General features: G+C 45.8%; 1 protein-coding gene and 1 pseudogene across 1 annotated transcript; one reads left to right on the forward strand and one right to left on the reverse strand.

Moving 5' to 3' along the window:
* The first annotated feature begins 15,947 nt into the window (after positions 1–15,947).
* On the forward strand, positions 15,948–57,221 carry LOC120850587 (amiloride-sensitive sodium channel subunit alpha). The gene is made up of 11 exons (XM_042290334.1): positions 15,948–16,027; positions 16,484–16,541; positions 26,292–26,428; positions 32,116–32,228; positions 33,273–33,433; positions 36,309–36,407; positions 38,382–38,496; positions 40,481–40,553; positions 42,299–42,345; positions 42,652–42,734; positions 57,078–57,221. Exons 2-11 carry the CDS (start codon positions 16,539–16,541, stop codon positions 57,219–57,221), a joined length of 975 nt encoding a protein of 324 aa, XP_042146268.1. The 5' UTR covers positions 15,948–16,027; positions 16,484–16,538.
* Positions 20,800–24,445, reverse strand: LOC121835971 (annotated as a pseudogene).
* Positions 57,222–60,948: the final 3,727 nt, after the last annotated feature.

Consider the following 60,948-nt stretch of genomic DNA (forward strand, 5'->3'; position numbering starts at 1 on the left):
CGAGAGATCCTGGGTTTTGATGCAGTTTTATCTCGTTCCTTCTGATATCATTCGCGCTTTTAGTCCGCGTCGCGGCGCCATTTTGTTTTACGCGCGGCAATTTTGCGTTTGTAGCAGTTGTCCGCGGGCAGGGCGCCACTGGAAAGACCATGGCCATACGCGGGCCGGCTGGAACATCTCCGCAGGCCGGATCTGGCTCCCGGGCCGGGGTTTGGAGACTCTTCTTCTAGACCATGGTCACTGACAGTTTAAAAAATGCAGGGCATTTATGCTTCTTGCTTCTTTATTAGTTTTTCAAAGTTCTTATTGGCTAATGCTGTAAAGTAATCGGCTAAAAATATTAAGATGTTGACGCGCCCTGTTCTATTGAAGTCGTCGGTTACTTTGGAAGTCGGCATCGCGCCCTCGTATTTTAATACTCATGTCACGACACGGCAATCATGGTATCAAGCCCGAAAACAATATAGATATTCTTCCTAGGGTCATTATTTTTCGTGTACCTCCATGGGATAAATAAGATATTTGCGATGTCTTATTGACTTCACGTTTAGCAGACCGTGAATAGGTTGAGTAGAACGAGGTTTCTCGTTAGATATTCATTAGATACCCGACGTCCTGCGAAGTCTTCAAAAGCCTGCAAGAACTGGGCAACCATTAGAACCCTCCATAATTGCCACTTTTAGCACCAAGCCTCGATCATAGTCCTTACGACATTTTAACCGTCAGGGCACGAGTTAGGTTTAGATGCTAAAAGCCATATCCTGTAGCGCGCCTCGCTAGCCTATGGATTTCATCGCCGTATACCCGTTCCGATGCTCCGCCTCTCCACATAGGTGTCATGCAATAAAGAGACGACATTACGTTGCAATGGTGCGCCGGCGCTGGGGACTGTACTACGTTTAACCTTACGATAAACCGCTGAGGAGGTTATGAGCCAACAAAGCCAATGCAAGGCCGTGGGAATGTTAACAGTGCTTGTACACTCTAAAAAAAAAGGTGTATTCTTACACCCTTTGTCCCATATAAGACACCCCAAAACTTCAGTTAGACGTGCAGTGCACTGACGTCGATTTGACGGTACTACCTTTCGCGAGAGGCTTGATAGCCGTGTGCTACATCTGATTAAAATAGTAATGTACGTGTTACCGAGTGCAAAAAAAAAAAAAAATAATAATCCGGGTTTTCTTGGTCTTGCAAAACCTCAGTGATTTCTTTCTGTAATCTTTGATACGTAGTTCAGCTATTTGATAAGTTCTATCGCACCGTTATCAAGCTCCTCGCAAAATTTGGGACCATCTGTTCAACTTTATAGTGCGCTGTACGTCGAACTGAAGTTTTGGGGTGCATTATATGGGACAAAAGGGTGTAAGGTGATAGATACCCTTTGTTTTTAGAGTGTATCTTCAGACGAAATAAAAAAGCAAGTACGACACGTACAGGCGCTACTTACGAATGCACAGGCTCGCTGTACGTAACTCGCTGTAGGTGTCGCTGTACGCGCAGCGGCACGTGGGATAATGTAGTCTTAATGATGTGTTTGGAGCACTGGACAATCTGGGATGGCCAGGAAGGGGACGGAGCTTCCAGCAGGCCTGTTGGACATTTGCGTTTTCTCGCATTTTACTCGGAAAGGTCCTTGAAATAGCAATTCCTCACCACCCAGGTTGTCGTCTGGCATGATAACACTCCACCACGCTAATAGTGTTAATAACAGCCTAACAGTTGGGAGAGAAACAAAACGAAACAAAGATCACTCGTTCGCTCTAACTATAAAAGTTACGTTTCTTTTTTTTTTTTTTTTTTTTTTTTTTGCACTTAAGGACATTTTTGTCGGTTGCGTTCACAGCAACCAAAACGACAGGGACGCTGCTGGGACAACCTTGACTCATGATTGCTTGACGAATCTTCTTGTTGTAGTGCTAATTGCGCTCTAAAAAAGGCATGAGTTCACATTCCAGCAGAACACAGATACAATTAATCATGGCACACAACAGACAATTCCCACCGAATGATGAAGCACGAAACGCGATTATGATTTGAAAAGATTCATGTGCATAAAGATAATGAGCGTCACATTTCACTTTCTCACTTTTCCTGAGCAGATTGCACTATTCCAATCTAATCATATTCCGTGCATCTTCATTCACTGGGGTCCGTCTATTGTTAACTGCGATTGGCATTCTTCATGCTCTGTACAAAAATTAACTCACTGTTGTTGTTTTTTTGTTTTTTTTTACAGTATACATTTTCTTGCGTGCGGTGAACAGTCCTCCTGGTGAGGCTCTATCGTTACTGTGAGTAATCACAACCAAAGCAACTCTTTGACGATCGCAGTAAAATAGGCTTGAAACGTCCGCAGAGATTCACGCGGTAATCTACGCCTTTTTATTTCAGTAGTGGCCTCACATTAAATATTTGGTTTAAACTTCTTGCAAAACATACAGGCATTCTTACTCTTGTCGAGGTTCGTTTGAAGATATAGATTAATATGTGCCTTGGAGCGCATAACCTGTAAGTAGCATGCGATATACGCTCACATGCTCGAATCCGCTTCTTATCTTTTTACTAAATACCGGCGATTTCCAGGTATCTTCATTAATCTTGATCTGGAAGCACGTGTTTGGGTACAGTAGAATTCGGCTCCTTGGCTGTTCATATTCACAAGAAACACAGGCTCTTAATTGTGTGTCCGACTGTGACAATTACCACCAAAATATGGTAATTGGCCTACAAATGAATTGCTTTAGATATAACAAAACTGGTTTCCAGAAAGTTTATGATCATCAAGCTCAAAAGCTAGTTTCATTAAACGCGACAATAGGGAGTTTTAGAATAGAGCACGCTAAAGCTTTGCATACGCAAAGAATAGCGTCGTCGCCACTGCGCATGCTCCGAACGCAAACCAGGTTTAGCGCTTTGCGTGCGCAATTTTAGCGTGCGCTATTTCTCGGAAATAGCGTGCGTACGCAAAGGGTCTTTGCGCTCCTCTAAGGAGCATTCGTGATGAGAAGTTGGCTAAAGCCAATACGAGCACAGTTAAAAAGAAAAAAAAATGGCGAACCCTAGGATTATAGCTGCGGTGGCTTTGGCGGCGTCGTGAGCGCGACGTCGGCGGCATCCTCGCGACTGCGATTTTCAATACGGGACGACATTGCCCTCGGTTTGGAAAACCCAATAGGGTGAACAGCGATCACCGGCAACTTGATGCTTGCGACGAGCGAACATTTATCGGCGAAGGTCAGTACACTCTTGCCGAGGCGACGCATGCGGCGGACACGACCGGTCGACCGCTCGCGTCGCATTCTCACGTTTAAACAAACGTAAAATTGTTACTCCGGACCAAAAAATCTTGTTTTTTCTCAAGTTTCAGCATGTCGTGTGTGAAATAAAAATTGTAACTGTATCTTGGTGGCGTCGCAAGCGCGAGATGCTTGGGCTTTCGCGTCGCGGCGGAGAAACGGTATTCTAAAACTCTCTTGCGTCGCGTGCGCTAATGCAAGCACTAAATTTAGCGCTAGCGTGCGCTAAAATTGCGTACGTTATTCTAAAACTCCCTAATAAAGGTACATTGCATTATTTGTGTAACGGAGAATCCACACATGAATGTTTCGAGAATTTCGAAGTGGTCTCTGCAACCTCCCGAGCTAATGTCAGTTTTGGTTTAAAAAAAAAATATATATATATATATGGTAAACTTTTACGCATGCCGTAAGGTGAAAAACAGCGACAGCTGAGGCGTGACATCGGAGCCGCTAAGATGTCATTTCGGAGCAAATCATCACTGAAGGAACGGTGAAGGTGCCAGCGCGCACCATAAAGTCGGCATAGGTGTTTTGTAATAAACCGAGCAACAGGCCGGACGAAAATTTCGTACCTCTTTGGAACCAATGAGGGTGTATTAAGTAAAGAACATTTCGTGAACCTGTTAAACAATTTTATTGGACACAAACTATAGACCGCCTTGTGGTAATGGACCGATCTCACTAAGCGTTCGGAGCATCCGTGACGCCGCCATAACTTTTTTTGTTCCCAGGAGGCACTCGGCCGTGCATGCGAGGACTCATGCCGTCGCGTGCTCAACAAACGCAGAGTTCCAGCGGTGTTGTCGCACGTGCAGAAAGACTAAAGCGCCGTTCACACATATGCAACCGAGTGAGACCGAGAGAGACCAGACCGGTTTTTAAGCCTCTTGCGACGTTTTAGGACCGGATGCGCTGCAGCGGAGCAGGTCGTAAGACGTCGCAAGAGGCTTAAAAACCTGTCTGGACTCTCTCGGTCGTACTCGGTTGCAATAGTGTGAACGGGCCTTAATGTTCCTTCGATGCATTGCGGCAGCGGTGGCGTAGTCAAACTGGCTGGTGGGATCGGTCTATTAAAGAGCTCTTCAAAAATCGCGCGCCCAAGTTTGAAATCCAGCAAACGACGAGACTGTACGTGTATGCATGAATCGTTCCCTGTCGTCGGTGTGGCTGCCTGAACGTCTTACGCAATGTCATTGGACACAAACTAACACCGTTTTGTGGTCGCTGAAGAACACTTCCAAAATCGTGCACTCAAGTTTCAAGGGTTGTAGCTCCACCTAATTTATCGCCCGCAGCTTCGTCGGCTTAACACCCTCCTAGCTTTATTGGTTTTATCACCCGAGAACCTTTCTGGCATAATTAGCGCAAGCGCTTTGTTTTTATTGTTTCAATTATCAGCAGAGCAGTCTCGATCATGTTTATGTTTCTACGTGCCGTCATGGTGACACGTGACGTTACAGTGTCACGTGACGTCATGACATCACGTGACTCACGGTGTCACCTGATGTCATGTCAAGTCGCGTTGACATTGTCATGTCAACGCGATTTGATATGACAATGTCACGTCATGGTGTCAGCTAACCACGTAACAGGTGACGTAATGCGCAGCGTGACGTCAGCGACTTAACGTCATTGTGGAGTCTTTTGGCGGTGCGCCGAAATTGGCTCACGTCAACATAAAGAGGGTCGACGGCGCCAAAGCGCCACACCCGCGAAGTGTCCCACTAACAGCTATCGCTGTAAAAAACAAAAGAAAGTTTACATGACCAAGAGAAGAATCGAGCTGCACTCATTTATTCTTGCAGTCTCGACGCCAACAGCAGCGCGCACTCCGCAAACGGCTGGAATAAAAAAAAAAAAATTAAATCTCAGTATACGCTCACGGGAGCAACCCAAGTTCAAGTTCAGAACTCACACAAAACGCTTATTCAAGACCTTTGTTGACGTAAGACATACGATTCCGAACAAAATCCCAAGGCCTAAGGTTAAACGACACAAACAGACTTCTCTTCCCGAGCACGCGGGCCCCGACGGCGATCATTTGGAGAAGAGCTAACGTGTTTATGTTCCCCAAACGGCGCAGGTGACACGTCCAAAAACGGTCGTCCGTTCTCCGGACACCTTTGTCGGGACAACGAGCTAACGACAGCTTTAGAGACTTAGCACGGGTCGGCAGCGACTCGTGAAAGGTCGCGTCGGCTACGGGTTTGCAAAGCAGACCCCCGCCCACGAGAGCCGCGACAAAGGGATGAACCCTGCGTCTGGTAACAGACGTAACGCGAACGCAACGGGGCCTGATTTATGCTCTCCTTGAACTTGGGAGAACGGCACGATCACAAAAGACGCGAGGTCCACGCACGTGTTCTGGCCTCTTGTGGGGACGATCCCCCGAGAGAGAAATGTGCTCAAAAGTGTCTCTTTTCCAGAAGGCACAATGTCCGCGCCCTGTCGTTTGCCGCAGAAGTGGCGCACTTGAACTTGGATCCGGGGACGACGGGAGGGGGGAGGGAATAGGATGGCGCTATAACAGTTCGTCAATATATGGCAGCCTCGCCAAACAAACGCGTGAATGAGAAGAAAGCGGATGAGAGAGGGGGAGGGGGATGAGGAGGGAGTATCGGAGCATGTCGGAGACGATATTGAAAGGTCGGATGTTGCCTGCAAGGCACGCCTGCTATTGATAAGATATAGTATAAATGCGTTCACTCGTTGCTGGCGCTATGTTGTTTCAATGGCTAACATTTTTTTTTTATATTAAGTTGCTAAGATATTCAAAAAGCAGACATTGACTGCTACTTCTGCAGCGTCATCTACTACTTTGGCTAACGAGTATAAACGGCGACTTTGAAATTTCAGTATATCTAGCTTCTATATGATGAATGCGATGCGTCACCGCAGCATAAAACGCGCCAAAGAACAAATCACGAAACAAGAATTGTGATGATAATAAACCACGAGCTGCGTTTCTTAAGCTCTCGCAGTGACTACATACATTTATTATATTGGTTTATATGTACTGTACGACTTGAGAACGTTCGGCGGTCATACATTATGCACAAACAAGAAAACGAGAGAGCGATTTGCAGCGTCACTAAACGCGAAGATCAAGATTTCTTAAAAAAAGAAAGAACAGACGCAAAATAAATAAACGCGCGAGAAACTACTGAACAAGCAGTTTAACAAGGAAATGCAGGAACAAAAGTAACCCTCGAAACAAGATAAAGTATCGCAACAACCCTAAAAGTGTGGCAGCCGCCAACTGCCACTACGTATCCTCTGCTCTGTGAGGTTCTTTGACCCCCAAGAGCGGCTCCACGCGCGCAATACCTTGTTTTCCTATTAGTTTTGAATACAAAAGTATACCGAAAACATCTTTAAAAAAATAAACATAAAAGAACAAATCAAAAAATAAATCCCCACATACCCGAAAAAAAAACACAAAAAAAGAACAACGAAATAAGGCAAAGGAAATGTCCCCAGCCCTGTGCCCTGCTCCCCCTTCTCCTTTCCCATGGCATTCCTCTGCTTTCGAGTCCCTCATTCCCGTCCTCCCTCTCCCCCAAAAGTGTAGGGGGTCTCGACAAGGCCGAGAAACCGACAAAGCCTACTTTTAAAACGAAATCTCGAAAATTCCCGGGCGGGAAGTCTCACCAACGCGGGAGCGAAAGGCGCCACAAAAAGGCGAATATTTCTTCGAGGAGTCAGCAAAGTATATCTCCAAATAAAAAAAAAAAAAAAAAAAAAAAAAAAGGAGGCTCGCCATATTTTTTTTATATTTTTGCCTCGTGAGAAAAAAGAAAGGAAGAAAAGAGAAAATCCGCTGCTGTTACGATGCGGTGAAGCATGAAGTGGGCCTACAGGACGTCTACACAGGGAAATATAGTGTCTAGGGAATGGGAAGCATCGCTGGAGGGAGGTCAAACACAATAAAGCATCCACGCGAGAGAAAAAAAAAAGGGAGAGAAAGGATGAGAACAGGTGGTTCCCGCGACCGATTCGGACAGTGCACGTGTCGCCGCTCGAACGCTGTCAGAAACTGATGGAAATGCTGAAAGGAGACTACGCTATGAGGTATTCAGTATTCACATACCTGGCGGACGGCATCGAACGAGTTCGCTTTCCCGTCACGTGGGGGGTCCCGAATGCTTTGACAAGCTGCGTTTCATCTGCAGGATTTTATATTGTCTCCCATCTATCATGTTTCATGTATTGGTCGGAATAGGTATTGTACACTACTTTTTTAGATTAGAAGGTGTAACCAAAGCTTTAATAAAAACAAAATCCCCGAAGTTTTGGTGCCAACTCGCTCCCTTGGTCCCGACTCACGGTGACAGTCAAGCGTGACAAAGAGACTAAGTTGGTCCCGAAATTTCGGGAACTTTCCTTTTATTAAAACTTTGGTTATACCTTCGAGTCTAAGGTCAGCCTATTCATAACCAGACAGATTTCTGTCGAAGACGCTTACATTTAATACTGCTATTTTGTATTGCATTGTACTATTTATTGTGTTGTATGAACTATATTTTATTTGTCGTCTTGTATCGAGTTTTATTGTGCTGCATTATAATGCAGCGTTTTGTATTGTTTCCTTCCTATTCGTCGTTTTGTACGCAGAGTTGCGTTGTATAGCGTTATGTTGCAGTGTATAGTGTTGTGCCATAGCCTCCTCTATACGGAGAAAGCCTGGCACATCGACGACGGAGCCATAGAGCGCGCGGCCGCAGGAAAAAGGAGAGGAGGAGCGCGCCGAACGGTGACCAATATGGTAGCGCAGAGCAGAAAGGGCAGACCTAGACAGCGAGCGCTTGGGTCATGAGCGGCCGCTCCCCGAACCACGCTTGTTTTTGTGTTTTCGTCACCGCCGTTTTTGTACTCCGGGAGAAACGTTCGCGGCGATTCGAAAGGGCGCAGGGAGAAACGGGAAAGGGTGGACGTTGAGTTTCTCTTCTCCACGACAGCGACAAGAAAAGAGAGAAAAAAAGAAAGATTGTTTCTGCGTTTGGCCGCTCGCTCTTTTGTGGCGCTAGCAGACAAGGTTCTCTCCGCTCCCGTTTCTCCGCCCCTCCTTTCCCATTTACGGCGGCCGTCTTTTCACGCGACGCGCCAGGCTTTCTCCGTATAGAGGAGGCTATGGTTGTGCTGTTCCTCATTCTATTTTGTATAAAGCTGTGTTGTCCTGAATTAGACTTCTGTGTATTTCTATAATTTACTGCCATCTTCATTAAGAAACTCGAGCTCGTAGTCCCCGAATGTTTAGCAGTCTTTTGCTCCATGTCGTTTTTCAAACTGTTCTCCGTTTGCGCATAGCTAAGCTTCACAAAAATGATCAACGGAGGAGATAATATCGCACCAAACTATTCAACAATTGGTTTTAGAGCGCAGCTCTTAAGGGCCACCCACACTAGCGAGAAAACGCGCTCGGCGCGCCGATAAATCGGTTAAGCGGCAAGATAAAGGGCGTGTCTCTGCACGCGCTCGTGGCGCTGACTGTGCTTCGGCGACATTTTGTTACTTGCCGCGATCGGCGTGCCACGCGCGTTTTCTCGCTAGTGTGGGCGGCCCTTTAGGCGCCCGTTTCCGGCTTGAGCGGCGTCGCCGTCGCCGTCGCCGTCAGCGTAATTGCGCGGTGCATTATGCGTAAATTTCCCCGCTAAATCTAGCGGAAGAAATTTCCCCGCTAAATTTAGCGGAAAAATTTCCCCGCTAAATTTAGCGGAAAAAATTTCCCGGCTAGATCTAGCGGAAATATTTTCCCGCTAAATCTAGCGGAAGAAATTTCCCCGCTAAATCTAGCGGAACGATTCCCCCGCTAAATCTAGCGGAAAATATTCCCCGCTAATTTTAGCGGAAAAATTTCCCCGCTAAATGTAGCGGAAAATTTTCACCGCTAAATCTAGCGGAAAAATTTCCCCGCAACATTTAGCGGAAAAATTTCCCCGCTTAATCTAGCGGCAAAAAGTTCCCCGCTAGATCTAGCGGGAAAAATTTCTTCGCTAAATCTAGCGGAAAAATTTCCCCGCTAAATCTAGCGGAAAGATTTCCCCGCTAGATCTAGCGGAAAAAATTTCCCCGCTAAATCTAGCGGAAAATATTTCCCTGCTTAATCTAGCGGGAAATTTCCTCGCTAAATCTAGCGGAACGATTCCCCCGCTAAATTTAGCGGAAAAATGTCCAAGCTAAATTTAGCGGAAAAATTTCCCCGCTAAATCAAGCGGAAAAGTTTCACCGCTAAATCTAGCGGAAAAATTTCCCCGCTAAATTTAGTGGAAAAATTTCCCCGCTAAATTTAGCGAAAAAATTTCCCCGCTAAAGTTAGCGAAAAAATTTCCCCGCTAAATCTAGCGGCAAACATTTCCCCCCTAGATCTAGCGGCAAACATTTCTCCGCTAAATCTAGCGGAAACCTTTCCCCGCTAAATCTAGCGAAAAAATTTCCCCGCTAGATCTAGCGGAAAAAATTTCCACACTAAATCTAGCGGAAAAATTTTCCCTGCCTAAATCTAGCAGAAGAAATTTCCCCGCTAAATCTAGCGGAACGATTCCCCCGCTAAATCTTGCAGAAAAATTTCCCCGCTAAATTTAGCGGAAATATTTCCCCGCTAAATCAAGCGGAAAAGTTTCACCGCTAAATCTAGCGAAAAATTTCTCCGCTAAATTTAGTGGAAAAATTTCCCCGCTAAATTTAGCGGAAAAATATCCCCGCTAAATCTAGCGGCAAAAATTTCCCCACTAGATCTAGCGGAAGAAATTTCCCCGCTAAATCTAGCGAAAAAATTTCCCCGCTAGATCTAGCGGAAAAATTTCCCCGCTAAATCTAGCGGAAAAACTTTCCTCGCTAAATCTAGCGGGAAAGTTTTGGTCACGTGACCGGAGGGGTCACGTGACTTGGGGAGTCACGTGACCCCTCCCCCTAGGTCACGTGACACCCCCAGGTCACGTGACCCCCTCCCGAGGTTACGTGACCTCGGAGGGGGGTCACGTGACCCCCCCTCCGAGAACACGCGGCCATCAGTACCCTTCCCTCCTCCTCAAGAGCTGTGCTCCAATTCGGCGTTACAGGGAGTTGTAAACGGCTTTGACTTTTTTCTGGTACACGCTGGATAGATAAGGTGTACGCTAAAAATACAGAAATAGTAGAAAATATAGGTAAAACTGTAGACTCTATGAAGTGGCGTTCCGATGTACGGCACGTGAGATCATACATGAATCGAAAATAAAGTTTAGAAGGCAGAAAAAAAAAAAGCAAAACAGAGTTTTCGATGAGCTTTTGCGTGTGGTTAATTTTGTTGCGCGTTCTGGGCTTCTAAAGGCCCTGTCACGCTGAGGCAACACGACGGCAACAGAAACACAAAACGTTGTCCAACAATCGGGCAACTTGATGCTCGCTCCCCGTGTTGTCCGACAAACCTGTCACATTGTGGCAACAGCAGGACAACTTGGAGGACAACTAAAATGTTGCCTTGGTATGACAGCTTTCGGCAATAAAAACAGCAACAACTTCTGTTAGACAAATTGCGTTGCCCCGATCGCATGGCTGAGCAAATTTAGGGCCGGTAACGCGACAACAGAGATAGCTTCATTGGCAAAGCTAGTTCCCTATCAATAACGTCTCGAATGAAGACTTCGAAAACGTTATTTAACAACAATTAAGGCTGGCGTGCAGCTAAAATAATTTGATGAATATTTTTACTGCGTAATTACGGAAAGGGGCTGTCGAAACTGTCACAGCTGCGGTCGTGTTTACGCACAAACTGGTGTCGAAACTAGAACTGCCGAGAGACCAGCTAACATTACTGCTGGTGAAATAAAACGGTATATCCCTACTCACCTGATAAAGTATAATAAAAATAACCAAGAAAACGGATATTAAAATTCGTAGTATTAAAACGACCACTCTGATCATGATTGTTGATGCTTGGAACTTGGAAACAGCCGCTACCATACATTTAATTTCTTTCAAAAATACACCTAGGACGTTTAGGGGAATGAAGCGATCCCATAGAAGGCGGTAGGCAAATACACAGCGTTGAAAAATATTTATTCCACCGATTTTTACGAAGGCCGATTATGTCGGTGTCGCAGTTTTTGAGCGCTGTCAGTTCAGCTCAACACCACGCTACAAAAGACGCTTTGGGGTACTGCGGGCGCTTACTCAATTTTGCAGTAGAAATAGGAATTGCATGAAGGAGAGGACCGGACAGAAACACTTCATACGATTTTCCTTGGTTAGGGCTATCTGTTTTGTCCGCGAATGAAGAACGTTTTGATAAAATAAAGGGTGGAAAAGACTCCCCGTGTCAAGTTTTCTTTATCACAGTCACTGGTTGATGTTGTCTCGTTGTATTTTCCGGCTCTTCGAACGCACTAGCTCTTTGTAGAGTCACACTTCCAGCGACGCCGCGCCGCACACGAACGAAGGTAAATAATCAAGATGGCGGAGAGTGCGCGTGTTGCCCCCGCCGTCAGAGTGGTGTGACAGGGTTGTCGTACAACAAATCGGACAACACAGTGGCCGGGCAGCAGCAACATGTTGTTTGACTGCTGTTGTTGCCGTGATGTGACGGGGTCGCCGGCAACACAATTTCCTCGTGGTGCCAGATAGAGTCGTTCAACTGTTGCCTCAGTGTGGCAGGGTTTTAATGATAGGAGAATGAGTCGTGCCGCCTGTAGAATATACAAAGCGTTTGAGTCGGCACGAGCGTACACCGGCACGATTCCATAATTTGCCTAGCCGAGGTCTCCTAGGATTTCCCGTAAAAGCTTTTTTTCGAGAAATTATCTCTTCCGACGTGCCCAAAAATTTTTATACACTTAAAAAAAATTCGTTTGCATCGTGACAGTAGCATACTTTCCTGGCTGATTGAACGCAATAAAATGAGGGGCATTTATGCAGGCTTAGCCAACACCTACTAGATGACGAAGCAGCGTCCGAACCCATGCTTATATTTTACTAAAAACGCCTGATGTACCGTAAAAGTTCGTATGGCGATTTATTTTTAAACAACATTCAATGCACAGTTGAAGGCCTTGCGTAGCGGAACAAAAATAAAATGAAAGTGTACGTCTTAAAAAAATATACATCCCGTATTGACCACAAGCCGCCCGAATCGATCCCTTTATTCGAACGGAAGGCGGACGCTCCTTTATTGGAAAGCGATTAAATACCAAGTTACACTAGCCTTTAAAACCTACGTATATTTCTTCAGACATGTGCCGCGACTCGAGACCTTTATAGGCCGCAAGACCAATGATGAGCTTCGTGCGCGTCGTCGTAGCTCTGACAGTTGACATGGCCGCTTGGTTGCCGTTATAGATTGCAAGAGACGTCTCCAGGGCTCGGGCAATATACCGCCCAGAACACAAGGCCCGTTCCTTTCTCCCGAAAACGTCGCCATCACTAGTCGATCCACCTAGCGCCGCCTATGCGGAGCGCAACTTGGTCTGCGTCTTTTGCGGTGGTTGTGTTGACGTCAGAACGCCGAGCTCCGATTGGCTCTGATTCAAGGACATTGGGTGGAGCTCGAGGCAGCTTGCTTTGGGGTCTGCCCACTATACTTGAATCGGAGCCAATCAGAGCTCAGCGTTCAGACGTCACCAGAACCCCTGTAAAAGAAGCAGACGAACTTGCGCTCCGCATAGTTTGCGTCCGCATCGATTCGGCGCCAGCGTGTTATGCAGCGTCTCATAACGAGCGCGACGCCAACACCGGCGGATGCTAAGGCGCAGGCGTCTGCATACTCTCGTCGAGCATTAGCGTGTTTGCCGCTCGGGGCGGGTCGGGGGGTCTAAGAATGCTGACGTCACGCCGGAGGCCTTGTCTTCAATGTTGGGGTGTTTCCAAGCACTTTTTTCCAGTCGTTTCTTCAGTTCGCAGAAGCGAAATGAAGCGACTGCACGCACTCGTGGGAGCTGTGTGCGGCTTCTGCTTCCTGTACCAGCTGTCCAGCGTGCTGAGTGTCTACTTCCAGTACAATGTCAGCGTTACCCTAGAAGAGCGTCAGCGAGGTGAAAACATCCAGTTCCCAGCCGTGACAGTCTGCGTCGATGGATGGTAATTAGTCTCAATTAAATCTGCCTTACGCCATTTTTTTATGTTGGGAAAGAGGTTTTAATACAGATTGACGTGTTTTTTAAGATCTCAATGCAGCGCTGCCTGCTTATCAGCTAGCGCGGAAATTAAACTGATTTGACTTTAAACAAGTCACAAAAAAAGTTTTCTTTCGCGTAACTTTAATGCACCTTTTTTTACAAATCTTGGTCAAAAAAAAAAAAAGGAAAACGTTTTTTGCGTTAAAGTGAGAAATTCCCGGGATAAAATGAAAATTTCGGACGGAGTCAGAATACACCATTTCGGAATTATCTAGTGCCCCCACCGTCTACTGGATGCATTATACGTTGAAGATTTACCAGGAGTAGAAGAAGAAATTTATATTGGACAAAACCCCGAGACTGGGGGAAAAAGGAGAACACAACAAAAAGTCTCAATATAATAAAAGACCAATATGTTAAACCTTCACCAGCTGGTCTAATAAAAAACCAATATGTTAAACTTTCACCAGCTTGTTTGCGCCCTAACTTTTTGTAAGAAATTTGTGTTATTATTTATATATGTATGTATATTTTTTTATTTTAGAACGCAGAAAATAAGGTAGAAGGGAAGTCGTAATACGTGATGACCTTGTTTTGTGTCCTCTTCATTTTTCATGTATTCTGAACTTACAATCATAAGAAAGAATGAATCGTGCCGCTTTCAAAATATCCGGAGCGCCCGCGTTGGCCCGATCCTTCATCGGAACAGCGCCACAATTCTTCTCGAGGCGCAGGGACAATGTGGGATAGACGCGAGGTATCTTAACATTGTCGGGAAAAACGATTGTTTCCTTTTTTGCCTTCACTGATTTTTGAAAACAAATGATTCCACTGTCCCGTAAAACCGTTTTGATTTTCACTTTAACAGCTAAGAGATGCGCCGATCATTACCATGGCCACAAGCGCGGCAGCGCTTAGCTGTCATGGTAACTAGCAATCGTCTCTCAACGTAAGCACCCCGTAAGTAGTCTACTCAAACGCCATGCCAAAGGGCAGTTAGCAATAGCAAGACGCGCAGTGAGGGTGTCAGTAGGCAAACCTCCGTTACTCTGCGGGACAACAACGATCAAAACTCGGGATGTTTGCAGGAGAAACCGAGGGTAAAAACGTACAGAGCAAACAGACGGGACAGGAGAGAGAGGACACACAATCGCTTAACTTATAGCTGAAGGTTAATCGTTAATGCACAGCCCAACATACGACGACCAAACAAGACAAAGCACACACGCACCCAAGGGCACGCACTAGATCCCAGCACCAACATCGCGAATGCCGTCGACGTGCAAGGAATTCTAACTCTTTACCAGATAACGAAACAGACGGGATGCTTACACATATACCTTGCTCATCACGACAGAGGTATTTTTACCACTTTAGCCGATCCTAATGTGGTAAAAGGTTTTAGATATGTTGTCGACTTGCTTGTGCAGTAGAAACCATGAACTGCCCCACTTGGTGTCAAATAATTTATCTGTTTTTAGGGACTGTCTGGCCCTATTGATTTTAACTCACGAGTTTTCTGCTAATGGGTCCATACGTTTCCTCGACCTCCGTCTTCACTTTTTAGAAGAACGCGTTTGTTGGTCGTACGAGCCTCGTGGACTGGAGCCACTTTTATCCTACGAATCTGCCCATTCCAACCTGGTAAAAAGGTGCATCGTGGATCTGTGCTTCACGAAAGCTTTAAGGAAATTCTGTTCCCATCGGGCACAAGTTAGGTTTGGCGCCCAAGCAGTGATTCCCCTACACACCCCCTATAGGGGGGTACACACCCCCCCCCCCCTTGTTTTTCTGAAGGCACCCCCTTAATTCGCAACGACTCCTCAAATCTCAATGCTCCCCCTAACACCCCCCCCCCCCCCCCCCCCCTATATTAAATTCCTGGGAAACCCCTGCGGCCAAGTTTCCCGCCTTCGGATAGTAGAGTAACCGGAACACCTACTAATGTCGGTCGCATGCCCATTATTGAAAAAAAAAATTAAAACAGAAGACGCGGTAAACGTTCCCAAAGAAAAAATAATCAAAGTTGCTCTGGTGCCGTTTTTGCAGAGAGTTTCCCATAGATTAACGAAAATAGGTGTGCAAGTAGACGTCACTGTTATCTTTTCTGCTCCTAACGAGTTATGTAATCTTTCCAGAAATGTTTGTCTTACCTTCTTTGGTTCTTTGGGTTGAACTAAGAAGCATCGCAATCGGTTTGTTGAATACATACACACAAAAAAGTTGCTTATTCCATTCCGCTTTCCTGCGGTAAACAGTACGTAGACAGACTGGCAGATGCCTGAACGCTAGTTTGAGAGAACACTATTACAATGTAAACAGTGTGATATCAGGACATTTGGGCATTCACTGTCGTGACTGGTGATGCAGATTTAAAAAAAAAATGCTCAGTCATTGGAGGAAGCGGGAATGCCCTGACCAAAGAAATTATCGGAGCGGGCATGATTGCGCGTCTAAAAGAAGATTATGTAAGCGCCCCGTCTGTTTCGCTATCTGATAAAGAGTTCGAATTCCTTGCACGTCGACAGCATTCGCGATTATGCTGCTGCGATCTAGTGTTTGTCTTTGGGTGCGTGTGTGCTTTTTCTTGTTTGGTCGTCGTATATAGGGCTGTGCCTTAACAACTGAACTTCAATTGTAAGTACAGCGATTGTGTGTACTCTCTCATCTGTCCCGTCTACTAGCACTGTACGTTTTAATCATCATCCCTTACAACACGCCCAAGGTTCTATTTTGAGGAGAAAAAAACTGGCTAAAGGGGCAGCGCAACGATTTTTTGTACTCGCTTAGGATGAGTCCTTATGCGAAACACGCGTTACATTTTTTTTTTAATTCGAAAAATTTTTCTGGTGTCTCTTTGCCGTGTCGGGCGAAACTATACCCTAAGGCTAACAAGCAAGTTTGTGTGTCAACTGTCCGCGCAATTGAACAACACAGGCTCGCTAACAACCTTGATAATTGTGTGTCAATGAAGTGTCTAATAGTGCAATGTAAATTTAAACACTATCTTCCTGCTCAACGCAAAGGAAGGTATTAAAAGTTTCCTTTTTTTGTCTCCTTGATGACAATACAGGTACGTTCTGTTTATTCTAGGTTGAGCAAAGATAAACTCTGCAAGTATCGACCACATGGTTGTGCGAGGCACGACATGGTAAGTTCTACGCGTCTAACGGATTATGTTAGTAAGCTGAAGTCGTCGCGTCAAGTGTGTCAATGCTGTCCAACAAAGCACAACTTCTGCTGTGCACTGCAAAAAAAGAAAGTATGCGTTAAAATAATAATAAAATAAAAACGGGAACGTTGTGGCGCGCGCGTACGTTTTCTTTTCAGTGAGGACATCAACCTCGTAAACAGCACGGCTTTCCTTCTGGCCTCCTGTTTGTCGATTCCTCCCTTTTTTCGTTTTCGGGAGGTCGGGGACCGACAACAATGCAGGTCTTGATGACAGCCAGCAGAGTGTCTGGGTGGTCAAGAGCACGCTCCAATTTCTTGTCTAAACTAAGGTGCTTAGCAAAACATAACTTTGCCCCCGAAAAAAAAAAACGCTTTAAAGTGGATTATTTTTGTCACGCCTATTATGCTCACGCCTATCCCGCTCACGCCTATTACGTTCACGTTTCTTTCGTTGCGATTTCTCGTTCGTTCTCATCAGCTAATGCCGCAATCGCATTTGCTGGGGAGCGATAATAAGATGCTTGGAACTCGCCATGCCTTCCATTTCTTAAGCTGTGAGTTAGTACAGATCCAGTGGAGAACTATAATATTAATATTAATATTAATCTTTATTTTATGTGTCCACAAGCAGCTCATTGCCTTTTGCGTGGTACACAACACATTTTCGGACATAACACAGGAAAGCAAACAGATTAAAATTAAACTACACAGAAGAAAATGTGCTGAATGCAAAAAGCATGCGCAAGCACAATTTGACTTCACCGAACTATGCAAGTAATAGGCCCTTGAGATTATGACTACACGTTGATATGTCAGTAAACATGTCTAGCCGTGAAGAATCGATCCTGTTAAATTCCGCTTGCATTCATATCAGCGGTGATTGTACAAAAAATGTGAGCAGGTAAAAAAGGCTGTGCTACGGCTCAAACGTGATGGGGCATGGAAACAAATCGAGCTTAGCAGGACAGGGAGGGGGTCGACGATCCCAATCGCAACCTGATACAAAAATAAGATATCCCGATAACGTCGTCTATCAAACAGAGAATATAAATCGAACTTCGTAGGCACCCTTTGTAACTATAGTACAACTTACGTCTAAAGAATCGATTGTCAACAACAGCGATAAACCGATTTTGAACTCGCTCGATAGAGAATGATGCATTATCATCATCATCATCATTTATTATCCTTGAAGGCCCTTACGGGCATTACACAAGGGAGTGGTACATTTGTTATTATTTTTCTCAATCGAACACTTCCGCGCGCAATTTTAACACAATAGAAGAGGGAACTAGTCGGATAATGAAGAGATGAAAGTGGTTATAGAGGCAGCAAATTTATGTGTGTCAGTCATGGTAACAATGTCATTTGGTAGTATGTTCCAATCGTTTATTGCCAAAGGTAAAGTTGAATTACTGTATGAAGTAGTTGACGAAAAAATGGGCCGCAACTTGCAGGAGTGGTCAAAGCGGGGGAAAATCTGCCACGGGGGTAAAAGCAGAGATTCACGAAGAGGCATGTCATGGTGAAAGATTCGGTGAAGGAGAGAGAGACGGGACACTCGGCGCCTCAATGAAAGCGTGTGAAGGTTAGCTGCTTCGCGCAATCCAGATATGCTCGTGAATGGTGAGTAATCAGAAAAAATAAAACGAAGAGCCCTGTTTTGGATGGATTCAAGTTTGTTAGATAGGTAAGATTGCCAAGGGCACCACACAGAAGAAGCGAATTCAAGCTTAGACCGAACCAAAGCTGAGTATGCTAATTGTTTTATCTCTGGTGTTGCGGGTTTCAGGTTTCGGTGCAAAAAACCGAGGGTACGGTTTGCGCTAGCTACTATATTACTGATGTGAGACGTCCATGAAAAGTCAGATGTTAAATGAATACCGAGATATTTATATGAACTGCAAACGTTGATGGGGGACGCGTCAAAATGGTAAGAAAAAGGTTGAAGAGCACGACGAGAAAAGGAAAGGGATTTACATTTGTCGAAATTGAGAGTCATCTGCCATTTATTGCACCATTGAATGACTTCTGAAATATCTGTTTGCAAGGTATGGTGATCGTCGAGTGAGAGAATGGGCCTGTAAATTACGCACTCGTCTGCAAATAAACGAACTGATGAGGAGATGTGCACATGAATATCATTGATGTAGATTAAAAAGAGTAAGGGCCCGAGTACACTACCCTGAGGGACGCCTGAGGTTACCGGGCACGAGGGAGATTTAGAGTTATTAATGGTGGTGTACTGGGTGCGGTTAGTCAAGAATTCGGATATCCAATTTACGATGGTGGGATGGATTTTAAATTCGTTAAGTTTTATTTTAAGACGTTGATGAGGGACCCTATCAAACGCTTTAGAAAAGTCGAGAAAAATGGCGTCAGTCTGAATGTTGGTATTAAAACCTGCGTGAATGTCATGAAGAAACGCCGTTAGTTGGGTTTCGCAAGACTACGGTTTCCGAAAACCATGTTGGTGATTAAAAAGGAGGTTGTTATCTTCTAAATAATTGATTATATTGGAGTAAAGTACGTGTTCCATGAGCTTAAATGATTCGCTAGTTAGGGAGATGGGCCGATAGTTTGTAATTAGGTGGCGGTCACCAGATTTGAACACAGGGGTTACGTTTCTAGTTTTCCAATCCCTCGGAATTTCAGAAAGTTTAATTGACTGGGAAAATATTTCACAAAAAAAAAGCTTCAGAAATGTGTTTCGTGTTTATTAGAACCTTCGAATCGGTTTGGTCATCCCCTGAGCTGGAAGACAGCTTCAAGTTCTCAATTGCTTTTGTCAGTGAATTGCAAGGGAGACGACGTAGAAGGATTAATAATCTTCCAAAATTTATTTGGCTTGTTGACCAAAATGTTGGAGAGGTCCCAAGTATAGAATTTAGTTTTCGCTTCATTTATAGCTGTTTTGTATCCCGTTGCACAATCGTGGTATTTGTTCCAGGCTTCCAGTGTGTCGCAACACTTAGCCTCTCTATAAAGCCTTTTCTTTTTGTTGGAGTGCTTATGAATGGTTTTGTTATACCACGGATTGTTGTTATCAGAGATGACACGAGTGAGTGGTATGAAAGACTCAATAAGTTTAATTAGTTTATCTTTGCACAGCGTCCAGTTAGCGTTGACAGATCTTTCCTCAAAATCGTGGGAGAACGTGCCGTAGAGGTGTTCCAGTTGCGAGTTGATAAAGCTATAGTCGGCACCCGCGTAATTCCGGATGAGTTTAGTATAGCGTGATTTGTGAGGAGTGGTAAGGGAGAGTGTTAATTCGATAACAAGATGGTCACTAATGCCGGGTAAGTACGTAACATTACTGATAAGGTCTGGCTCTTGCGTTAGGCACAAGTCCAGCACATTGCTGCAGATTTTGGTAGTTCTGGTTGGTTGAGTGATAACGTTGGAGAAATTAAAGTCAAGGCAAAGGTCTACGAAAGCATCGGAAAAAGCACTGCCGGAGGAGAGGGCAGTCCAATCAATGTCTGGGCAATTAAAGTCTCCAAGAAGAACAAGGGTGGCACTAGGAAAAAGGGATGTAAGCTGAAAGAGACACTTATGAAGCTCATTAATGAAATCCTTACCACTATCTGGCGGCCTGTAACATACACCCATTATAATACTTGGCTTAGAGGTAAGGCATACCCAGACGATTTCCAGGCTTGTTTCTACCGAGATAAGCCTTGATGGGATACGCTTATTCACAGCTAAAAGAGCACCACCCCCTCTCTTTCCGACGCGGTCAGTTCGGTAAACATGAAAACCAAAATGTGGAGGAAACAATTCTGCGTCAGCGATAGCAGGGTTTAACCATGTTTCAGTAAGAAAAACAAAGTCCGCGTTGCATGTATCAATCAAAGAGTGCACATCTTCCCTTTTAGGTATGAAACTTCTAATGTTAGTGAACAGTACAGAATGCTCAACGGGCACATCACAGTTGCGTTTGACTCTGGTCGACAGAACCCGATGGGTGCGCGGCGAGAAAGGGAAGCGGCGTAGACGCCTGTTTTTTTTCTCGAACCAAACTCTGCACCGTGTCAGATATTAAGCACTTGTCATTCATCAACAGCTTGTCGTGACGAAGTCTAAAGGGCAATCCCTTTGATCGGGCAAATTCAAGCAGTTTGCGGCGCGCGAGTCGGACGCATACCGGGAAATCCTCACTGATAGCAAAAGGCGAGCTTTTTAGTTTGTATGCTGATGACATTATACTTTCTTTTTCTTTAAATGAAGAGAACTTAACAATAATTGGGCGACACTTTCGTTCGTTGAAGGAGCCCAAACGATGCGCTCTTTCGATTCTGATTGGGTTAACACGAATGCAGAGTTTTTCGAAGCACAGTTCGACGACCAAACCTTGAGACTCATTCCAAGTTTCCTTATCTATATCAGGGAGACCGAAAAATAACAGACTTGATCTACGGGACCTGCCCTCCGCATCATCACAGCGCGTTTTTAGATTAGATAGACCACGTAGAGGGGCCGATAACTGAGGCTCTTCATTAGTGGCAGCGTCCTCTCCTTCAACTTTATTGAAGCTACGTCGTTATTTAACTGAGCGTTCTGTCCTGTAGCCGTTAGAAGAGATTCATCGGTTTGTTTTAGTCTTTCTCTCAGTTCGTTAGTTAGCAGAGTATTCTGTTCGGAAACCGCTAAGAGCGTTTCATCGGTTTGCTTTAGCTTTGCCTTGAGTTCAAGTACTTCTTGTTGAAGTGAGGTTAATATACTCTCGAGTTTTAGGACATTGTTGTCATTGTTGTTGAGATCTTGCACAAATTCAACCTCAGCCTTTGACATAGGGCCTGGATTTCTCTCTACGTCACCGAACAAAAGGAGTAACAACACTCTAAATGATTCAATGCAGGCTTCAGGGCATGGAAGCTTAAAAAGGCAAATATTATTAGAACGGAAACAATGACATGATCTCTGTTTATTAACCTGCAATACGAAGATGAAAAAGTTCAAGTACTTCATAGCTGGAAAGCTTCCATGCCCACTGGCGAGCAGCGCGTCCAAGTCGGCTCTTATAGGCGGCACAGGTGGTGTCGATGCCGTAGATGATGGTGATCAGTTGAGTCCTTCGATGCAGGGGCAGTTCACGTCGGTGGATGACACCGCAGCAGGGGTACACGTGTCGGCGGGTGGAACGCTAACTGGCACTGGGAAAGCAGCAAGGTTATCGTCATGCTGCCGATCAGGTTGGGACCCGCGTCCGAGGTCGCTCAGGAACTGCAATACGAAGATGAAAAAGTTCAAGTACTTCATAGCTGGAAAGCTTCCATGCCCGCTGGCGAGCAGTGCGTCCAAGTCGGCTCTTATAGGCGGCACAGGTGGTGTCGATGCCGTAGATGATGGTGATCGGTTGAGTCCTTCGATGCAGGGGCAGTTCACGTCGGTGGATGACACCGCAGCAGGGGTACACATGTCGGCGGGTGGAACGCTGACTGGCACTCGGAAAGCAGCAAGGTTGTCGTCATGCTGCCGATCAGGTTGGGCTCCGCGTCCGAGCTCGCTCAGGAACTGCAATACGAAGATGAAAAAGTTCAAGTACTTCATAGCTGGAAAGCTTCCATGCCCACTGGCGAGCAGCGCGTCCAAGTCGGCTCTTATAGGCGGCACAGGTGGTGTCGATGCCGTAGATGATGGTGATCGGTTGAGTCCTTCGATGCAGAGGCAGTTCACGTCGGTGGATGACACCGCAGCAGGGGTACACGTGTCGGCGGGTGGAACGCTGACTGGCACTCGGAAAGCAGCAAGGTTGTCGTCATGCTGCCGATCAGGTTGGGACCCGCGTCCGAGCTCGCTCAGGAACTGCAATACGAAGATGAAAAAGGTCAAGTACTTCATAGCTGGAAAGCCTCCATGCCCACTGGCGAGCAGCGCGTCCAAGTCGGCTCTTATAGGCGGCACAGGTGGTGTCGATGCCGTAGATGATGATGATCGGTTGAGTCCTTCGATGCAGGGGCAGTTCACGTCGGTGGATGACACCGCAGCAGGGGTACACGTGTCGGCGGGTGGAACGCTGACTGGCCCTCGGAAAGCAGCAAGGTTGTCGTCATGCTGCCGATCAGGTTGGGACCCGCGTCCGAGCTCGCTCAGGAACTGCAATACGCAGATGAAAAAGTTCAAGTACTTCATAGCTGGAAAGCTTCCATGCCCACTGGCGAGCAGCGCGTCCAAGTCGGCTCTTATAGGCGGCACAGGTGGTGTCGATGCCGTAGATGATGGTGATCGGTTGAGTCCTTCGACGCAGGGGCAGTTCACGTCGGTGGATGACACCGCAGCAGGGGTACACGTGTCGGCGGGTGGAACGCTGACTGGCACTCGGAAAGCAGCAAGGTTGTCGTCATGCTGCCGATCAGGTTGGGACCCGCGTCCGAGCTCGCTCAGGAACTGCAATACGCAGATGAAAAAGTTCAAGTACTTCATAGCTGGAAAGCCTCCATGCCCACTGGCGAGCAGCGCGTCCAAGTCGGCTCTTATAGGCGGCACAGGTGGTGTCGATGCCGTAGATGATGGTGATCGGTTGAGTCCTTCGACGCAGGGGCAGTTCACGTCGGTGGATGACACCGCAGCAGGGGTACACGTGTCGGCGGGTGGAACGCTGACTGGCACTCGGAAAGCAGCAAGGTTGTCGTCATGCTGCCGATCAGGTTGGGACCCGCGTCCGAGCTCGCTCAGGAACTGCAATACGCAGATGAAAAAGTTCAAGTACTTCATAGCTGGAAAGCCTCCATGCCCACTGGCGAGCAGCGCGTCCAAGTCGGCTCTTATAGGCGGCACAGGTGGTGTCGATGCCGTAGATGATGGTGATCGGTTGAGTCCTTCGACGCAGGGGCAGTTCACGTCGGTGGATGACACCGCAGCAGGGGTACACGTGTCGGCGGGTGGAACGCTGACTGGCACTCGGAAAGCAGCAAGGTTGTCGTCATGCTGCCGATCAGGTTGGGACCCGCGTCCGAGCTCGCTCAGGAACTGCAATACGCAGATGAAAAAGTTCAAGTACTTCATAGCTGGAAAGCCTCCATGCCCACTGGCGAGCAGCGCGTCCAAGTCGGCTCTTATAGGCGGCACAGGTGGTGTCGATGCCGTAGATGATGGTGATCGGTTGAGTCCTTCGACGCAGGGGCAGTTCACGTCGGTGGATGACACCGCAGCAGGGGTACACGTGTCGGCGGGTGGAACGCTGACTGGCACTCGGAAAGCAGCAAGGTTGTCGTCATGCTGCCGATCAGGTTGGGACCCGCGTCCGAGCTCGCTCAGGAACTGCAATACGCAGATGAAAAAGTTCAAGTACTTCATAGCTGGAAAGCCTCCATGCCCACTGGCGAGCAGCGCGTCCAAGTCGGCTCTTATAGGCGGCACAGGTGGTGTCGATGCCGTAGATGATGGTGATCAGTTGAGTCCTTCGATGCAGGGGCAGTTCACGTCGGTGGATGACACCGCAGCAGGGGTACACGTGTCGGCGGGTGGAACGCTAACTGGCACTCGGAAAGCAGCAAGGTTGTCGTCATGCTGCCGATCAGGTTGGGACCCGCGTCCGAGGTCGCTCAGGAACTGCAATACGAAGATGAAAAAGTTCAAGTACTTCATAGCTGGAAAGCTTCCATGCCCGCTGGCGAGCAGTGCGTCCAAGTCGGCTCTTATAGGCGGCACAGGTGGTGTCGATGCCGTAGATGATGGTGATCGGTTGAGTCCTTCGATGCAGAGGCAGTTCACGTCGGTGGATGACACCGCAGCAGGGGTACACGTGTCGGCGGGTGGAACGCTGACTGGCACTCGGAAAGCAGCAAGGTTGTCGTCATGCTGCCGATCAGGTTGGGACCCGCGTCCGAGCTCGCTCAGGAACTGCAATACGAAGATGAAAAAGTTCAAGTACTTCATAGCTGGAAAGCCTCCATGCCCACTGGCGAGCAGCGCGTCCAAGTCGGCTCTTATAGGCGGCACAGGTGGTGTCGATGCCGTAGATGATGGTGATCGGTTGAGTGCTTCGATGCAGGGGCAGTTCACGTCGGTGGATGACACCGCAGCAGGGGTACACGTGTCGGCGGGTGGAACGCTGACTGGCATTCGGAAAGCAGCAAAGTTGTCGTCATGCTGCCGATCAGGTTGGGACCCGCGTCCGAGCTCGCTCAGGAACTGCAATACGAAGATGAAAAAGTTCAAGTACTTCATAGCTGGAAAGCTTCCATGCCAACTTAAGGAATTCCAAACAACAGGTTCAAACTCAAATTTTGAGTGAGCAAGAAAGCAAAATAAGCCAAGGAAATAAGCTATACCGCGTACTTCACATTTATTTTCTCTTTGATTGCACAAATGTCCCTAACTTTTTTTTAAATTTTGTGTCAAAGGCAGTTGAATGCGAAGGTACAATTTACAAGTGAAAAAGCACAACGTAAATGAATTGACAACTTTTTGTTCTTCCTCTTCTAAAGGTCGTAAAAACCCCGTGAAAAGTTGTGATCTCTAACTTGGGAAAGAGTTCCTGAAGTGCATTATGTTTTTCAGCCCAATTTTTAATATTTTGCAACTTCGCTCTGGGATAATTATATTTATTCGTCAAATGTACCAGATAACTTTATTAAAACAAACTTGTCAGCCAAGCCAGTTATTAACAGTTGGGGTTCTTTACGCCCTAGGAAATCAAGAGTCTGCTTTCCCAGAAAGCACTTGGGATCGAGAGCCAATCACAGCAACCTGAGGAGGGAGCTCGGCATCTGACGAGACTAGAATTATGATTATAACTCGTTTCAGCTTAAGTCCAGACGCAGCCGAAGCTACGAGGTAATGGGACCAATCCAGCGGTGTCGAAAGCGCAAGTGACCGGCGTTTTCTTTTTTTTTTTTCTTATGATTGGTCCAGCGATCATGGAACACACACATAAGCACGAAGAATATGACGCTCTTTGGACGCTCTCTGATTGGTCCCAGACTCGTAGCGTCGGCCGCGTCTGGACTTAAGCTCATGCGAAGTATACGGCCAGCAAGCGCTCCAAAACGCGTCTTTGGCGCATCGGAGCGCAGCGAGGGGCACACCAATCAAAGGACAACATAGCTGACGCGTATAGGGAACGCACAATGACGGAACAACCAATCACGCGCTGTCATAGGTTGCGGTTGGAGGCAAACAAAAGCACTAACGAACGAGGTGCGCAAGGAGCAGACTAACTTGCACGCCGTGTAGTCCGAAACAGAGACTCTGCGCTGTAGCACTGAGCATGACGTTTCACGCGTATGAATGCCACAATGCAAACTGTTTTTTTTTTTCTTGTTTTTTTTTTTCAGCCTCTTTATATTCCGAGCTTCTGCCGTAGATTGCAGCTACTGGCCTTGCCAGGTGCCTCGAGTAAAAAAAGATGCTCCATATTTTTTAGAGTGTAAAGCGACTGGCAGCTTAAAATATGCAGGGCGTGCCTTAAGATGCTAACGCATAGGCGATTTGCCTTACCGTGGCGCCGAGGCTCTCCTGAGCTAAAATAAATATATCGTATCATATCTTGCTTCATGGGTAGTTCTTCGGCGCTCTTATAGGCTAATGCGGCAGTCTCACTGGCTGCGCAGCGAGAGTCTTAAGACACGCCGCGGTCTGAGTTTCTTAGGCTGTCAATGACGACAGTGCTGTGGAAGTAAATTCTTCGCTGCGGCCTGAAGGCTGAAATTCTACGGAAGTCGGGTGTGTGCCCCTTTTGAGGCTAACGATCTGCATCGATATAATCTGCCCGATATTTCAGGTATTCGCCCCTGGCATTTATATCGCCCAGACGATGCCAGAGTTGAGGACTGCCACAACTTTCTCGCCACCAGATATCTTCGACTGCCGGATGACGGCGGGCGACACGCGGTGCCCGGAATTCAACTGTACACCCGGGTACGCACGCACGCTGCTGTCAATTTTAATGGCGCGTGTTTTCGAATCTGCTTTCACGGCTTTGTATTCTGAAATCTTACTCGCTGGAGATCGCTGGCGACCGAACCGGCCGCGAGAGCCTTCTGTTCTCGCCGTTTGGTGCCGTCGATATCGCGGAAGGCGCCAATAGGTACCCGTATATAGACCCTTTTCAAAAGTGCCCGTCATGTAGTAGCTGCTGGGCCGATGGACAATGTGCAAAACCCGAGCGACGCTAGCGGCTCCTGGGCAATCTGGGAAGCAACTGTCAAAGAAGAATTGCGTCTCGGTTACCTTCGCCGTACCACGGCAAACAGTCGGTCCCGCGTACCTGTACCTCGCACATCACGGCAGCGTATACCCCACCATAACTCTTCATGGATTAATGCACATTTGCAAGTAATATAGTAAAAGTAGTATGCACTTCTTCTCGTGATTACATTAAACGTTAAACATCAATGCGAAAGCAATCCACGCCACAACCACAAAGCTAAGCTTAGCTGAGCTGCTGTTTTACACACCAAGTCGTTTTGTGTACTTCTTTTCGACTTCGATAGACTCTGAGTCCGAGGAAGGCCAGCACCAAGATTAGCATCAGGCTTTCATAATGTCCTCGCGTAACCTATACCGCGAGCAAGTATTCCAAGATGCATCTTCGGCGCATCGGAACGCAAGGACGAGCACGTCAATCATAGAGCAACCCAGAGAACGCGCCGCACGGTGACCATGACAACCGAGCGAACGCTGCATTTGGTTGGGTTCGGGGAGAGACAAAAGCACGTGGGAGCTTTTGGAGGTAAACAAATGCACAAGGTGCGCAGCGGACAGAGGAATTTGAACGCCGTAATTTTCTTATCACTTTTCACTTTCATTGTTTCCACTCGGTTTGCTTTGGCCTTCAATAGCTCACCGTCTCATGGAGTCTAGAGATGAAACGTGCTCTTCTACTGCATCATTTGCCCATCCTAGATTAATCCACGAAGACTACGGCGATGTACTTGGTGGATCGATACTGGACCGGTCATCCTGTCGTATCAACTCTTCAATGTTCTCGGCTTCTGAAATTATTCAGGAGCCGGGAGGGTCTTTCTGCACTCTGCAGGGGTAACCAGGCCATCAGAGAGGTATGGACGTAGCGGGCGTTTGCGGAGAAGGAATCGGGACCGACTGGGGCGGGACCTCCATGCCCTGAATGGTTCCAAGGCCCCGACGCATGGTGGAGTCACCGGACATCACCCCGGGGGACTTCCCCGGACAAGTCCCGGATTCAGCCAGCAAATCCCACGGCACCCGCCCTCACATTTTGCTAGTCGTGAGATCAGCTGGACAGAAAACCGGCCTAGCGAGCAGCACACTAAACACCACTGGGCCGTCATCAGCCACAACATGATCCCCTCACGATCATCACCCTTGTCCACAAGATCGATTTAAACATCATCAGCACCTCTCTGTCCCCGGTACACTATCTCATCACATTACGATTATTAGATGCGCCGCCGCAGGTCTTCATGGTACGGGATACTTGTCTTTCGACGGCGCCGCGGCTCTTCGGAACCGAAAATATTCACAGGATATATCTTATGTTATCCCTAAAGCGCCGTTCACACCCTTGCGACCAAGTAAGACCGAGAGAGACCAGACCGGTTTTTAAGCCTTTTGCGACTTCTTAGGACCGGATGGGCTGCAGCGGAGCTGGTCCTAAAAGATCGCAAGAGGCTTAAAAACCGGTCTGGTCTCTCTCGGTCGTACTCGGTTGCAAGAGTGTGAACGGGCCTTAAAACGACTTGAAGGCGAAAGCCCAGGCGCCGATGCATTAAAGACAGACACATGATTTGTCTAATTCACTTTGATTCCTCTTAGTTCGCTTTGTCATCCTTTTAAATTTCATTGCCTCTAATTTGCCTGAGTGGTCACGTAAACGTGATAGCGAACCTCCAAAGACTGTGCGCTCTCTGACGACGCACTTTTGGCGCCGTTTCATTGGCTCACTTGGATCGTGGCGTCAGCTGTGGTCTCGGTGATAGCGAACCTCCGAAGACAGCGCGCTCTCTGACAGCGCACTTTTGGCGCCGTTTTCATCCTTGCCTTTCGTTTTGGTACCTTGCGTGTCGCCGACGTGCTTTCCGAAGGTCGACTGAATGATGAGACATATAAGGCTTTCGCCTTAATATATATTACTATTATCATTACTCCGATGTGGGCTGCTAGGCAGAGGTCCGCAATGTCCACTGCTGGCCATGGTACGATGGGATAACTGAAACTCGGATCCTCGTTGACAGCTATTTCCCAGAATGCCCCTCAGCCGCTAGGGACGTTCTGGTTTTGCAGATTGCCCATTATTCGAGTCCACCATTGTTTGGGCACGTACTCTTTGCGCGTACTGGGCACGTGGGTTGAGCCGGCGTTCGGCGTGAACCATGCTCAGCTCGTATTTAAACGGGTGCTGCGTCAGAGCTCGGCAGACTCGGATCCAGTCGCGCTCTTCGTGCCCAAGATGGATGAACGGATGTTAATGGCTATACCCATTGTAGCGTGCGGTAGCTTGCGCCACCTAGCCTAAGTCTAAAGAAATGCCGACCGCCAGTGTTGCTTGGTGGACTTTTGAAAATGGTCTATTGTACGTCCCTGTGACATGCGCACAGAGTAAAGGCTCGTTTACATATTTTTGTTTTGAGTGTGAAACGGTGCGGTTGTGCCCGCACGTGACCGCTTTTGACTCAATAACACACGGGCATATACTGGCGTCATCCATCGGATAAGCCCAGAACATTTACGATCTGCGCACATTTCATTTTACGAGTAATTCTTTTACCATGGGCTTCAAATACTTTTTGACATTGTCATAAGCGACTATTTCTTATAAATAGCCCGTACATTCGTTCTCGCGAATACTGCCAAACCTTCAGTCTAGTTATACGAAGTTCCAGGGCCATCTTACAGATGGCGCCAGCATGCAAGTAGTGTGACGAGCGTTTCTGAGACAAAAAAACCATGATTATCAGCCCGCGTAAAAAAACTAATCATTGCTGAACGCTCAAACCCCGCGAGAACGTGACGCTAGCGGGGTTGGGATAGAACACGAAAGTTTGAGAACACGACGTTACCTCGATCAAAAGATAACTGAGAGAGACGACATTTATCTGAGCCGACGTCCACCTAAGCCTAATATTGTGAAAACAAGAACTGGCATTGTGGACGCTTATCAGACTTATATCGATTGAAAACACGTATCAGCAAAAAAAAAAATAACGTTATTTACTTTTATGACGTCAAGTTCGTTTGCTTTTTCACTGCAAAAGATATTACAGGCGCCCACAATGTCACTTCTTGTTTTGACGGTAAGAGGCTTAGGCGGACGTCGGCTCCATAAGGAAATATCTTTTTTCTCAACTGTCGTTTGGCCAAGGTACACGTCATGTTCTCAAACTTTCGTATTCTATCCCCACCGCTTTAGCGTCACATTCTCACGGAGTTCGAGCTTTCTGCGACGCATAGTTCATTAACCCGGGCCGAAAAAGCAAGGTTCTCTTTTCTCGAGAATTCCCTGTGTTCCACCGATATGCGGCATGTGTTATCTTATGGTAAGTGCCCACAATAGACCACAACGCACTCGGTCACGGTTAAACGCAAACGGGTGAACTAGCTTTAGTGATAAAGTGCTGCTGATCATCAGATCTTGAAGGCTATAGATGTCTCCTCCGTGGAAGACAGTTTTAGTGCATTTATCTACGTCACCCTCTCGACTTCTCTTGTAGAGCCTAAATGATGACCCAAGACGCGCACCACGGCGTAGTAAGTGCAGAAGTCAGGGGACATAAAAAATGCGCCGCACTGTATCGCAGGTTGTTTCCACTCAGGCTATCTGAAGTTCGGACACTGGCATGAAATGATATCAGTCTGTCAGTTTAGCTGATGTCAGGTCTATAAAATTCCTACGGACACAGTTAAGGTCCTTACGCAATGTTGCGTTTGAGAGTGTTTGACTGCGTTGCGTCGAGAAATGAAAGCGAATCACCGGCCATCTGTGCTTCGTATGAAGCGTGGAATCCAATTCAAGAAATCATCTTGGCATGCAACATAAGAAGCAGGGATCTCCTGGTTTCTCGCAGCCGCAACGCTGTCAAAGGCACTAAAGCACTCTCAAACGCAACTGTGCGTAGGGGCCTTTAGACCCCACGGGGGGAAATGCTCGCGACACATGCACTCAAAACCCACGAATTCAATTTCTACTCACGCGCATTATTGTATCGACGAATGTTGTAATAGATATATTGTTAAATTACCCAAGCACCCTAAAGAATGCTAAAATTGTAGGTCCACGGTATCTGTTTTAGGGCCTGACAGACAAAGCCTGGCAGCTGGACGACGGAGTCATACAGTGCCCGGTCGCAGATTTGGAGCGCGAGGATCTGGTAGCACAGAGCATTTCTCGGTAAACCTGGGCGTCCGCGCACAGCTTTTGCAGCGGCAAGGGCCCAAAACACAGTTTTCAAACCCGACGAGAAAAGAAGCTGTAGAGCGAAGAACGCGAGGAGCACGAGCGGACATTTCATCGCTTGGGAGAAGTGTGTTTCGGCATCTCCCTGCAGCGGGGCGCCCGTCACCTGGCTCTCCTCTCATCTGTTGTCGGCCCCTCTACCTTTTCAATTTCGGCGGCCGCGTCCCATGGCGATCTGCCAGGCTTTGTAAGCTTAAAGGAAGCTATGCTTCTGCAGACACCAGCACGTGCAACGCGTGAAACTACACTCGCAGAATGCTCCGTGGTGCTTGGTTAATTTAGCAAAAGGTATATTGAGCACATTTCTGTGATGGCTAGTACTGCGTAATGGATCTAACTAAAACACTTTCAGCCTCTCCACTCTGGTGAAGAAGGAAGACCAGCGGAGCTGTATAATGGAAAGCAATGGCCGGCCGCAACTCGGCAAGCCAGAGTGGAAAGGCTGCCGCCATCTATGAGTGACGGCCGCAACCAGATACGTGCCTTGCCGCCGTCGCCCATAGATGGCGGTAGGTGTCCAGAGTTCGGTGTCCTTATTTCTTGCGGGGGACACGATCCTGGGGGAACTAACCCTTAACAGCTCCGTTGTAAAAAAAAAACTAAAAAAAGAAAACGTGTAGCAGGAATATTATCCAGGTACGGATTTCGTAGGCACAAAGAGCTGAAGTAAACAAATGAAAGTGGACGAAAATTTCTGGAACCGGGAGCAAGGGCGCGTTTCCGATGTCTGATTCGGTTAAATTCGGGCAGGACGACATACGCCGAACTGCAACATTAACAGGCCCTTTTCGAAAGTGCGCGCCCATCTAGTAGCCTCCATTGCTTTGGCACGTACCTTGAGCAGGTGTTAGACACGAGGGCTGCGGCAGCGTTCGGAGTGCGGTCGGCTCAGCTCCAATACAAAAAAAGGAGTGCCTATAGTCAGCGTTCGGCGAGGACTCGGCTCCAATCACATGTTTCGTCACTAACAAATGGCGATCACCAATGCTGCTTGATAGGGATTTGAAAAGGTGCTATTAATCATGAAAACGCAGTTACAAGAAGCCAGTACTTTCCTTAAAAAATATGTTTATCCTCTTCACGTTTTTGCTTATCACGTTCGACTTTTAGCGTAAAACAAACGTCACATGGCGACTTAAGTTGAAAGGGTGCATATTAAATCTTTTCGCAGAATCAAGAATACCTACTACCGGCTTCCGTCTCAACAGTGCTTCACCATCGATGTGAACGCGATGCAAAAGGACGATCCTCTATTCAAGGACTGCCCTCAACAGGCGAAGTGGGGTGAGGAGGATACGCGTGGTCACGTTCGGAGCGCCGTACTATCACTAGACATAGACCACTCCCCATTGTTTTGTCAAATTTTGTTTTTATTTTGCCTGCGTGTTATGAGCATGCATAATTGCTCAGCAGCACAGCGAGTATCGACGTAAATAAATAATAAATTCACTTTCGGTGTACAGCCAAAGCAGCACGAAAGGAAGGCTCAGCTTGTTTCGTAGCTCATTCGTGTTTACATCAGGTGCTCTAGACTACAACACGAGCACCGAAATATTACAAAGGCAGAAACTACTTTGTTTCTTTATATTGCTTATCATGTACCCGCATTAATCATTTCAACCTCCAAGTAACGCGATTTCTAGTGAGGCACACAAACTACAAAGCACAACATATAAAGTTGTAAATGATGATTGAAACCTGAGACTGTTGTACATGATGACTGAAACCAGAGACCACAGTCCCAGGTTTCAATCATCATGTATAACTTACACCAGCTCGCCTGCACACTAACAATTTTTTCATTCACATAAAAATGGTGGTGCTTTTTCGGTTTTTTTTTGTTGTTTTTTTGTTGTTTTTTTCGGTGTGAATATATATGGTTTGTGGGTTGACCTTAAACAGGATGTTCTGCATTTCTGTGGTGGTGTGGATTTGTATATACAAAGGGTGCTTAATTAAAAACATTAGCTGAGTTAGAGACGTGCACGTCCTTGTTTCTTTTTCTACCATTGTAAAAAAGAACTTTTTCCTCCAGCCCAATCTTGTGTCGAAGTCAGCATTGTCACCTGAAACTGTTTTACTGTGGAATACAACGGTGGGTGCCTTCTAATATGCATAAATGTTCCCAAGAAAGCATTTCGGTTTTCTTCCTGGCATTTCAACCGTAGATCTCAAATCGGTTAAATATCATAGATGGCGATTAAAAAAAGTAAATGATAAATAGGAAAGTTATTTGATCAATTATTTTTCCATTCCTATTTAAAACACAGCAGTTCTAGGCAAATTTAATAAAGCGAGTATCACCCTTTCTGCGGCGCGTCGTCCCAGAGTTGGAGCTTCGCTACCGATGGTCCAAGGAGTCCACAATGCTGCTGCTTCCCGCCTGGTCGTACCCCATCTTCGTGCACCAGACGGGTCACTGTCCCCCGGACAAATTGCCCGCCGTCGTCTTGCTGCCGGGCAAAGTCATCCAGGTCACCGTCAAGCAGGTCTGTCTGACATATCTGCGTGTGCGAACTTGTATTTCATGGCACCTACGCCCTTATCGTTTCATTCTTTCGGTCGTCACGCCTCATTAGATATGTCATAACTAAGGTTCCGTGTTTTCAGTAAATACTGATAAACCCCGAAAATTAACCCAAGAGACTGTTATGTTTCAGAATCGCGCACCTCGTTTCTTGTTCTTTTCGGTACGAGGCTGTTTTCCAAGGGTTCAGATAACGCATAACGATCACTAAAGTTCGTCAAATGTCATGCCCGTGTCGTATTTTCACCAGCGTAGACCCTGATAAACCTTGAAATTTTGTCCTACGCGAAAAATTCACACCGAAACACCCCGCGTATGCGGAAACAAATAAACCCCGAAAAACACCCTCGAATTTGAAGAAAAATGAACCCTGAGGACACAGAACACTAGATATGACTAAGGTTTTGTGTCTTTTGTACGCGCTTACAGATAAACCCTCGATTAACCCCCGAGCCAGTTTGATAAAAAACAGGGGAAAACCGTGAAACCCTTAAACGGAAAGAAATTTTTAGCGACAGCTTCCTTGTACGCGTTGGCGCTCAGTGAACTGTCCACGGAGCTACCTCCATGCTACGGTCATTTAACTCATTAAAGACTCGAATCATTAAAGATAACTACTAGGATAAGTACTACTACCTTTTACTTGGAGAACAACGACCATTGTTCCGTTGCCTTCTCTTATCGGTACCGGAACGTTTTCCATGTAGTACAGGAATCTATGGTAGTACTCATGCAGGTCAGGCGCGTGCGCCTCGGAGGTAGGGGAATCATATGCCCGTGTCTTATTTTGTCCCGCATGAGCCCCGAGAAACACCTATGTTTGTCCGGCATTCAAAGTCACCGAAAAACGCCGAATCCGCTGGAAAAATAAACTCCCTAAAAGCACTCCCGAATTGGAAGAAAAATGAGCCTCGAAAACACGAAACCCTATGGGTGTAGCTGAACAATGGTTGATGATATTGAGCTCGTTAATGGAATCGAGTCTTCACTTGTTGATACCCCAGAAAGAAACACAATCGCGAGATTATCCTTTTAATTATCGACACCCGCCGAAAAAACTTGATTGCAGTCAAGACACATTTGAAGGTGATTGCCACCTTCAAATGTGTCTTGACTGCAATCAAGTTTTTTCGGCGGGTGTCGACTAAGATGAAACGAACTACGGCAGGAGTTTCTACAACCAGGGGCTGTCTTCTGCTGAATGCGGGCACCTCCCCCGGTGGTTAAAATAGCCGCAAGGTGGATTTGAGGCCGTCGGGGGTTCGTGGAGACCAGAAAGTAAGGGTGCCTAGCGTTCAAGGCAAATGGCTGCATGCCCAAAGTCCGTCCTCGATTAGATAACTAAAATCCGATTCTGCCCGCGGAAAGAGAATGAACACGCTTAAGAGTTGAAATACAAGTGCAACCAATCGCATTAGTGTAGTTCGGGAACGGAATGTCAATTTATGTACGAGGAAGATGGTGTTAAGCTGACACTAAAGAATATGTCAGGCAAGGCATACCTCCGCTGAGCGCATTCGGCCGGAAAACTAAATACAACGTGTCGCGAAACAAAAATAAAAAAAAATAATCTACAGTTGTTTATCTTAGCAGCAAAAATAGACTAGGCATCGCCGAACTCTCGGTCTGCACCCAAATGTAGCGCTAGCGGTCTGAACTAGATGCCAATCTGTCAGCGCTAACCATTATCTTATTCAAAAGCTACAGGTGGTTTTCTTGAAGTTTGAATGGGAATATGGGGTAAATTTTCGCCAGGTTTCGGTAACTGGCGCCATAAAGCTCCATGTGTTCGAAAGCTCCGTCGGCCACCATTTTTTCATTAAGTGTCTTAGAAAATCACTTATAACTTTTGTTTGAAAGAACGGTTAATTCTGGAACTTTGGCATCATGGTTCGGACCCCTAACGCTACATTTGGGCGGAGAATTAGCGTTCGCCAATGCGTAGTTTATTTTTACGGTGCAACAGACCTGGTACATTTTTGGGGAGGACACCCTGTACTTTCTCCCACGAAGCCAGTCGCGTGACCTTAAAAACCCCATTTCGGCTAAATTAGCTAACGACAGAGATACCCACATTCACAAGCGAGCCGGCCCAGACGGCTTTGCTCGGTGCGAGCGTGTAGCAATTGACCGATGCTGTGATGCCATTTTAGTGGCCATGTTTTGTCCTACGGACGCGCTAAAGGCACTCGATACGACAAATGTATTCACACTGATACAATCAAGCACCGAGGCACTGTCCGGCCATTGTTAGGCTTCCTTGAAGTCTATCTGAGTGTACAAACATTCTTTCTTGCATCTGTGTATACAAACAAAAAAAAACTTGCAACAGCTTTTTATGGGAGACGCTTTAGAACCTCTCCTGCGCATTAGGCAGCTTGCGATATTCATGCGTAGGCAAGCCTACGATGCTCTTCCAATTTCGTCAGCGAAACAATTTACATCGGCTAGTCTGAGCGCGGAGGTTTAAGCTTCCTTTTTTTCGCGGAACGAGAGAAAATGTAATGACGTAAAAGGTAAAACAAAGAAAGAGAGAGAGAAAAGAAAACGTACTTTCGCGTTTATAAAATGCCGTAAATAAATTATATACACACATATTAATCGGAAAGTTTGTGTACCTTAAAATTATGTTTGATTTATCCGACTTTAGTAACGCAACGAGAAAATCAGTACGCGACTGTTAACCTGGGGTCTTTTAACGCGCATCGGGCAGTATTGGTGACGCGCGTACTTAACAGCAGTTTTATTTCGAGCCCCCTATAACGTAAATCTTGAAACCTAGCTTGCTCATACTAGTGCGAGGTTAAAACTTGCTTGCCTTTTCCGTGCCCGTCCAGCTGCGAACAATCAGACTGCCATCGCCGTACAAGAGCATGTGCACAGACTACAAGAGCATGGGATCCTTCCCGGAGTTCAAGGGATTCCTCAATCACGACGCAAGTATTCCTTAAAGTTCATTCAATCTAGGCATTCAGTTTTCAACAGATTGCATTCACCCCTCTGGGGTTCGCACCCTTACCTTCCATTTCCTCACAAAGGACAATAACGAGATTTTTCAGAATAAGCACGTTTTAACAAAACCGGCCACTTTTGATGCTAAACTTTGTCTATATACTTTACTAACTTGTTATTACCCCTTGAGTTATATCATTAATTGCTTACCCTAAATACCCGAGACATGGTCACAAATAAAAAAAAAAAAAAAACGATAACGAACTTGCCTTGTTTACGTTGGCCACGCAAAGCCATCAAAATAATGAGAAATCTTGTTTTCTTCTTATGTTTGGGACGCATCATAATTAGGGTTCCGTGAATCCGGGGTTTATTTTTCTTCCGATTCGCGGGTGCATTTTCGGGTATTATTTTTTTTTTTTTCAGTCATTCAATGCTTTTGGTGTACTTTTTTTCTTTCTTTTTGCGTGAAATGAAATTTTGGCATTTATCGAAGAACAGAGGTCTTGTGATGACTTAGATGAATCGTTCGAAGGACCCAAATGCTTGGAAAACGCCCCGAGGCCAACCGGGAAACGACGCCAGAAAAGGGGCGTTTTTGGAAGAAAAAAGCGGCCTCGCAGACAGTTTAGTGGCGGCTGTGTTCGGGGTTAACACAAAAATAAAACTGTGGGCAAAGTTTTTCTCGTCAAGAAGCTCGGATATTTTCATATTAAAGGCCAACTCGGATTTGTTTGTTTTGTTTGTTTGTTTTTTCCCCGATTTTGATAAAACCGGTCTGGTGGCTAATTTTCGACATTTATCGGTATTTACCAAAAACGCGGAACCCTAGTATTAACCGCCAAAAAGGCAGCGCTTCACCACCGGTCAAATAAACCTCTATGTATATGAGGAACTTGTCAGTAAAACCAGACATTTCTCCATCTCTAGAGAAATCGACCTCTACTCATCAGCGATAACTATATGTATTAAAAAAAAAAAGAGTCGAAAGGAAAACTAGAGGTTAAGAAAGTTCCGAGTGCTATGGCGAAATCAGGAAGCGAACGCTTATACGCCGAAAAGGTGAGAGACAGGAGAAGACGAGAGAGCTTGGGGACCTCTGAACGCCGAGCGCTGGTTGGAACGATTAGTGGGTAGACCTTTTAAAGCTAGCAGCCTTTGTCTCCGCTGTATTCGTCGATGCGTTAGAACGCGGAACGCCACTGTCCGGAGTTGGGCTTTCGCATTCGAACGCGCTCGACGAGTGCAGTGGAGACAAAGAAAGCTAGCTTTTCATGTACCCCCTAATCATTCGAACCAGGGCTCGGCGTTCTGACTTCTCCGCGCGCTCTCGTCTTATCATCTCCCTCACTTTCTCTGCGCATTGCCACGTCGAACGTGCTTTCGCAGCCTGCGCGTACACAGCCACAGGCGCGAATACTTTTTTTTTAACCGAAACACATAATAACGGAAAAAAGTACAAAACATAAAAATGTCAGGATTAACGGGAAATATTCGCAGCTTCGTTTCAAGCCTTCATATGCACGCAAAAATGCGCTTTATGAGGAACGCAGCGGACGCTAACGCTTCGAAGCTTTCGCAGCGGGCAAAGTCTTCTTGAAGCGTCTCGAAGTCCTCTCTCCCACCTCCTCGGTTTTCTTCTCTTTTTTTTTTTTTTTTTCTTGTCTTTCACAGTTGCTTGTGGGGCCGGCGGAGCTCGCGGCACGGGTGTTTGCCAACACGCCATACCTCTTCGACCATGGCACGCTTCACGTTTCGAGTCTAAATCGGGGTTATAGCTTCAATACGAACGCAACTCTGCATTAACAAAAGTTACAGGAGTTTCGTGATGATTAAAGAAATAAAATTTAATCAAAGCATGAATGCATTTTGGATGATGTATAGGTACCGCTGCGCCCAATGCGTGCGCGTGCGCGTAAATTAACCGCTATTTCTATTTTTCCTATACCGTGGCGCAGCTCTGCATGCAGAAGTGCAGCATGGAACTCGAGGTGCGACACTGCGGCTGCGTGCTGGCAGATTACGAGTTCACCGCCAGCTACCCGGCCCCAACGTGCGATTTCGGTCCTACAGGTGATCCCCACAAATCGACTTTCTACGGTAAAAAAAAAAGAGAGAACAAAAGAATGAATCAGGGATTTCCCTAGACCCCCCCTAGGGGGGTTAGGACCCCCCCCCCCCCCTCGTTTTTCCGAAGGCACCCCCTTAATTCACAACGACTCCTATATTCGCAATGTCCCCCCTTTAACCCCCCCCCCCCCCCCTCAAAAAAAAAAAAAAATTTAGACACCCCCCCTGATTTCAATTCCTGGGGAAACCCCTGGAATGAATGCAGTACAGCTTCATGCAAAGCATGCGCAGTGCAAGGAAGTCGCACGCTCATTTCAGCACGCGAATACAAATTCGCTTAGTAATAATAGCGCAGCCTGTTAGAATAATATGGCTTCAGTGTTCTAAACCCTTAAACTCACTGTTGGCTCTTGTGCAGGGAGACTGATTCACACACTCGCGTTTGCTTAGGACCGAGTTCTTGTGACATCTTACGACTGGCACGCTGGCGCCATCTATGAGCTAGCCCCGGAAACTGCATTTAACTAGAGTAACGTTTACAAAGTATGGGCAGGATTAAATGTTCATACAGCCTATGAAAAATGGTCGTTTATAACATTGTCAAAATTTTTTCAAGCCCATAGTAACAGAATGACGCGTAAAAAAAAAGGATTAGAAGAAATCAGGGAGTATACGCAGATCGCAAGTGCTCGATAGATGGCGCCATTGGGTTCTCTCGTCGCAAGCGATCACAATGAAGCATAAAGCGCGAAACACATGTACGACGAAACCGTCCGATCCGACGTCCGACCGCGCAATACGACGGTCGATGGCGAGGGTTTTCAACGCTTTCCGATGCTACGAAAACCCTCTCCCCTCAAGGTCATTCCGGCAGTCCGCACGTCGGATCGGAAGGTTTCGTCGTACATGTGTTTCGCGCTTAAGTCTGCACAACGCACTCGGTTGCTACCAAACGGAGGTGTGTGAATAAATATTAAATATAAGTTCATTGTTTATGAGTATTCTAAAGTATTAATATTACGCTGGCTAGAAAGGCTTGCGAAACACGTTAAAAATTCACCGAAGAGGTTCTTCTAAGTGTCGTTTTTTACGGCTCTAACTTGTACTAAAAACAAATACTAAAAAGCGACACATTTACCGCACGGATTGCACGATCAAAAATCGCGTTTACTTTTTACTTTCTGGAGCATGTTGATTACGTTATCACCTTTAAACAAATACAGAAAAACGAGGCCTACACCTTGTGTCTTGAAGTTTGCGCGATTGAAAAAAATAACGCCGCAAATATTATTGATTTCTGGAACAAAAAGGCGAAGTCTATCGGATGGTCATTGGAGTATATCCGAGCTTTAACACCGCGGCAAAAATGACTAAAATGTAAAATATAAAGAGGTGTCATGCTTCCTTAAAATATTTGTTTGTTGTTGTTCTTCTGCTGAGCCGCAACCACAAATATTGCTTTGATCGAGAAAATATATTGCGAACATAAAATCTTATCATGAAAGCATAACGATCTAACAACTCTGAAAAAAGAAAAACCCTAAATACACGAAAACGATATATATATTTTGTATTTTTAATCGCGAACGACACAGAAAACGCCGGAACAAGTAATGCATACTGCCTATGGCAGTCACGATTACAATAAAATTAAACTGCCCTTTTTCTCTAGTTGTTCAGTACGTTTAATCCAACATGTCGTCCTAAGCGTCGAGGAATGGTGATGTTGTTTTGTACAGCCACTTATAGAACATGCCAATCGTATAACTTACCCATCTACGTATTCAAAACTCAAAAGCAACAAAAAAAAATGCTTCCTTCGTATCCTTTACCAATACTTCTTTCCCCAAAAACGTCACTTGTCGAGTCAGTAAATCACGTATTCTTGCACAGAAGCCAAATACCATCTACTACATTGCTAAAGAGGTACTTCAACGAGACAGAATTACTACGCAGTTACTACATTGCTGCAACGTCCCGTTTGCAGACACCTGCTACAACGCTCTCATGGGAAATGGCTCCTACGACGAGTGCAAGCGCTCCTGCACGTTGCCTTGCGAGTGAGTGTACGTCAGCTCAACTTAACAAAAACTGGGGGCGAATCTCAAAACAACCATCAAAATCGAAGCTCATAATGAACTCAAAAGTTATAGTCGTTCAAACGTCGTTCAAATTTTAATTTGCACCGAACCTGAGCGCACTGAACGTAATGACACCAATGTTGTAAATAAAATTTCCTAACCAGTCACTTAATAAAACTTTTCTTTTCTCGAATTTAGCTTTATTTTAAAAGTTATGGGCAAATTAAAATTACAAAAACAAGCAAAAAATAACCTCCTTCATGATGTCCTTGGTCGCTTGAGGGGCCGTGAACTAGAGGAGGGGTAGTGAGCTCAGTGAGCGCTCACGGTTGCCGCACTCCATGTCGACGGCTCGAGAGGGCGCCACTAAAGCATGTTCTGGATAGGCTGTATGAGCGGGCAGCCAGGGTGGCTCGCATTGCATTTGCTGCGCGATTAAACACTAATTCGGCAGGACACTCCACTGACCACGAACGACAGCAAACACGGGGTAAAGATCAGTTCAGAGCAGGAGCCACTTCGCGCTGCCATACCACCAAACGGCCAAACCGCAAGCCAAACCTTCTCGCTCGGAACGCTCGGAACCGGTCGGATCCTTGAGTCCTTATACGACCTCAGCGCTGCCGCGTACATCCGGGACCTCTCTACGCTCGCTGCACGTCGGTGCCTGATCCCACTAGCCCTTTCTAGTATGCGCCGCCTTTTCCACCGCTTGGTGGCGGGTATGTCAACGGGTCATCTCTTGTTTCCGTACTTTATAAACTGCATTTGTTTATTTTCTGATATAAAATACGGAACAAAAACTACTTTTATACATAATTGAAACGGTTCGAGCCACTTATATTTTATATTGCTACTGAAAACAAGCTTTCAGCGCTCTGACCAGGAGTAAGCCCGGGACCAAAGATTTCACATTTTGCGCGCTTTCGGCACCGCGGGTCGCCCCGTTGGTGGAAAAAGTTTCCGCGTCGTTCGTTTAAAATATAACGCACTGATATCTAGTTACTCCCTCCGAGCCCGCTGGCTTGCCCGAACCCCAAGAGACGTGGAAACCGCAAAAAAAAGGTAAACGCTTAAATATGATTGAAGGGCCCCTTTAAGTTGGGAATTAAGATATATGTAGATTTTAATTTTAGATTTTAGATTACATACAACGCGTTATCTTACCAAGACTTACACGTTTCAAACGCCAAGAAAACCGCTACTTTCTACGACAGCCAAATCTTAAGAAATAATTCGTGCGGCGTATAAGCAATGCGCAAGACTTCCTTTTTTTTTAGGTGAAAACGAGTATTGATGCGCGCAGCGTTGCCAAATGTATTGAAGTGGGAGTTTAACGTTAGCAGTTGAAGAGGAGGAGTGAATGCCCTTATAACCCTCTTTTTGTTTACCTCTATCAAATTTTCTCCCGATTTGTCCGTCACTAAAATTGGTACGAAAGTGACTTTCATCGCTCTCCCACTTGTGGCTTCCTCGGCCCTTTGCGGATTTTTCGGGATAAAGTCACCCACCGCCTAGGAAATGCCGGGCGATGCTAATGATGGTCACGCTTCATGTTCCGACTCCTGGATAGTTTTTTTTTTTTTGCTTTTCTCTGCTATTCGGCTATTTTATTGGCACGACAATAAGCTGTTCAGAGCTCGTCATGTATGCCCCTCACTTCCTCAGCTGTCCGTGACCGTGGATGAGAGCACGGAGAAACTGATCTTACTATTTCTTTCCAGGCAAGTCCACTATGACGTACGGATGTCCAGCATTTCTGACGACGAGGTATGAGTATTGTTACGTTCTTGTTCCGTTTCTAAAATAAGATGTAAAAAAATTAAAAATACATTTTTTGTTTACTTTATTGAACAGGATGAAAACAACTTTTTCTTTTTTTCTTTCAGGTTTCCGTTCAAGACAGAAAGTAGGTGTTGCCTTTTCGAAATCTGACTCATAAATTTGCGCCAAGGGCTACTCTGAATGGTGCAAGGCTTGAAAAATCTCTATTTGCCGAAGGAGGAGTCTAGATTCGAGTCATGTTCAAAGCGACGCTACGCGGCATTACGTTGAAGTTTGCTAAGATCATGTTTTTGACCTTACAGGCAAACCTTCAAGCTCAAGTTGAAGTACCGCTCCGATGTCGAAGATCTGGTTATCTACCATCCCACCCTTACAGTTGAGTAACCTACGCTCCATTGAGTTGCTCGTCCTCGTGTACGTAACAAAGACACAGGTTCTCAACATTTTGAAATTTATTATTATTAATAATATTATTATTATTATTTTAACGTGACATTGCGTTGATTAGTCGATTTTTACGAACCCTTTTAAAATCGCAAAAATAATTTACTTTTTTTTTGTAGGTATTAACGCTGATGCATTTTTTAGCAAGTTACCATCGTATTTCCCTTTAAAGGGGCACTGACGCATCAAAATCATAATTTATTTTATTATCCGAAACAATTGAAAATGATGCCGGGACATTACCCTCAAAATTCGAAACTTGGGAATTCAGTATTTGTGAATTAAAAAAACAATTTCCAAATGCCGAATTTGAAGTTCCCGCGCGATCCGCGCCAGTGCAGTGAGTCAAATTTTGCGGTCTCCTGCGACTCGACTTTCTTTCGGACCTCCGCACCACGCTGTGAAGCAAAGCGCCGTTGCTACCGCGACCCGAAGAGAGGAGGAGGTCAGCAGGCGGGATAGAAGGGAGCCGGCACGGGGAAAAACCGGTTTCTTCCCCGACTCGCTCGAGCGCCGCAATGTTTTCCGAGGGAGAACACAAATTCAGGACGCGACATCACACCCAAATCTGACTTTTGGTATTTCAAAAAGAAAGGCCGTAGTGCGTTCGTCATTGCGTTAAAAAACATGTTTTACGATTGCCGTTATTAAATGTTATAGCAATGTCGCCTACAAAGCTTCTAGATTTCCTGATTTTTGACGTCCCCGATCAAAAGAAGCAAGGAGGTGAGCGCGGGAAATATAAACGCCAAAAATAAAAAGGCGCGGCGCAAAGAAATTTTTTTTCGCGATGCGTTTTTTTTTTTTTTTTGCATGTCTATGATTATAATTTGCATCGTTTTCGACAATAAAAAAGAATACGACCTTTGGGGTGTCAGTGCCCCTTTAATAAAATATTTTATTTCTATTACATAAACCGTTCGTTCACCCCCGTACAATTTGAACGCTCCGCCTTTACACTTACACTTACAAACAAAGAAGAACACACACACGCACACATTTAAGCACGCGCAAGCGCCGGCCGACGTATACACGCTGGTGGGCTTACGCCTGCCATTTGTGCTCTCATTGTTGCGCTGGATATAATCACGTCGTTAAAGTCATAATGCTTCAGGCACAATGAACGACCGAAGTGCCTCACTTTTTCATTATACTTCTTAATGTTATTTACAAGAACATGTCGATGTCAGACTACCTTTGAACGAAGTTTATCCGAGTACTGTACTGGCTAAATTGCTTATCTATGGCGGAGACGTCGTTTTAGCCCACACGAAACTCCCGTCGTCGTAACGTACCCATAATAAATTTGATTACTCAACAATAGTGACAAGGTTGACGTGGCGAAAGCACGTGCATGGTTGACGTAGCAAAAGCACGTCCATGTGTGATGCTGCAGGAGCGGAGTGACGTTGGCTTCACCTCATGAGTGCTGTATAGAAGGCAAAGTATACCGAAGTACTAAAACCCGTTTTGCAGATGGTCTTCGTAGAAATTCACGAAGAACAATGCTTTCGGGACCGTTTACAAAAGAAAGCTCCCGAGCATGTCGAGCACACGTACACGTGTCACGTGTGTGTTATATTGCTGTTTGTTTGTCACTCTTGTTTGCATGTGTGCAAGTGGGATTGCTCGATCGGAGCATTTTTTTTTTATCATTTAAACTTCGGTCATCGATTTTCTCTTTAGTATGATTTAAATAAATAAAATAACTATCAAATACCAGGAACTGATGCGAAACTATAAAAAAGGAAGCTTTGTTGGATATATTGTTTAAAAAAAACCTTAAACCAGCAGTGGGCGTTTTTCTTGAGATAGAAGGAGCTGCATGCTCCTGAATGAAAGGCCACCCCAACAAAACACCCGACGAAGAGTTGAGGGTTTCAACGTAGTTTCCGCTTACAGACTATACGCTAAAAAAATCTGAATACTATAAGGCCCACAAGCACGTGAAATATGTGTTTTTCCGAGAATCATGAATCATTAGCGATCGTATTTCAAAAGTAATAACGTATTTCCAATCAATCGGGGACAAAAGGACCTTCAAACGAGAAGGCACAGTGGTCGCCAAACTTATTCGGAACGCACGAACAGTGTCTGATCTCATGGGAGGGCTATCTTGGTGGCGGCTGAAGAACTGCTTCATTACGTAGCGCTTAATAAAACACTCCAAGCCGGAAAGGCGGCTCGCTAGACTCGGACGCCGCAGCAATTTTGGCGGCCGGTCAATCTATACTTATCTCTACCTTTTGGCTCAAAGATGCATAGGTGTCTGTCGAAACAGTCTACGATTGAACGATTCAATCAGTTAGCAGCACTCAATGCTTGTACCGAATGAGGCGAAAAATATAAGTGAATCACCGGCAAATTTGCTGCGTTGTCTCCGGTTCAGCAGCGGCTTAGGCCTCGAGCGAGCGGCCTCCCTTGCTCGGACTGTTCTATTCAGCGCTACGTCATGGTGCAGTTCTTCAGCTGCCGCCAGGGTAGCGCTCCTATTAGATACGACGCTGCTCGCTCGTTCCGGATAAGTTTGTGAGAACTGTACATTACCCGAATTCTCTATTTAAAAAAATCCTCTGTGGAAATAAAGTGTATATAACCAGCCACCTTTTGTGAGTTTTGCCGAAAATATTCACAAGAATAGAAAGTCGGCAGGTGGACGACCGCCCTGTAAATCAGCCCACGGATTTCTCAGCACTGGTTGCGTTGCATTAACGCTGATACCGCGTATCGCATGTCGGTCGCAGCTCTTTGGAAGTCACAGGTGTGAAAGCGGACGAGAACTTCGTATCCGCGTTGCTACCAAAGCGCGTGCTGATGCCATGGGTTTGTGTTAGTCAGCTCCACAAACTCTTGAGACGATCGCATACGTACATTACTGTTTGCCACGCCTCCATTTAATTATCGCGAGGGTACTAATTTACGGCTCGACAACGAGGCATACCACCCAACCAAAATACTAATTTGACGTAGTTGTTTGTACAGTGCCGGCCCTGTCTTCAAAGGGGCCATGAAACGATTTTTCAACTTTCATTAAACACAACTACGAGTCACTCTTTAACGTTAATAACCGAATAAACTTGCCTTAGTTTTGATTTCTACGCAACGGAAGTCGGCAAATAAATTCGAGAAATATGAGTATCGTTCATACCCTCATCTTGGGGCCAGGACAAACGGCCACGTGGCCTAATGCTTATCCTATGCCGCCAACGCTAATCAGAGCCACGCGGTGGTGTCGCCAAAGTAAGAAACACGTGCTGAGCTCCAGGCATTGTTGAAGTTAGGCTCTTCTCATCACCGCATTGGTTGGACACGAGCCCCTACCCGAGCGTCCGCCGAGGCACTTATTGTTATGATACGAAGTTGAGTGCTCACGCAGTTCTCGTGTCCAATCCACACGCCACGATCGACGGTCATCAGGCGGATGGTTTCGATCCCACAATTACCTCATCAGGCTTTGCGTAGGTAAGACTGAAAGAAATAGTCCCCTTTTATCCTCACAATTTCACCACGACCAAGAAGCTCCTGAATCAGCGGCGGGCTGTGCGGGTATACTTGGGCCAGACTAGGAGCGGTACGCCTCTGTGAAGTCATGAACATTCCAACCCGATATCGTTTCATGACCCCTTTAAGATGTGGTGACACTGGTTTACGCTGTAAATGAGAAATTTAGCCAAGCAGTACCGCCATGGTGCCATTCTCGGAGCACGCTTGCAAGCGTGCCATAGACCCTGTTCCAAAACATCATCAAGCAGCATTGGCGGTTGCCGCCCGTTTCTAGCTAGAGCGGCGTCGCCGTCGGATTAACCGCGCGTTGCATTATGGGACATTTCCCATAATGACGTCACACGTGACGTCAAGAAGGTCACGAGTGACGCCACGAAGGTCACCCGTGAAGGTCACAACGAAGGTCACGACTTTCACAGTGACCTTCACAAGGGACATCACTCTTGACGTCACAAAGGTCACGAGTGACCCTTGTGACGTGAAAAGGGTGGAGGAAGAGGAGGGGAGTAGGAGGAAAAGAGGAGGAAGAGAAAAGAGAGGAGGAAGGAGGGGAGAAGAAGAGGAGGAGGTGGGAGGAGGAGAGAAGGAGGAGGAAAAGGGGAAATGCCAGCTACCCGTTGTGCAGGCAAGTGATATCACCATTCATAAACCATAAGAGGCACGTATGAAAACGTAATGTACTCGTTATCCAAGTAGCCATCTACATGGGTACGGGTCTGTGCTGTACTCGTCGATCTCTGTGGCACGTCAGACGAAGTTGGTAAATTGTGTGCCATCAAAGTCGACAACGGCTTGCTCGTGGTAGCTCTGTATCTCTCGCCCACAGCACTCAACAAATATTTCGATCAAGACAAAGAAGAACTGCATAACAGTCATGCAGGAAAACATCCCATTTGCCCCGAGGGACGTGCACTCGCTGTTCTGCTGTGCCATCTCGGGGGAGCACGCTCAAGACTAATGCTGAGGAAATCAAAAACGCCGAGCAGTGTTGGACAGAGCCGACAGCAAGTAGGATGACATCGAGAGTATCGCGTGCTTCGTCAAAGTGTCGATTCTAACGCTGTGCTGTTTCCTGGCACCGGCAGAGCTTAGACAGAGGGGAGCTTCCAGATGTGAGAACTATATTTCCTTTCTCAGGACAAGCGGTGAGCGAAAATACCACAATATATATTATCTTTCTCAGATTGTTTAGCACGGTATATCGCAAAATTGAAAAACCTCAAGGGAGGAGGAGGAGGAGCTCAGGAATAGGGGAGGAGCACGGGAGAAGAAGAGGGTACAAATAAAGAGGAGGGGCATAGGGGCATAACCTCCTCTCCGAATCCTCCCATCGTCCTTCTCAAGGCCTGCGCTCTAATTTGGCGTTATAGGGAATTGTAAACGTGTTTCATATTTTTTTTTTTTGTAGTACGAGTTGTGTTAGAGCCTTCTATGTAAGTTTCACTCTGCTTCTCGGCGCAGCTGCTACTGAGCGCGAATCCCGCTACTTCTCCACGAAGCACCGAATCCTATCGAATCCCGACCCTCAGCGCCCTCAACGGCCACTAAGAAAGGAACGAAGTGAAAGGTACCTTGAGCGCGCGAAATTCGGATAGCTGAGACCAGGGCCGTACCCAGAAAATTACATAAACCGTTCGTTCACCCCCGTACAATTTCAACGCTCCGCCCTTACACTTACACTTACAAACAAAGAAGAACACACACACGCACACATTTAAGCACGCGCAAGCGCCGGCCGACGTATACACACTGGTGGGCTTACGCCTGCCATTCGTGCTCTCATTGTTGCGCTGGATATAATCACGTCGTTAAAGTCATAATGCTTCAGGCACAATGAACGACCCAAGTGCCTCACTTTTTCATTATATTTCTTAATGTTATTTACAAGAACATGTCGATTTCAAACTACCTTTGAACGAAGTTTATCCGAGTACTGTACTGGCTAAATTGCTTATCTATGGCGGAGACGTCGTTTTAACCCAGACGAAACTCCCGTCGTCGTAACGTCCCCATAATAAATTTGATTACTCAACAGTAGTGACAAGGTTGACGTGGCGAAAGCACGTGCATGGTTGACGCAGCAAAAGCACGTCCATGTGTGATGCTGCTGGAGCGGAGTGACGTTGGCTTCACCTCATGAGTGCTCTATAGAAGGCAAAGTATACCGAAGTACTAGAACCCGTTTTGCAGATGGTCTTCGTAGAAATTCACGAAGAACAATGATTTCGGGACCGTTTACAAAAGAAAGCTCCCGAGCATGTCGAGCACACGTACACGTGTCACGTGTGTGTTATATTGCTGTTTGTTTGTCACTCTTGTTTGCATGTGTGCAAGTGGGATTGCTCGATCGGAGCATTTTTTTTTATCATTTAAACTTCGGTCATTGATTCTCTCTTTAGTATGATTTAAATAAATAAACTAGCTATCAAATACCAGGAACTGATGCGAAACTATAAAAAAGGAAGCTTTGTTGGATATATTGTTTAAAAAAAACCTTAAACCAGCAGTGGACGTTTTTCTTGAGATAGAAGGAGCGGCATGCTCCTGAATGAAAACCCACCCCAACAAAACACCCGACGAAGAGTTGAGGGTTTCAACGTAGTTTCCGCTTACAGACTATACGCTAAAACAATATGAATACTATAAGGCCCACAAGAACGTGAAATATGTATTTTTCCAAAAATCATGAATCATTAGCGATCGTATTTCGAAAGTAATAACGTATTTCCAATCAATCGGGGACAAAAGGACCTTCAAACGAGGAGGCACAGTGGTCATCAAACTTATTCGGAACGCACGAACAGTGTCTGATCTCATGGGAGGGCTATCTTGGTGGCGGCCGAAGAACTGCTTCATTACGTAGCACTTAATAAAACACTCCAAGCCGGAAAGGCGGCTCGCTAGACTTGGACGCCGCAGCAATTTTGGCGGCCGGTCAATTTATACTTATCTGTACCTTTTGGCTCAAAGATGCATAGGTGTCTGTCGAAACAGTCTACGATTGAACGATTAAATCAGTTAGCAGCACTCAATGCTTGTACCGAATGAGGCGAAAAATGTAAGTGAATCACCGGCAAATTTGCTGCGTTGTCTCCGGTTCAGCAGCGGCTTCGGCCTCGAGCGAGCGGCCTCCCTTGCTCGGACTGCTTTATTCAGCGCTACGTCATGGTGCAATTCTTCAGCTGCCGCCAGGGTAGCGCTCCTATTAGATACGACGCTGCTCGCGCGTTCCGGGTAAGTTTGGTGAGCGCTGTACATTGCCCTAATTCTCTATTGAAAAAAATCCTCTGTGGAAATAAAGTGTAGATAACCAGCCACCTTTTGTGAGTTTTTGCCGAAAATATTCGTAAGAATAGAAAGTCGGCATCTGGACCGCCCTGTAAATCAGCCCACGGATTTCTCAGCACTGGTTGCGTTGCATTAACGCTGATACCGCGTATCGCATGTCGGTCGCAGCACTTTGGAAGTCACAGGTGTGAAAGCGGACGAGAACTTCGTATCCGCGTTGCTACCAAAGCGCGTGCTGATACCATGGGTTTGTGTTCGTCAACTCCACAAACTCTTGAGACGATCGTATACGTACATTACTGTTTGCCACGCCCCCTTTTAATTATCGCGAGGGTACTAATTTACGGCTCGACAACGAAGCATACCACCCAACCAAAATACTAATTTGACGCAGTTGTTTGTACAGTGCCGGCCCGGTCTTTAAAGGGGCCATGAAACGATTTTTCAACTTTCATTAAACACAACTACGAGTCACTCTTTAACGTTAATAATTGAATAAACTTGCCTTAGTTTTGATTTCTACGCAATGGAAGTCGGCAAATAAATTCGAGAAATGTGGGTATCGTTCACACCCTCATCTTGGGGCCAGGACAAACGGCCACGTGGCCTAATGCTTATCCTATGCCGCCAACGCTAATCAGAGCCACGCGGTGGTGTCGGCGAAGTAAGAAACACGTGCTGAGCTCCAGGCATTGTTGAAGTTAGGCTCTTCTCATCACCGCAGTGGTTGGACACGAGCCCCTACCCGAGTGTCCGCCGAGGCATTTATTGTTATGATACGAAGTTGAGTGCTTACGCAGTTCTCGTGTCCAGTCCACACGCCACGATCGACGGTCATCAGGCGGGTGGTTTCGATCCCACAATTACCTCATCAGGCTTTGCGTAGGTAAGACTGAAATAAATAGTCCCCTTTTATCCTCACAATTTTACCACGACCAAGAAGCTCCTGAATAAGCGGCGGGCTGTGCGGGTATACTTGGGCCAGACTAGGAGCGGTACGCCTCTGTGAAGTCATGAACATTCCAACCCGATATCGTTTCATGACCCCTTTAAGATGTGGCGACACTGGTTTACGCTGTAAATGAGAAATTTAGCCAAGCAGTACAGCCATGGTGCCATTCTCGGAGCACGCTTCCAAGCGTGCCATAGACCCTGTTCCAAAACGTCATCAAGCAGCATTGGCGGTTGCCGCCCGTTTCTGGCTAGAGCGGCGTCGCCGTCGGATTAACCGCGCATTGCATTATGGGACATTTCCCATAATGACGTCACACGTGACGTCAAGAAGATCACGAGTGACGCCACGAAGGTCACCCGTGAAGGTCATAACGAAGGTCACGGCTTTCACAGTGACCTTCACGAGGGACATCACTCTTGACGTCACGAAGGTCACGAGTGACCTTTGTGACGTGAAAAAAGTGGAGGAAGAGGAGGGGAGTAGGAGGAGGAGAGGTGGAAAAGAAAAGAGAGGAGGAAGGAGGGGAGAAGGAGAGGAGGAGGAGGAAAAGGGGAAATGCCAGCTACCCGTTGTGCAGGCAAGTGATATCACCATTCATAAACCATGGGAGGCACGTATGAAAGCGTAATGTACTCGTTATCCAAATAGCCATCTACATGGGTACGGGTCTGTGCTGTACTCGTCGATCTCTGTGGCACGTCAGACGAAGTTGGTAAATTGTGTGCCATCAAGGTCGACAACGGCTTGCTCGTGGTAGCACTGTATCTCTCGCCTACAGCACTCAACAAATATTTCGATCAAGACAAAGAAGAACTGCATAACAGTCATGCAGGAAAACATCCCATTGGCCCCGAGGGACGTGCACTCGCTGTTCTGCAATGCCATCTGGGGGGAGCACGCTCAAGAGTCAAGACTAATGCTGAGGAAATCATAAACGCCAAGCAGTGTTCGACAGAGCCGAAAGCAAGTAGGATGACATCGAGGGTATCACATGCTTCGTCAAAGTGTCGACTCTAACGCTGTGCTGTTTCCTGGCACCGGCAGAGCTTAGACAGAGGGGAGCTTCCAGATGTGAGAACTATATTTCCTTTCTCAGGACAAGCGGTGAGCAAAAATACCACAATATATATTATCTTTCTCAGATTGTATGGCACGGTATATCGCGAAATTGAAAAACCTCAAGGGAGGAGGAGGAGGAGCTGAGGAGTAGGGGAGGAGCACGGGAGGAGAAGAGGGTAGAAATAAAGAGGAGGGGCATAGGGGCATAACCTCCTCTCCGTATCCTCCCATCGTCCTCCTCAAGGCCTGCGCTCTGATTTGGCGTTATAGAAAATTGTAAACGTCTTTCATATTTTTTTTTTGTGTGTAGTACGAGTTGTGTTAGAGCCTTCTATGTAAGTTTCACTGTGCTTCTCGGCGCAGCTGCAACTGAGCGCGAATCCCGCTACTTCTCCACGAAGCACCGAATCCTATCGAATTCCAACCCTCAGCGCCCTCAACGGCCACTAAAAAGGATCTTGAGCGCGCGAAATTCGGATAGCTGACACAGAGCCTTGCTCAGTTAGAACACGCAGAAGACCCTACATCTCCATGCTCGATCGTCGTGCTTAGCGGTGTCCTGGCGATCCGTAGTTCACATCGCGAAACCCTGTTATAGACCCTTTCCGAAATTCAGTGCCATCTGGTGGTTTGTAAAGCAGTTTAGGTTTTGCCATATCAATGACGGAGATGAACTTGTATCGGCACCGTGACTTTCGCAAGTCAACGGCACGCGAGGAATTGTTCAGTGAGTTCTTTCTCGATCACTTTCAGTTCGACGGTGACCAAGAACCTGCATTCAGATAAAAGCTCCAACCCACTCAGATGCCTCCAGAAAATTCTTTACACCAAAGTGTTTTAAAGCAGATTGTGTGCCGCACACAGATTGACTGAATTTGAGTTACTATTAGAAATAAACGCTTACGTAGCTCTTGTTTTCCATTCCTACGCCGCGTCGTACTGACCCCCCGAATGTACAGGCCTCGCAAGATCCACTTAGGAACATCTTCAACGTCTTCTTTTATCAGTCACTAGAAGGCCGCCATTCGTATGGCAGAGATGCCGTTCCACTGATGATAATAATGATCAAAGTGGCCAGACTGAATTTCGGAAAGGGTCTATTACCCAGCTGCGGCAAGTGGTTCGCAGGTGAGTGACGGATTGATAAATACGCTTGTCCTGCCCTTGCGGGATACCTTCAGTGCCAGTCACCGCATCACTCGACCTTCCAGAAAGTGTAATGAACGTTTAGCTATGCTATCCCATCATGCTGTGAGAAGAATGCAGGTCCTCGAGTCATTTGCAAAGGCACACATTGGAGGCTACATCACCCGTGTCGTAAACGAACACTTGGCATGCCTCTCCTTATCATGTAATATGGAGAAACCGAAGACCAAGAGCAATTTGCGTGGCCTTACAAACCACCTGGATCGAGGAGGACTCTCATACCCCTCGGGCGAACTAATTAATCTGCTGAAGTAGGGTGGTGATTTGGGCCAATTGGTAAGAGTTGAACATGATGAAAAACAGCCTCAGAAAAACGGGAACGAGGATTAACTCGCTCCTCGTCCCTGCTTTTCTGAGGCTGTTTTTCATCATGTTTAATTAATCTGCTCTAAATTCTCAAAATGTTTGCTTCAGATGTGTTATCATGCAACGTGAGCAACTGGCGACCCCCCAACACTTCTTAGGTTAGCAGAGCCAGCAGTCTGCGACCCTGTTTTGCTAGACTGCCCAACCACAACGAGGCTCATCGCCGTGAACTTGTTCGTTTCATATCCACAATGTTCTTCGGGTGACTTTTAAAAAAACTATGCTTTCAGTAAAAAATAAAAAAATAAAAAAGAAAAATAGAGCGTACACGAAGTTGGTGCGAAAGCCTCTTTCTCGTAAGTTCCAAAAGCTGAGCTAGAGACCTTTAACGGTGTGGTCTCTAACAAGCGGAAAGTTACAATCAATGTACGCTTCGTTTCGTCACACGCCTTCGTAGCTAGGTAGACGACAGGCATTGGCTGGAGGCCAATATCATAATAATAACAGTAATAATAACTTTATTTTCCAACTAATGAGGGGGGGGGGGGGGGGGGGCAAAGGAAAAAAGCTGCAGCAGACAGCTTGACTGGTCCTCGGGCCCCTTACACTGGTCAGCAGCAAGCATGCGTAAAAATACAAAAAAAAAAGTCTACAGTGAAACCGCTTCACATCTACGGATAACATTTGTACAAACCAAGGTTCACCCAAGTGCAAAACATAGAATGAAATTAAAATCACGTACAAAATTATAAGCGCAGGCCCTTGAAAGTTAAACTATCAAAATCAATATTGTCAATGCAAATACTATTTAGCAAGTGTGGGAGTTTAAAATTTAACTTTTGATAGCCATAGTTCGTTCGTTGCGGGACCATCCCTCATTTCTCTGCGTTGCGGGTAGAATAATGTAGGGGACATTTCCCTTAACGACGCAAATCTTTCCAGAAAACACGAGCCCCTTTTTTCACTTTTAAAACTAGTACCGAGGCTGTACTGATATATTTATAAATTTTAATTATTCTACAGTTCGTAAATAAATCGGCAGAATGAAACTCTTATGGCACATTACATATTCCCCTGAATATCTTTTTCTGCAGCAAAAACAGTTTTTCTTTTTTTTATATTAGTCATTGTGGATGCGCCCCAAACTAGAAGACAATACGCTAATGGGGATTTGTACAGCAACAATTCAACGCTCGTTACTAAAGCAGTTCGGTAGCGATTTTGCGATTTCCACTACCCGAGCAAGCTTTGGAACAATATAGTTGATATGATTATCTCAGCTCATTTTGTCACTAAAAAACACTTTAAAAGCTATGAAACAACTAACGATTTCGATGGGAGATGAGTCAAAGCGGAGAACCTTCGATATAATCAGGTACTTATTTTTGGTCCAAAAATGACCGCTTTCGTCTTATTAATATTTATTTTCAGTGAGTTGCTATCCGCACAGCCTTTTTATATTTAATGAAGTATATTTCGCCAAATCAATTATTTCGTCACAGGCTTCGGCAGAAAAACAAATATTAAAGTATCATCTGCATAAATTATAAATGTCGCCTTAGTATTTACGTTCATTATTTCATTAATGTGAAGATTAAAAAAATGGTCCCAATATGCTTCCTTTAAAAACACCTGACGTAATAGATCTCACAGTGGAAGAATGACCGTTTATGTTAACATGTTGATAGCGATGTCGTAGGTATAACTATTAAAGCTGTAGGGCATATCCGGGAATGCCGTAAATTTCAAGGTTTTTTAATAACACCTCGTGATTAAGACAGTCAAAGGGTTTCGTAAAATTTGGGAATACAATTAGAAGTATTTTTTTACTTTCAAAATTTTCTAAAATAAATTATTTTTGATCAAGTAGAGCTGTCTCTGTTGAACAGTTCTTCCTAGAACCAAATTGCGAGGAAGTAATGAGATCACATTTATTCGAGAAGTCTAGTAAACGATGATAGAGTAACTTTTCCAAAGCCTTCGAAAAGACGGGCAATATAGAAATAGGTCTATATAGTTACCTAACTCATTTTTGTCTCTTTTTTTTTCATACAGTAGAGACACCTTCGCTACTTGCATTCTTCTGGGAAATACGCAAGACTCAAAAGAAAGATTAAAAATATAAGTGAAAACATACCTTGCCCGTTGCCTCCACGAACGCCATTCAACGCAGTGACGCGATTTCGCTTTAACTTTATGGGGTTTTTCTAGTGCAGGGGTGGCCAGGCTAACCCGGCCTAAGAGCCGCAAACGAAACCACGAAACTTCCAAGAGCCGCGACGGGAGGAGTGCAAACTTTTGTCCAGTGCAATAAACGAAACTCGAACTACTTTCAATCTATCCGAGTCAAAAGCAGTCCAACTGTACGTAAGGATAGCAATAGCGCAAGACTGCCAAACCGTAACCTGTCTTTCTATTTAAAACGCGTTCCATTTCTCTTTTTGGAGAAGTGCTCGTGTGATCGGGAAGGAGGCGGAGGGGGGGGGGGGGGGGTGGAGCCGCGAGCGGCAGCTTGGCCACCCCTGTTCTAGTGTATCTGGTTCAATGTGTGTTCTTTACAAACCTGTCATCAATTGCTTTTTCAATATTTTAGCAATAAACAGTTTCCATTAACAAGCCTTCCTATTCAAAAGTTAACATGTCACAACTAGGCTCAGGTTATTTTTCACTCACGCTTTAATTCGTCTAAACCCAATTTGGTACCCGACGCTTCCTTCTCTAATTGATCTATACCGAGCGATATTCGCGGATGCCTCGTAAACCGGTCTGCGAGATTAACACGATCAGCTGCCAAGGGCTGCTCCCTCTACCGGCACGATTTTACCCATTCCCCGTGCATGCTCCCAGCGAAGCAAAAGATTGTCTTCACCGCAGACGCTGGCGCTGTTTAGCTCCACACGGGCCGGGAGACACGCGCACTTTTTGTCGGCTGCCCTGCGAGTTTGCGCCGAGTGGGCCGTCGCAGCCCTTGTGTTCAATACAAGCACAGAGAGTATGGGATCCAACAATGGGGGGTCACTGTCAGCTGAAGAAACACAGCGCGTGGGGAGTCATGGGAATCTTAGTCTCGCTTCACACAGACAATGAAATCGCAGCCTCAGCAGGCATGAATGCTGAAGAACCAACCACGAAGCAAGAAGCTTGAGTGTGATTTTCCTTATTAAACGATGGGCAGTATGGTTTCAGGCAACAAAGAAACACTATTTCACTACTTGAAAATTTCTCATAATGTGTTGATGAAACGTTTAAAAATAATAAAGTTGCCCTTGCCTGGTTTTTGGGTCTGTCAATGGCAATTGATACAATTGGTCGCGCACTCTTCCTATTAAAACTTAACAAGGTTTGAGAGGATCCTTCAACAAATTCTTAACGGACAACTTCACGAACAGGTTCCAGATGACTCAAACTGGAAGCAGTACCAGTAGAAAACACAGAGTCTATTGCGGCGTGCCGCAGAGTAGCACATCAGGTCCGTCATTGTTCGATATTTATGTAACGATCTAGGATTGTTACCGTTCCGATCAAGAATGTTTTATACTCTAAAAAAAGCCCATGCGTCTACTTTCTCGCAAAACACTCGGAGAGTAGAATACCGCAAATTAAGGAGGCCGCCAGCGAATGACGATGCCGAAACATATGTTTAGACCAAAAAAACGCAGTCTGAGTTGTGATACTAAGCAATGCAAGTGTGACGTTTTGCATTGCTTAATGTGACAACTCATACTGCGTTTTCTCGCTAAATTTAGCGGAAAAATTGCCCGCGAAATTTCGCGGGAAACTTTACCATCGTGACGTCACGTGTGACGTCATTATGGGAAACGTCCCATAATCCGACGCGCGGTTTCGCCGACGACGGCGGAGACGGCGACACCGCTCAATTTTGAAACGGCCGCCTAATACTATACAAACTTTTGAAAGGATCCATTGTAAAACGATAATTATTTTCTTTTTTCTAGATAATAGAACTTGCGGCCTACACGGGCGCGTATCTGGGAATATGGCTCGGTACATCTGTGGTCACCTTTCTTCTAGACCTTCACACAAAGGCCATGCAGCACAAGTGGGTATCTTACTCCACGTGCAGGTTGCATCCAAAATGACAGTGATGCAGGTTATAGCTTCGAAAAGAAGAAAAAAAATCAGTAGTTGTGCTTTGCGCATAAAACCTTTCTGCGTCTGCTTGAAATTGTGAACGACCCGAGAGATTTCCTCGTCTGTTCTGCAGAGCGTGCGGGAGTGCTCCTACAGCTCTAAGGGCGCTTTCCGTAAGGCTATAGAGCCGTCATTGCCGGCCTTCTCTGGTCGTATACATCAAGCACGTTCGAAAAAAGGACGCCGAGGCGCCTTGAAAGGCAATGGCTTGTCGCGTTACCATAATAATAAAGTCGAGCCAGTGGAATAGAAGAAACCAGGAAATGAACGTTGGTTATGGCAGCGTCCATCCAAGCACGTGCAGCGTGCCCTTGAAGGTAGCATTGGCAGGCTTGCGAGTGCACGTGCTTGCTCACAGGAGAACACACAAGCAACAACATAAAATTATAGTTATGAAAAAAAAAATCTTGGCTTTTTAGAACGTAATTAATGAATTTCAAAATTCCGAGTACCATGTTTCGTTGTTAATGACGCAACTGGAATACATCAATAGAGAAACGACAAGGGTCTGCCGTTAACGAGAGAGACGTTCATTATTGACCTCGAAATTTCTATCTCGTATTGAAACTTTGGACGACCGGCAGACTTAATGGTACTGCGGCCGAAGGTGCAATCGATAATCAAGTGTTCAATAACAATTCAGAAAGAGTCACGGGTATTTTTCTCAACCAGTCCCTGCCCCTTCAGAGATAACAAAAAAATACTTCGGCTAATTTACATTTGTTTCTATGATGAATGAATGAACGAAAGAACAAATGAATGACTGAATAAAATAATTGTTGATTTATTAATTGGACTAATCAATACACAAATAAATAAATGCAATGGTGCACCCGACGCTTGTCACTTTGCCTCAGAAAATTTATGTTCTTATCGCAACAATGTTTATCCTGTTTATCATTGCTGACCGCGTACCCTTTGCAAAGTAACAAAATAACATCATTGCCTAACTTCCGAACATGTATTTAATTCGCAGGACCGCATTAGAGAAGAAACTCGATGAGTTCACACCGAGAAAATGCTGGGGTCTTCGGTGAGTAAATCTTCGCGATTGTGTACTTTGATTTTACAAATAGAATGCACCCTGAGCCCTCGGGTGGACAACTTTTTGTTTTCTTTCAACTCTTCTTTACGAGTCACTCCGAGCTGATTTTTTGACATGTTTGCTTGTATTCGCCTTCAGATAGAATGCTCTAAACGAAACAACTGCCATTTTTTAATCGGGCGAGAAACTCAGAACACTGGAACATGTCGTACGAAGGTGTTGTTGGCTACGATAATATACTATCAAAGTCCAAATTATTCACGCCAGGCTACGTTAAAAGGGAAAAAGTGCAGTCGACTTGATGTGAATGCACCGCAGGAGTGAGTGGCCAGTTGTTTCGCTGGTTAATATGATAACATCATATGTTCATCATCCCTAGCAGCGTGTTTTGTGCGTTACAATTATGTACACCACGCCATAATTACCTTAAGTCTGGCTGAAACGTTTGTTGCAGTTATAAGGTGCTTTGGATTAGTTGATCTTACCATGTCTACTTCGAAACCCTGACAAGCGAAAGCTTCCATATTTCGAATAAACCGAATCCGACCTAACTCACTACATTCACTTCAGCCATTTTAAGTTGCATGTGTGCAAATTCTCATCGCATGAATTGGCTGTAGCTCTGCCTTTTACGCAAAGACAAGGCAAATCAGCGAAAGTATATGCTACTTTCATCCACAGGCCTAAGTTGTATGTACAACGGGTGTTTACTGTCAACTCCTACCGCTCCCCAACCAACACCTTGCCATTTTACATCACGTGCTATAACTTGTGTTTGCCTTTATATTTCAGAATAAAAAGGCAGAAATGGACAAGCCGCATTGTGGCGCTGCAATGAAAGACACCTTATTTACACCTCATAAGTGAAACAATAAAGAAGGTATACCAAACACGACGTTGTTAGCACCCACAAACGTTCGTCAGTATTTCTCTTAGACTTAAGAAATTAGTCGTAATTCATTAAAAGTGCCTTGAGGGGATTTTTGAGGTCGCCTAAATATGGCAATAACTCACTCTGCTGGCTCTATCCATCCTAGAAATCTCTAAATCATACGCGACCGATTTTCTCATCAAAAAAGCAACCAAAGATCGCGACACACTGATTTCAACTCCGGCGATGGGAGGAGCATGTTCCGAAACCAGGACCACGGTCAGTCAATAGCAAGCGAAGGATCCTCGCGCCCCCGACCCGTGGAACCGCGCAGTGATATCTCAAATCCGCGCGGCTCGTTGTCCATACAGCCAAGACTACGATTCAACCCAGCGAGTTCACGCTCTAGAGTTGACAGACAAACATATCACTCCCACACACACACACAAAAAACCAAACATAGTGCGTTGTTTTTGGGACGACTATGGCACTATTATGTTCCCTCCTCGCGAAAAAAAAAAACATTTTTTGACTACTCTTTGCTTTTATCATCTACAAAAGCATACACATTTTGTAATAACAGTGTTTGCAATCTCAACGAAATTTCGCGTTGTCATTGGTCACATGTTGTTCTGGCTGCGGAACAACTCCCATCACCAGAGATGAAATCGGTGTGTTCGATCTTTGATTGCTTTTATTGTTTTTTTAAATAGGGAAATCGGCCGTGCATCGTTATGATTTATTTATTCCTAACATGCTTGAAGCCCGCAGAGTGAGTTATGGCCTATTTAGACGATCTCGGAAACCTCCTCAGAATACCTTTAACTAGGTTCAACCAGAAATACAGACGAGCGCTTTCCCAAGACGCTTGCCAACAATATAATCAGCTGACACTATTCGCGTAAAGTACTCCGCTTTTCTTGAATGCACCCGTATATATCCTGTATAAATGTTCACGCGTAATAAAACGTTGTACGAGCAGCGCGTTCGCTTATGACCTATTTTTGACGAAATTGGCCGATTCCAACCAGCATCGGTGCCACATGAAGATAGCTCCATGCCTTTTTTTCACTTCACATTATTTGGCCGAAATCAGACGGATATACGGTGTTACACGCAACGCGGGCCACATCGTTCCTGCGAAAGGTACGTATCGCACAGAAATAAAGGTTGATGTCTTATATGACTCCGCCAAAAGGCCCATTTTGGAAAATTATCATCGTTCGGTATAATTATATTAATAATTACTTTCAGTAATTAACTTTTAATTACTACATCTAAAGGTACAGTTTTACTTTGGATACTTTCCGGGCATCATCGAATATGACTAAATCAGCGGGAAGAAGAAGCCTCCGAACAGCCTGGTCGCAGTTTTGTGGCTCTCAGCTTATTTTTCGTAAATAGCCCAATTTAAAATAATTTACATTTTGTTTTCCAGTCGTAAGCATTGTATATTTCACTTGGAAACTGCACCTGGTGGGTTTGAACACTGAGAAAATGGCGTCGACGGCCGTCACGACCCGATGCCAATCCATCGATAAAGCCACCCGCCACCATGGAACAAGTACCACCCTGCCAGGAACAAGGTAAATCACCTTCACCAAAGAAAATCCTCCCTCCCAAGAGCTGGCACCGACGCACCCAACTACCCACTCAGATGTACAGGCGGAAGTCGTCATTCCCATAAAACGGCAGCGCGTTGAAGGCGCACGCAGACCCGACGCGAAGAAGTCGGATCCTCCATCGGAAGAGGCTACAT

Source organism: Ixodes scapularis, unplaced genomic scaffold (genome assembly GCF_016920785.2).
Source record: "Ixodes scapularis isolate PalLabHiFi unplaced genomic scaffold, ASM1692078v2 PGA_scaffold1__304_contigs__length_218370807, whole genome shotgun sequence".
Lineage (NCBI taxonomy): Eukaryota > Metazoa > Arthropoda > Arachnida > Ixodida > Ixodidae > Ixodes > Ixodes scapularis.

Bases quoted from the DNA above. Each gene is read 5' to 3' on its own strand.
- LOC120850587 (XM_042290334.1), top strand. The intron at 33,434-36,308 runs GTCTGTCTGACA...GTGCCCGTCCAG, and splicing joins TCCAGGTCACCGTCAAGCAG to CTGCGAACAATCAGACTGCC. The intron at 38,497-40,480 runs GTGATCCCCACA...TCCCGTTTGCAG, and splicing joins GTGCGATTTCGGTCCTACAG to ACACCTGCTACAACGCTCTC.